This window comes from Lolium perenne, chromosome 2 (assembly GCF_019359855.2).
Source record: "Lolium perenne isolate Kyuss_39 chromosome 2, Kyuss_2.0, whole genome shotgun sequence".
NCBI lineage: Eukaryota > Viridiplantae > Streptophyta > Magnoliopsida > Poales > Poaceae > Lolium > Lolium perenne.
The window spans coordinates 318,125,323-318,197,411 of NC_067245.2; the positions used below are offsets into that span (position 1 = coordinate 318,125,323).

The 72,089-nt window shown below is 44.6% G+C and overlaps 2 protein-coding genes across 6 annotated transcripts; one reads left to right on the forward strand and one right to left on the reverse strand.

Moving 5' to 3' along the window:
* Positions 1-32,873: 32,873 nt before the first annotated feature.
* On the reverse strand, positions 32,874-46,690 carry LOC127336695 (ubiquitin carboxyl-terminal hydrolase 3). Of its 5 annotated transcripts, none has more exons than XR_007873484.2 (11): positions 46,532-46,690; positions 46,312-46,443; positions 45,906-45,950; positions 45,653-45,764; positions 45,391-45,449; positions 45,222-45,296; positions 44,767-44,815; positions 44,603-44,679; positions 43,858-44,047; positions 41,379-41,437; positions 32,874-33,464 (listed from the first exon to the last, which is right to left on the reverse strand). XR_007873484.2 is itself a non-coding variant. In XM_051363537.2 (9 exons), the coding sequence occupies exons 1-9, from the start codon at positions 46,613-46,615 to the stop codon at positions 43,958-43,960; spliced, it is 720 nt and encodes a 239-aa protein (XP_051219497.1). In that variant the 5' UTR covers positions 46,616-46,690; the 3' UTR covers positions 43,677-43,957. The 5 variants fall into 5 exon arrangements, 2 of the variants coding, with proteins under 2 accessions (XP_051219497.1, XP_051219496.1); XR_007873483.2 differs by having other exon boundaries at positions 41,379-41,559; XR_007873482.2 differs by lacking the exon at positions 41,379-41,437.
* Positions 46,691-58,459: 11,769 nt separating this feature from the next.
* LOC127336694 (heavy metal-associated isoprenylated plant protein 39-like) lies at positions 58,460-59,478 on the forward strand. Its single transcript, XM_051363535.2, has 3 exons — positions 58,460-58,665; positions 58,766-58,841; positions 58,976-59,478. Exons 1-3 carry the CDS (start codon positions 58,660-58,662, stop codon positions 59,251-59,253), a joined length of 360 nt encoding a protein of 119 aa, XP_051219495.1. The 5' UTR covers positions 58,460-58,659; the 3' UTR covers positions 59,254-59,478.
* The last annotated feature ends 12,611 nt before the right edge of the window (positions 59,479-72,089 follow it).

Below are 72,089 nucleotides of genomic sequence, written 5' to 3' on the forward strand. Positions count from 1 at the left end.
TGCAATGTCCAGAAGTGTTAAGAATGATTGTGTCACTTCTGAACATGTAAATTTTAATTGTGCACTGACCCTCTAATGAGTTGTTTTGAGTTTGGTGTGGAGGAAGTTTTCAAGGATCAAGAGAGGGAGATGATACAATATGATCAAGGAGAGTGAAAACTCTAAGCTTGGGGATGCCCCGGTGGTTCACCCCTGCATATATCAAGAAGACTCAAGCGTCTAAGCTTGGGGATGCCCAAGGCATCCCCTTCTTCATCGACAACATTATCAGGTTCCTCTAGTGAAACTATATTTTTATTCCATCACATCTTATGTACTTTGCTTGGAGCGTCGGTTTGTTTTTTGTTTTTGTTTTTGTTTGAATAAAATGGATCCTAGCATTCATTGTGTGGGAGAGAGACACGCTCCGCTGTTGCATATGGACAAATATGTCCTTAGGCTTTACTCATAATATTCATGGCTAAAGTTTCTTCTTCGTTAAACTGTTATATGGTTGGAATCGGAAAATGATACATGTAGTAATTGGTAAAATGTCTTGGATAATGTGATACTTGGCAATTGTTGTGCTCATGTTTAAGCTCTTGCATCATATACTTTGCACCTATTAATGAAGAAATACATAGAGCTTGCTAAAATTTGGTTTGCATAATTGGTCTCTCTAAGGTCTAGATAATTTCTAGTATTGAGTTTGAACAACAAGGAAGACGGTGTAGAGTCTTATAATGTTTACAATATGTCTTTTATGTGAGTTTTGCTGCACCGGTTCATCCTTGTGTTTGTTTCAAATAACCTTTCTAGCCTAAGCCTTGTATCGAGAGGGAATACTTCTCATGCATCCAAAATCCTTGAGCCAACCACTATGCCATTTGTGTCCACCATACCTACCTACTACATGGTATTTCTCTGCCATTCCAAAGTAAATTGCTTGAGTGCTACCTTTAAATTTCTATCCTTTACCTTTGCAATATATAGCTCATGGGACAAATAGCCTAAAAACTATTGTGGTATTGAATATGTACTTATGCACTTTATCTCTTATTAAGTTGCTTGTTGTGCGATAACCATGTTCCTCGGGACGCCATCAACTACTCTTTGTTGAATATCATGTGAGTTGCTATGCATGTCCGTCTTGTCTGAAGTAAGGGAGATTTACCGCTAGAATGGTTAGAGCATGCATAATGTTAGAGAAGAACATTGGGCCGCTAACTAAAGCCATGATCCATGGTGGAAGTTTCAGTTTTGGACAAATATCCTCAATCTCATATGAGAAAATTAATAATTGTTGAATGCTTATGCATAAAAGAGGAGTCCATTATCTGTTGTCTATGTTGTCCCGGTATGGATGTCTAAGTTGAGAATAATCAAAAGCGAGAAATCCGATGCAAGCTTTCTCCTTAGACCTTTGTACAGGCGGCATAGAGGTACCCCTTTGTGACACTTGGTTAAAACATATGCATTGCAATGATAATCCAGGTAATCCGAGCTAATTAGGACAAGGTGCGGGCACTATTAGTATACTATGCATGAGGCTTGCAACTTGTAGGATATAATTTACATAACACATATGCTTTATTACTACCGTTGACAAAATTGTTTCTTGTTTTCAAAACCAAAGCTCTAGCACAAATATAGCAATCAATGCTTCCCTCTGCGAAGGGCCATTCTTTTACTTTTATGTTGAGTCAGTTCACCTATTTCTCTCCATCTCAAGAAGCAAACACTTGTGTGAACTGTGCATTGATTCCTACATACTTGCATATTGCACTTGTTATATTACTCTATGTTGACAATATCCATGAGATATACATGTTACAAGTTGAAAGCAACCGCTGAAACTTAATCTTCCTTTGTGTTGCTTCAATGCCTTTACTTTGAATTATTGCTTTATGAGTTAACTCTTACGCAAGACTTATTGATGCTTGTCTTGAAGTACTATTCATGAAAAGTCTTTGCTTTATGATTCAGTTGTTTACTCATGTCATTTACCATTGTTTTGATCGCTGCATTCATTACATATGCTTACAATAGTATGATCAAGGTTATGATGGCATGTCACTCCAGAAATTACCTTTGTTATCGTTTACCTGCTCGGGACGAGCAGAAACTAAGCTTGGGGATGCTGATACGTCTCCGACGTATCGATAATTTCTTATGTTCCATGCCACATTATTGATGATATCTACATGTTCTATGCATACTTTATGTCATATTTATGCATTTTCCGGCACTAACCTATTAACGAGATGCCGAAGAGCCAGTTGCTGTTTTCTGCTGTTTTTGGTTTCAGAAATCCTAGTAAGGAAATATTCTCGGAATTGGACGAAATCAACGCCCAGGGGCCTATTTTCACACGAAGCTTCCAGAAGACCGAAGGAGTCACAAAGTGGGGCCACGAGGCGCCGACTCACTAAGGCGGCGCGGCCTGGCCCTTGGCCGCGCCGGCCTAGCGTGTGGGGCCCTCGTGTGGCCCCCTGACCTATCTCCTCCGCCTACTTATAACCTTCGTCGCGAAACCCCCAGTACCGAGAGCCACGATACGGAAAACCTTCCAGAGACGCCGCCGCCGCCAATCCCATCTCGGGGATTCAGGAGATTGCCTCCGGCACCCTGCCGGAGACGGGAATCATCTCCCGGAGGACTCTTCACCGCCATGGTCGCCTCCGGAGTGATGAGTGAGTAGTTCACCCCTGGACTATGGGTCCATAGCAGTAGCTAGATGGTCGTCTTCTCCTAATTGTGCTTCATTGTCGGGTCTTGTGAGCTGCCTAACATGATCAAGATCATCTATCTGTAATGCTATATGTTGTGTTTGTTGGGATCCGATGGATAGAGAATACTATGTTATGTTGATTATTAATCTATTACCTATGTGTTGTTTATGATCTTGCATGCTCTCCGTTATTAGTAGAGGCTCTGGCCAAGTTTTTACTCTTAACTCCAAGAGGGAGTATTTATGCTCGATAGTGGGTTCATGCCTCCATTAAATGCAGGACGATGTGAGAAAGTTCTAAGGTTGTGGATGTGCTGTTGCCACTAGGGATAAAACATTGATGCTATGTCCGAGGATGTAGTTATTGATTACATTACGCACCATACTTAATGCAATTGTCTGTTGTTTTCAACTTAATACTGGAAGGGGTTCGGATGATAACCTGAAGGTGGACTTTTTAGGCATAGATGCATGCTGGATAGCGGTCTATGTACTTTGTCGTAATGCCCAATTAAATCTCACAATATTCATCATATCATGTATGTGCATTGTCATGCCCTCTCTATTTGTCAATTGCCCAACTGTAATTTGTTCACCCAACATGCTATTTATCTTATGGGAGAGACACCTCTAGTGAACTGTGGACCCCAGTCCATTCTTTACATCGAATACAATCTACTGCAATACTTGTTCTACTCTTTTCTGCAAACAATCATCATCCACACTATACATCTAATCCTTTGTTACAGCAAGCCGGTGAGATTGACAACCTCACTGTTTCGTTGGGAAAAAGTACTTTGGTTGTGTTGTGTAGGTTCCACGTTGGCGCCAGAATCCCTGGTGTTGCGCCGCACTACATCTCGCTGCCATCAACCTTCAACATGCTTCTTGGCTCCTACTGGTTCGATAAACCTTGGTTTCTTACTGAGGGATAACTTGCCGCTGTACGCATCACACCTTCCTCATGATGTACGCGTATCAGAGCCTCCACCCGTGTCTGCCTGGAGGTACCGCCCAAGGATGGGTGGAGGTACCGGCCACTAGTTCTTCTCCACGGGAGACTTGCTGTTCTTCCCCTTCCTCTCTCCTGTGCTTGAACAAAACCAACCAAAAATGACCCAAATCGAGGAAAAACGATGGAATTTGTGGATAGAAAGTGGGGGAAGTAGTAGATCAACACTAATAACACCGAATAATTGGACCAAAACCACTCAAAACGCAACAAAATCGCAGATCCGTCAAAAGGAAAATTAGGGCTATTTTTTTTGGGGATTTTTTTGGGAAATTTTTTAGAAACGAAATTGGGTGGGTGGGGGGTCGAATTCGCGGTAACCTTGAGCTGCTGATACCATATGATGAGGTCTAAGACCTAATTTGTGGCCCAATCTTGCGAAATCGACCCGAAATCAAAAGGGGAAAGAGGGGAAACGAAGAACGAGATGAACACGACGAACACACACGCACACCAACCCGATACAATCGACTTACACTCCCGTGGCTCGAAAAACCACGCCGGTAGAATCACACTAGGAGAGACCGCGAGGTTGAATCCCGGTGTGAGAGATCGGTGATGTAGACGAACACTTGTGCGAGAGAGAGAGTGGATACACTAGAATCTCACACACAATTATTAATCTCCAACAAGAGTGGCCTTGATGAAACACAGGAGATAATCCCAGTTTATGAGCAGAGCTCTAAGAATCATCCAAATCTATGTCTAACCCTAGCAAATGAGGAGTACGGGGATACATATAGCTCAGATTTGAGTCAAGGGTAGTTTGGGCAAAGGCTACTTAAGTTACAGCAGTTGGATTACGAATCAACGGTTCAGATTCGGGCCAATTCGCGCGCGGGCGGTACCACGGGCGGAGGTACAGGCCATGGTACCGGAAAAACCTCAAATTGGAGCGTGCATGTCCAGGGTAGTGGGAAGGCGAGCGGTACCACGGGCGGTACCTTGGCCGGAGGTACCGGCCATGCATTGGGTGGAGGTACCGGCCAAGGTACCGGCCTCCTCTTCTCTTCCGCGGGGCGACCAGGCTGGGGAGGGGCCGCCCAGCTCCCGCCGGTAGTACCGGCCAGGAGGGGCCGGTACTACCGATCTCTCCCTCTTGCGCGCGGCCAGGCCTGCCCTTGGCCACCTGCCAGGCAGGGTGGAGGCTCCGGCCATCATTGGCCTGGAGGTACCGGCCTCCCTTGACCTGGAGGCTCCACCCTCCACTCTCTCTTTCTCTTGTCCCTTGTTCTTTCTTCCTTCTTCTTCTTCCTTCTTTCTTTCTTCTTCTTCTAGTCCATTGGCTTTAGCTTCTTCCTTGATGAATGGTGCCTCCTCTCCCTCGTATCCTTGATGATTCTTGTACCTAATGACACATAGGGTTTCGGCATGAGGTAGCATTCCGTCCAATGGTGTGTCAAGGTCAAGAGTAGCGAGGATTGAGTTCACCTTATCGTGTAGCGCTTTGATTCGAGCTCGTGTCATCGGTCCACTTGGGGGACTAGTTGGACTTGGTGTAGCGTCGTCGGTGAGCGGGGCTACATCAGAAGATCTTGACGGTGCCACAATCGGGCAGCACCTCCGTACTCGGTCACACGTTCGGTGTTGATGAAGACGATGTCCTTCTCCCCGTTCCAGCGGGCAGCGGAAGTAGTAGCTCCTCCTTGAATCCGGCAGCACGACGGCGTGGTGGTGGTGGCGATGGAGATCTCCGGCGGAGCTTCGCTAAGCGTTGCGGGAGAGGGGAGGAGTGGGGCGGCTAGGGTTTGGGGAGAGGGGGTGGCCGGCCTCCTTGGGGTGCGGCCAAGGTGGTGGTATTGTGGTGGCCGGCCCCCTCCCCTTGCCCGTCATTATATAGGTGGAACCCCGAAGTGTTGGACTACAAGTCTTCGAATAAGACCCCAACCCAAAAACTTCCATGTTGTAGGGAAACCTACCCAAGGTGGGACTCCCACCTCAAGTGGGATTCCCACCCTTCCATGAGGGGGGTGGCCAGCCCCCTTGGTGGGGTCCACTTGGGACTCCACCCCACTAGGGTTGGCCGGCCATGGGTGGTGGAGTCCCTCCGGGACTCCGCCTTCCAAAGTGAATTCTTTCGGACTTTTCTAGAACCTTATAGAACCTTCCATAAATTCACCGGATCATTTTCAAACTTATAAAATGACTTCCTATATATGAATCTTATTCTCCGGACCATTCCGGAACTCCTCGTGATGTCCGGGATCCCATCCGAGACTCCGAACAAAACTTCGAACTCCATTCCATATTCAAGTTCTACTATTACAACATCAAACCTTAAGTGTGTCACCCTACGGTTCGCGAACTATGTAGACATGGTTGAGAACTCTTTCCGACCAATAACCAATAGCGGGATCTGGAGATCCATAATGGCTCCCACATATTCAACGATGACTTAGTGATCGAATGAACCATTCACATACGATACCAATTCCTTTTGTCACGCGATATTTTACTTGTCCGAGGTTTGATCATCGATATCTCTCTATACCTTGTTCAACCTCGTATCCTGACAATTACTCTTTACTCGTACTGTGGTATGTGGTCTCTTATGAACCATTCATATGCTTGCAAGCTATTAGACGACATTTCACCGAGAGGGCCCAGCGTATATCTATCCGTCATCGGGATGGACAAATCCCACTGTTGATCCATATGCCTCAACTCATACTTTCCGGATACTTAATCCCACCTTTATAACTACCCATTTACGCAGTGGCGTTTGATGTAATCAAAGTACCTTTCCGGTATAAGTGATTTATATGATCTCATGGTCGAAAGGACTAGGTAACTATGTATCGAAAGCTTATAGCAAATAACTTAATGACGTGATCTTATGCTACGCTTAATTGGGTGTGTCCATTACATCATTCATATAATGATATAACCTTGTTATTAATAACATCCAGTGTTCATGATTATGAAACTAATCATCTATTAATCAACAAGCTAGTTAAGAGGCTTACTAGGGACTCATTGTTGTTTACATAACACACATGTATCAATATTTCGGTTAATACAATTATAGCATGGTATATAAACATTTATCATGAACATAAAGATATATAATAACCTCTTTTATTATTGCCTCTTGGGCATATCTCCAACAGTCTCCCACTTGCACTAGAGTCAATAATCTAGATTATATTGTAAGGTACCTAACACCCATGGCATTCTGGTGTTGGTCATGCTTTGCCCTAGGGAGAGCTTTAGTCAACGGATCTGCTACATTCAGATCAGTGTGTACTTTGCAAATCTTTACTTCTCCATCTTCGCCGTACTCGCGAATCGAGTGATAACGCAGCTTGATATGCTTCAGCCTCTTGTGTGACCTTGGTTCTTGTGCATTGGCGATGGCACCCATGTTGTCATAGTAGATGACTAGTGGGTCCAATGCACTAGGAACCACACCGAGCTCTACAATGAACCTCTTCATCCATACCGCTTCTGATGAAGCCTCTGAAGCCGCTATGTACTCTAATTCTGTTGAAGACTTCGCCACCGTGCACTGCTTCGAGCTTGCCCAGCTTACTGCAGCACCATTCAATATAAACACGTGCCCAGACTGAGACTTAGAGTCATCAGGATCAGTGTTCCAACTTGCATCGGTGTAACTTGTTACAACGAGCTCTTGGTCACCTCCATAACAAAGAAACATATCCTTAGTTCTTTTCAAGTACTTCAGGATATTCTTGACCGCTGTCCAGTGTTCCATTCCTGGATCACTTTGATATCTGCTAGTTAAACTAACAGCATGTGCTATATCCGGTCTAGTACGTACATATCATGGCATACATAATAGAGCCTACTGCCGAGGCATAGGGGATCTGACTCATCCTTTCTCTTTCTTCTGCCGTAGCCGGACCTTGAGTCTTACTCAAGACCTTGCCTGGTAACATAGGTAAGAATCCTTTCTTACTTTCGTCCATTCTAAACTTCTTTAGAATCTTGTCCAGGTATGTACTCTGTGATAGCCCTATTAGACGTCTTGATCTATCTCTATAAATCTTGATGCCTAATATATACGATGCTTCACCAAGGTCTTTCATTGAAAAACTATTATTCAAATAACCTTTTACACTGCTTAATAGTTCTATATCATTTCCAATCAATAATATGTCATCTACATATAATATCAGGAACGCTACAGAGCTCCCACTCACTTTCTTGTAAATACAGGCCTCTCCATGACACTGTATAAACCCGAAGTCTTTGATCACCTTATCAAAGCATCGGTTCCAACTTCTTGATGCTTGCTACAGTCCATAAATTGAACGCTGAAGTTTGCATACCTTGTCAGCATTTTTAGGATCGACAAAACCTTTGGGTTGTACCATATACAACTCTTCCTCAATGTCTACATTAAGGAACGCCGTTTTGACATCCATCTGCCAAAATCTCAGAATCGAAAAATGCAGCTATTGCTAACAAAATCCTCACAGATTTTAGCTTCGCTACAGGTGAGAAAGTCTCATCGTAGTCAACACCTTGAATTTGTCGGAAACCCTTTGCGAAAAGTCAAGCTTTATAGACAGTAATATTACCATCAGCATCTGTTTTTCTCTTGAAGATCCATTTATTCTCGACAGCCTTGCGGCTATCAGGTAAGTCTACCAAAGTCCATACTTTGTTATCATACATGGATCCCATTTCGGATTTCATGGCTTCTTGCCATTTATTGGAATCTGGGCTCATCATCGCTTCTTCATACGTCGCATGGTCTTCATCATTGTTGTCCATAATCATGACATTTAGACAAGGATCATACCAATCAGGAGTGGTACGTTCCTGTAACATCCCAAATTTCAATAAAAAGAAAGTTAGAAGATTCTAGAGAGCAAAATTTCAAACCAACAAAAACTTTTTAAATTGCATATAGTGCCATGCATAGGACTTGTGCATTTGAGTAATATGCCATGATGAGTGTTATTATATATATGTGCTATACTCTAAAACCCTAATGTGATCATGAGAAGATCACCAACCAAATAAATCCAAAAAGAGAAAGAAATCAAATAAAAGAAAAACCCTAAAACCCTCACATATGGCTTATGCCATTTTTATAAATTTTGACCCTAGACCATTTTGGTCTTCACCATTAGTTGAATAATGTTAATAAACACTTCTTACAACTTTTGGAATCAAAGAATCACAAATCAAATGGATTTCAAATGCAAATTTGGCTCACATATGATAATGGTCAAATCTGCCAATTATAGTCTGATCACTACTTTGAGCCCCTGCAATTCAAAATTTTCAAACTAAACCTTGCTAACTCTTTGCACCTCATCCAAGACAACATCAAGTTGAACACTTTTTGTAAAGATCACCATGCCAAATTCTTTCTAGATCAAATGCTATGCTCATCCAAAGTTGCAACATTTTATTAAGTGGAACAATCTCACACTTAGTCAAATTTGCAATTCCTTGAATTTAACAATTCCACCACCACCTCTCATCAGCTCTGGTCAAATACAACTCAACCAAACACACCCATTTCAAATTGGTCAACCATTTGAATTCACTCAAATTTGAACAAAAATGACAAATTCCAAATATGGAACTATTTGACACTATTTCAAATAGTGTCCTACTTAACCCTAACCTGCCCTAAACTACCCTACCTGGTCCCCTCTCTCTTTCTTCCAAGCATAGGAACCCTAAGGAGCCACCCTAGCAAGACATGGACATGGCCATGCCGGCCATGTGCCACATGTCAAGCTCCACCCCTCTCCCTTCTTCCTCAGCCATGGCCACCGTGCCCCATCGCTCCACCTCACCTCCCTACCGCAGCCTATGCAAGCTCTGGTCGGAGAGAACGCCGAAGCTCGCCGGAAAATGTGATGACCCAGCGTACCACTGCATGGTGTAGTACACAAGTCATTGACATAACACAAGTGAAACACCGTTCCACTCATATTACATCTCTCAGAGTGGTACAACAGAAACATATGCGAGTCCAAGGTATGTCTATAGAAGTACACACGAGCTTTTTACATAAGATCAACACAACCTCCTACTTTACAGTGAGGTAAAACTTCAAATAAAGCTCTAGAAGAACGACTCGTAGTCTATCTTATTGCTAACTCATGTTTAAGAGCTACTTGGCTTGCTATAGAAATCTAGCTACTTAGGTGCTAGGATTAGGGAAAGGTTCCCGTCTATTACTAGTCTAGGTTTCCATAATAGCTGATGCAGAAGTTGACTCCATTGACTTCTTTGACTGGATTCTTCATCTTGTTGAAGTTGACTCCCTTGTCTTCGAGTTCCACGGTAGTTCTCCTTCGGTGCCTTGATCTAAGAAGGGGGTTCAAATGGGAGGGAATGAGTACGAGCGTACTCAGCAAGTTCATATTAGGAAATATGTGTATCATGCACTAGCTACAGCCATAGACCAGAAAGTCATAGGCCAATGCAAGTTTTCATAAATATTTCTTCAAAAGGTTTATTTTATTCTGAAAACTATGCCCGTCAGTCTTCACAGGTTGACCAGAACTTCGTGGAGTTCCTTTCCTGCCGCGTTCGCAGTTCCCTTCCCGGAACAAGGAGTGACAGCCACAATTTGATACACTCTGCAGAGGTGCGTTACTTTTCCCACAAGAGATTCCACCCCTTTTGCCATCCGCAAGGACTTGCCCCCGTTCACACTTCCTTTGGTGTGAGGCCAGGTATGAAAATCCAAGCCCACACCGCCTTCTCCGCGACTGCAAACCCACCCTTTTGTCCACCCGCACACCCCCAGTAGACTTCTCCCGATAATACGGCAGTGCCTCCAACGTAGATCGTAGAGCCATCATCACTAATGGATGGGGATTTAAAAGGCCATCCCAACCTACGGCAGTGCCTCCAACACCCCGCCGGCTCTACCAATCCGTTGGCGTGCAGAAGGGAAAAGATACGGCTGGCTTCCCCAGAGCCATTATAGATCTCATGGTTAACGCGGTTTGTACGGTGCTAGAATCACTGGACGGCATTGGTAATTAATCCTAGGGTGATATAACCCATGCAATGGAACCTCCACCATATCAACACATACCATGGTTCCATTGCCCACCACATAGTCATATTCATAATTGTAAAATAATACTTTGCTTTTCAATGCATGAGTGATAAGTATAGTACTTTGCATATAGTTTGATACAAATAATCAAATGACATGAGCAAGCGATGAACTTGCCTTTCTTGACTGCAAGATTATGCAGGCAAAAGCTTCGATACGTGAGAACTCCAAATGCTGAAATACCATCATCGTCCGGTAAGGACAATGTTTAAAGAACTAGCAAAGATGCTATAATGCATAGTATGAGATGCAATCGTCCCGAGCGTAACCTAACCTCGATGATTTAGGATGTATGAGTTGTAAAGATTTCTTTATGGTTGGTTGCACTTTTTAGAAAGGTTCTCAAACAAGGTTTTTATTAGGGTTTGGTTATATTAGCATCATAATTAAGTGATATAAGACATCATAACAATCATACACATAAAGAGTAGTGGTGGAATAATATATAAAGAATAGTCGTCAATTTTAGGTTCTACAGAACATGGTTGATGATTACTTATACTATACTTCAAAAGAATAACTTTTGAAGAACATGTTAATTAAGAATTAATGAGTATTTCAAAGAAGGATTAGGGCTTCTACGATTTGATTGATATTTGTACTTCAAAAGAATACTTTTGAAGAACAGATAAAATAAGAATATGAACTACTATACATAGGAGCTATGGCTTTCTAGGGTTTACTATTGGATTCCTTTAGTTTCACTAATAGGAACTAGTTGGTTCTTAACTTGGAATGGGTTTCTATATAGCAAGTATTGTTAGGTTTATTGCTATGGTTTCTTCTAAGCATCATATCAAAAGATGGTTATCAAGATGGTTCTATAAATTAGCTACTAGGGTTTACCATGGTTTCTCATTTGCTTCACTAAGTAATCACTAATAGTTTCTAAGCTAAGTGGCTTATCATTTCCTAAGTAGGGTTTAGTGGAATAGGAGCATGTGTTGTGAATTGCTACACAGGATTGATACTAGGGTTCTTTATTATAGTTCTACTAGGGTTTGATGTTTGAGGTTGGTCTTAATGGTATGGTATATAGGAGTGGTGATTAATGGTACTAATCCAATTAACAAGTTAGGGTTTATACCTAGGTGACACTAGTGGATCATATAGGTTTTAATTAAGAATAGGGACATGAAATGATAATCTCATGTGACTTGGTTTTATGCTAGTGGATCATAAGAATGCATTCAATTGTTGCTTATTAGGGTTCTATATGTCAAGTAAATCTCACATGATCATATATGACACATATCTATGGTTTTAGAGTTGGTTCTAAGGTGGAATGATCACATGAAATAATGGGATCAAGGTCTTACTCAAATTGAAACTAGGGTTTCTAAGTTATGGTACAACTCCTAAAATGATGATTGGCAATATAGGTGTGGTAACTAATTACTTTGAAGCATAATTAGTAATGGTTTGACATTTTATTAACCTCCACAAGAATTAATAATTAGGGTAACTCTTATTTAGGTTTAATTAAGAATCGAGGTTTAATAATTGTTATTAGGTTTAAAGTATTTAACTTGTTGACTTAAGAGGTTTAAGTAAAAAATTGTTGGCTACCAAAATAATATTGGCTTTTAATATTTTCTTGAGTTTTTACTATTTAAAGAAAATGGTAAATGGTAATTTGCAAATTAGGGTTTATGAATTACCACTAATAATTGAGTTAATGCAGATATGATAAATAAAATTAATCTTAACATTTTACTTAGTTACTAAATAGTTAACATTTAATTTTGGAACTTCATTATTTATTGAAATCAAATTGTATTTCAAATAATTGAAATGGCATAATTAATAAGGATAAAATAAGTGAATTTTGATTTTGACACACATTTTTGTTTTATATTTTATTTGAATAGAGTTTATTTTTGTGAGCATTTTGATATATTATTTATCTTTTTCTAAGTTGAAATGAAATTTCTATGATTTTACAAAGTTTCAGACATTTACTGGAATTTGAAATAAACCTAAATACTAGATGTACCGGTTCACTGTCTAACCCGAGACACTGACTGGTGGGGCTACTGCCACGTTGGATGCCACGTGAGCAAGGACTGGTCAAGATTTACCGTGAGCTTTGACCTTGCCGACGTTTAAACGCCGGCGGCCAGAGCACGGTGGCGCCGCCGCTACAAGGCACCCCTGGATACGTGGTTGGTACCAATCGAACGAGAAGAAGACGAGGAACACGATGGTGGTGGTGGATTGGGCTATTGGTCGTCGGAACCATGTCGGTAAACATGTCCCGCGGCGGTGCTCTCCGGTGAGGTATCGAAATCGAGCTAGAGATGGAGCTAGGAAACGAAAGTATGCTCTAACGGCGCGCAAACTCACCCTGAACCTGCTGGTGTGGTCGGCGACGACGATTGTTGACGGAGACGACGGCGATTGACTGTTTCCCGGTGAACCCGAGTGAAAGGGAACGGTGAAATCCTCCTGGCTCCGAGCTCCCCTTGATGCATGCTTGCTTCCAGATGATCTACACGCCAAGGCGCGTCTCCTCGACCTAACGGTGGACTCCAGGGTGGCTTCTATCTACGGCTAGCCGGAGAACTGGCCGGCCATGGTGGTGTTTCCAGTGAGAGATAGAGAGCGATTGAGAGAGAATGGATGGGCGGCGAAGAACAAGGACTACACGGCGGTTCTCCCCTCATATTTATAGGACATGATTAGGTCAGAATCGTCGGCTCGCCGGTGACAGAGGTGGATATGAACTGACGACGGTGAAGTGTATTTGGGCACGAATCTCGATGTCTTCGGATAGGCTCGGACGCGAGGACGATAGTGTGGAGCTCTAGAACCTTCTGCGGCGTCCGGGGTGAGCTTATCCTCGTCGAGGACGTGGCCCACGCTCTCCTCTGCGCGGTCAACGTTGAGGAAGAAGACGAGGGAAGCGACTCTCCTCGCACGACCTTTAAAGCAGCGAAACGGTAAGTGGTTTGGGTCGTTTTCTTCGGTGGGCTGGGCTGGTGTTGGGCTTGGTTGACGTGGTGGTGATGGGCTGCTGCGGTGCTGAGGTCCACCAGGGTAAGTTTCCCTCCATTTCTCATTTCAAATTTTATTTGTTGTTTTTATTTTCTGTTTTGATATTCTTATTTGAATTCAAAATTCAATTCTGTTTTATTTTACAGGTTCTAAAATATTTTAATATCAGAACAATTTGATTTTGCTACATGTTGTATTGTTTTGTTTATAATCAACCATTTCATACTTGATTAATCTTGTGTTCTTGTGAAATGCATTTTAAATTGAAAATGGACATGGTTTTAAATGTTTATCTCTATTCCTTTTTATTTAGGAACCAATGTGTTTGAATGGTTGAAAATTATAACATGTGCTTGGTGAACACTTTGTTAGGTTTGACTAGTACATCATAATATGGATTGTGCACATATTATAATTATAGCTAGAGTTAAAATAAATGGCAATGAGAATGGATTGGTTCATGATTTTATGTGAAGAATTGTTTCCAAAGGTTTAAGAATATGATTGGCTTCACTCTGTGTTAAATAATCTTGCTTAGCAAACTACTGACTTGAATTATTTAACATAGATCCTAAGCTTATTATGGTTAATTCACTTGTTAAGGTGATGGTTTAATTATAACACAATATTCCATTTGGGCAAGTAAACAAGGTGATTGGAAATCAAAGTGGAATTAGTTATTGGTTCCACTCTATTCACCAAATGGAATCTAGTCTTTAGGTATATATGGCTTGGTTTATACTTGTGATCTAGAATACACAAGTTAGGACATCATATTTTATGTAGGGTGGATCCTATATGAAAGGGTTAGAGTTTTAGGAATACTTCACTAATTGAAGTATTGAATAGGCATGAGGTATGGCAGGGCTTTACTTATGATTCAAAGTGATGCTTGGATTGGAATTCAAATATGGTTTAGGGTTTAAGTAGTGATCACCAATGTGATACACCACTAGGTTTAGGATGTGAGCAATAGTTAGGTTATGTTTAATTGACTAGGATTACTCCTCTACACAAGGCATGAGGATTGGTTTGGGATTAACTACTAGTGATATACTTATTATTTTATGTGATAGATGAGATCTATTAATAACATGGGTTTAACTGATCATCTATATCTACAAGGTATAATCATGCATTAGACAATATCCACTTATTCCTCACTAATCACTCTTTATCATTCCTCTCATCACACTCACTTAGATTCTTAGGTTTCTAATTAATACCAAATTCTGATGATTATGGAATTGGTTTCCTAAGGTCCTACTCAAGAGATGATGATATGATCCTCTAAATATATGGTTTGCCTAGGAATTCTACCTTGGTATCTTCTGTAGCTTGTTCTTCAGGAAATCAGATAAACCTGCATCTTATGGTATGCCTCTACCTCCTAGCTTCTTCATCTTGATCCTAGCTAATTCACATGGAAGGTCTCAAGTGTTTGGTTTCCTTGTATCATGCTACAAGGTGATCATATGGATGAAGGATGTGGCTCTATTTATAGGCTTGGGCAAGCTCTAGTATCATGACACATAGGTGGTGACTCTTGTGTTGGTTTGATGAGTAAGGTGCTTGGGTGTCATGCCCTCATCCATAGCAATCCTTTGAGCATGATGTGGCATAGCTTGGAGTGCAAGTCATGTAGATATTTTCATCCTATGTGGCAAGATCATTATCCTCTCATATGATTTATTTTTGGATAGCCAAGTGGAATTTGTTACTAAATATCTTGTGGATGGTTTTATTATTGTGGATGAGTCACTATATCATATTGGATTGGATTTATATTATAATGTTGATCAAAAGATCAAGGTTGAAGGTTATTCCTCAAATTTGGATAGTTGGTGTTTGATTTCACCAAGGCATGATCATATGAGTTTCAAAATACTCATAGTCAGTTTGATTCAAATAGTTTGAACTATAAATCGTAATGTAAATGGATTTAGTTTTATGATATTCCATATACCTAATAAGTTATGATTTAAATAAGAATGTGTGGCTTTTATGCACTTTAGACCATGTGGTTTACCTTATTTGGTAATAAGTTTAGAAGTGAATTGATTTTACACACAAAGGTAGCCGCTAACTTTTAAGTGTTAATAAGTTAGGGTTTGATTCTTAAAGAATGTGTTGTTGTAAATATAATTCCATTTGATCTAATCCATAGATCAAATCATCTCTACCCAAAACAAGGTTTTAACAAAGATCACAGAGAAGTTTATAGCGCTTGACTTGATGATCTACTTCAGTTCCAGCAAGTCAAGTGAAACTTCAGTTACTGTGGTAAGTTTTATTTGAAAGCGCGAAAATTCCCCAGATTTTCTATGCATGAATGCAATGCACACTTTGGTGTTCTCTTATTTTGTAGCCTCTAAACCTGGGATATTACAGAAAACGCACGCCCAGAACGTCCCTGGCATGCCGAGGACGTCGCACGTGTGCGCCACGGAAGCACACTGGCCACCTGCCGCCTCGCCACCTCGAGCACGCCCTGGACCACCTCTCGACGAGTTGAGCATCGCCGAGAGACCACGAACCTGCCAGACATGGCCGCGACCGCGACCCGTGACCGCCGCCGCCGGAGACGGAGGAGAAACCCCGCCGCGGACGCCGCCAAACATGGAAGAAATCCGACCGCGTTAGGCACCGCCTACCCTACCTGTCGCCACCCAGAGGACCACCGTGACGCCGTGAACACCACCGCGCCCTCGCCTAGCTCGCTAGACCGCCGGAGACGACGCGCCCTTGTCGAGTTCGCCGTAGCACCACGGGCACTCACGCTCCTATAAAAGGAGAGCCCCATTCGATGATCTGAGCACACCAGCAGCCTCCCCTCTTCTCCCTCAAGCTCCTCGACCACCTCACTGCTCCGATTAGCCACTGTCGCTGCCCAATCGACGCATCACTGCCGCACGCCGCCGCGGAAGCTCGCCGCCGATTGGAGCCGCCCTAGGACGTGCCGCTGCTACCAGTCGCCTCGCTGTCGACCACCGCTTCACCGAGCATACTGCCCACCGTCGCTGGAGCCACGGTGAGCCCTCCGACCCCCTAGCGCCGCCGCGCTAGTGAACCCTCTCTCGCCGGCGAGACGATGAACCAGCACCGTTGGATCGCCGTCTAATCTGACGCTCCACGTCGCCCCGTACCGATTCGGGTGCGATGAGACACTGACGGGTGGAGCCCATGCTGTCAGCAAGCCCACGCGTCTGTGGACCGTGGTGGGCTGGGCTCTGTCCATTTACACCGTTTCGGCCCAACTAGTTTTCCCGCCGGCCCTTTTTTTTCAAATTCGATTTTTCAGAATTGGTTTGAATTCAATACTGGCCCTGTGTTTGAAATTCAATAGAATCTGTTTGGCTTGGCCAAATTTAACAAATTTGATATTGTTTGGAAGCTAGTAAAAAGTTCTACAATATGCCACTGGTCCCACCTCAAGATCTGTTGAAGAATTAATCTGATAAAAAGATGAAGGCAGGGACTTTTCCATATTTAAATAATTATTAAAAATCAACCAAAATAGATATTAAGTTAATTCCAACTCCAGTATCTCACATTTGACTTACACTAATTGTTTCTGCAAGAAAATGGTGTGGTCACTTTGCATGATCATGCCCTAGTTTAATTAATGGACAATATGGCTAGTTTACTCAAGTGATATTGTCCAAAACTATTATACAAATCATATGAAGTATTTTACTTCATTTAAATCTTGTCCCAAATGAATTCATGTGATGTTTGAACCCCTGGTCAAACACTCTTATATGAAATACTTGGAGATTTAAATCATTTGTAGAATTATTAAATGGTATGAGGTGGTCTACCTCATTTAAATCATTTTCTCAAATAATGATAATGAATGTTTGACTTAGGTCAATATAAATTCAGGCATGATTGTTTGAGAAATTAAATCTTAATAAGATTTCAATGAGAGGAAATTATTTCTCAAGAACCCTATGGAAACTATCATTTACATATTAAATGAGAGGAAATTATTTCTCCTCAAGCAACACCACCAATGCACCCTAATTAGATTAATTGTGTGCTTAGAATAGTTTGTGTGAATATATGTGATGTATGGAATAGCCATTGAATTAGTTGAGTAATTATACTCGTATTTAAATTTAGACGCTAGCACCGGAGAATACCCGGAGGAAGAAGGTTACTACCCAGAAGAGGAGGAGGAGAACTTTGAGAACTACCAAGGCAAGCTAATATTCTTGCAAAGTGCGAAGCCCTTTGGGGCAAGGCACCATAGTCTTACCTTTCTTACCATAAGCCTATCCCAAGTTTCTACCTTACAAGTTTTTACTTATTTACTCAAAGAGTTACTTTTATAGTTAACTTTGGTCTAAGTTAAAGATGGTTACTAGAGTAGTAAAATGAGTATCCAACTAGCCAAGCAAGATAGCACCCCTCATGATTAGAGCTAGTGCTAATGATTTAAAACTTGACTACTCTAGATGGGAACAATGTGACCTGAACTGAATTTGGAAACCTTGGAATGATGAAGCATTCCATTGAATGATTTTTGAAGGTGAATATGACGAAGAGAAGATGGTGATTTTTGATAAAAATGATATTGGTTTGAATGCGATACCTTTTCAATATTGAGTACCCCCACAATACCTGATTATGGGTAGGGCTTAACTGGAAATTTATGCATCTTAATATGGGTTCCCTCTAAACACACATCATAGGGGTTATGCTTGAGGCTGCCTCCGTTGTTGAGAAATGATGTGAATTGAGGTGAATTGTACGGCAAAGCCCTGTGCAGTTCCCGGGTTGATAGTTGGTCTTCACTGGGAGGCCAAGCTCATGGGGAGAGGTGCTCATACTAGGATTTGTAAGTGAAAGGTTATGGTTGATGATCCGCGTACTGTGTTACGATGATTCAGGGTAATCCCGACGGATGAAATCAAATGTTGTGGCACAAGTGTGCAACCTCTGCAGAGTGTCAAACTATTCGAATAGCCGCGTCCACGGTTACGGACGGTTGGAAAGGCCATACAGTCTCCGATGTCAAAGTTTTGAAATGATGATGACATGAATTGTGAAGTGGTGAATTGAATTGAAATCACCACTTGAATGTTGGGAATGACACTAATGTTCCCACTTGAGTTAGTTAGCATATGAATAAGCTTTTCTCAAATACTTGTGAATTAAAATTGGCTTTATGCAATTAAACTAGAGCTTGGCAAACCCTACTAGAAATGTCTAGCACTTACACTAGTATTAGTTTGCGAGTACTTGAAGTACTCACGGCTTTGTCCCTGGCTAATCAAATGGCCAGAATATGAAGATGAACAAGGAGACGACCAGCAGGACGCCTACGACAACTAGGAGTCTTCCGACGTCAAGCGTTGGCCTGTGGTGATAAGGATCAACATGATCCAAAGGGTTTTTGGCCCAATCTTTCACGGCGATCAGTAGCGACAACGATAAGTAACGCGGCTTACGATCTTGAGATGCAAACTCGCGCGAACAACAAGCAAACCCTTCTCGGCGAGAGGAATTACTTGGACGGTTCTAGATGAACCACGCAGCAATTAGAAGCACGACGGCTCCAATCCAACGCACGGGAACAACCTCGATGGGTCTGAACGGATACACACAGGGATTTTCGCCCTCGGCGCGACGGCCGAAACACACACGTGTTTTATCTCATAAAATTCAACCTCCTCTTACAATGGACGTTGTGTATGGCTTTATAGTAGTAGCCGATCCTAAATTTGGTAGAAAATAGATCTGTTACACAACCGACTAAAGGAATAAAAACTAACATGGAACTTCCTAGTTTCATAAACGTGGCTGGCTTCCTTCTATTTTGCAGGTGGACCCCATCCAGATGACTTTAGGGAAAAGGATTTCATTGGTTCTAACTTCCGGTTGCACGCAGCCTTCTCTGGTGGTCGAGGACTCCCGAAATAATAGACGATCTGATCTCTCCTATTTGCACCATGAAATATCTCCTCAGGTGGAATACTCTGAACCGATTCTTTGCTGGACCCATGCACATGCATGCTTATTGCTTGATGGTTTGGCATATACGCATATGGAAAGATACTATCAGGCTTAGTCCAAATTGTATATGTGTCCATATCTAGAGCCACGGGATGCTTGTGTGTCGTCTGTACTAATTCATCTTCATTGGTGTGCATCACTTGCAGATAAGTTGGCTCAAATTCAATAGGTCCAGTAATAATGTCAGGTGTAGCCGTATCATCCTCCCCTTCTTCAAAAGAAACCGTCCTCGGTTTCGAGTCCGTCTTTAAAACAACAGTAACGGCCTGGATAGATTGGACAGGGGACGAAAAAATTGTAGCAGCCTGGATAGATTGGCCGGGTGCCGAAAAAATTGTAGCAGCTTCACCCTCTTTATTAGTTGCTTCTTTTTGTTTCTTCATCATCAGGAGACGACCTTTCCTCCAAGATTTGAACATCTTTTTCTCCATTGGCTTCAGAACATACACATTATCTTGTGTGACTGTGTAAGTGTTTGCGAGATAGTCATATGCAACCATGTTCATTTTATACCATGGCTCTCCCAATAGCAAGTGACATGCAACCATTGGCACAGGTATCACATCACACAAAATCTCGCAAGAAAATTTACCGACGGAAAATAATACCATAGTTTGGCTCCTGACATCGAGCGTGTCGCGGTATCTCTTCAACGAGTAGGGTCGCGGATGTGAAGTTGTTGATAGCTCCAGCTTCTCCACCATGTCGATCCCAACTGCGTTGATCGAACTATAATGATCGATCGTTGTGGCAAAAGCTCTCGGTCCCACTGTACAGTAGGTATGAAAAAGCTCGGCACCGTAGCCTTTCTCTTCCAGCATGAAATCGCCGGACAGCCTCCAATAGCTCTTCCTATGCGACACTGTGATGATCATCTCTTCCATAGTTTCAAACTCGTGGCAGAAAACCTCGTAGAAACGCTGGCGCGGTGGAGATGCACTAGCGCGCCAAGTCGGCTCCGAACGGAACTAGTATCTGCGTAGCTAGCTGCCTCGTCTACTGATCCAATTCCTTCAGGAAAACTCAGAGATCGATCTTAAATTTCAGAAGATCTTCACGAAACAGCAGATCGGCGGTAGAGCAAATAAATCCCTCAAACCACCCCAATCTTCAGCGGAACGAAAACAACAGACTAAACACCGGTCTCTTGGCAAATCGCCTCCGGCAGCAACTTCACCAGCAGAAGGAACTCAACAGATCGATCTCAACAACAAATTACGCCGTGAGAAACCCGACGAATCTGATACCAAGATGATAAGGATCAACGTGATCCAAAGGGTTTTTGGCCCAATCTTTCACGGCGATCAGTAGCGACAACGATAAGTAACGCGGCTTACGATCTTGAGATGCAAACTCGCGCGAACAACAAGCAAACCCTTCTCGGCGAGAGGAATTACTTGGACGGTTCTAGATGAACCACGCAGCAATTAGAAGCACGACGGCTCCAATCCAACGCACGGGAACAACCTCGATGGGTCTGAACGGATACACACAGGGATTTTCGCCCTCGGCGCGACGGCCGAAACACACACGTGTTTTATCTCATAAAATTCAACCTCCTCTTACAATGGACGTTGTGTATGGCTTTATAGTAGTAGCCGATCCTAAATTTGGTAGAAAATAGATCTGTTACACAACCGACTAAAGGAATAAAAACTAACATGGAACTTCCTAGTTTCATAAACGTGGCTGGCTTCCTTCTATTTTGCAGGTGGACCCCATCCAGATGACTTTAGGGAAAAGGATTTCATTGGTTCTAACTTCCGGTTGCACGCAGCCTTCTCTGGTGGTCGAGGACTCCCGAAATAATAGACGATCTGATCTCTCCTATTTGCACCATGAAATATCTCCTCAGGTGGAATACTCTGAACCGATTCTTTGCTGGACCCATGCACATGCATGCTTATTGCTTGATGGTTTGGCATATACGCATATGGAAAGATACTATCAGGCTTAGTCCAAATTGTATATGTGTCCATATCTAGAGCCACGGGATGCTTGTGTGTCGTCTGTACTAATTCATCTTCATTGGTGTGCATCACTTGCAGATAAGTTGGCTCAAATTCAATAGGTCCAGTAATAATGTCAGGTGTAGCCGTATCATCCTCCCCTTCTTCAAAAGAAACCGTCCTCGGTTTCGAGTCCGTCTTTAAAACAACAGTAACGGCCTGGATAGATTGGACAGGGGACGAAAAAATTGTAGCAGCCTGGATAGATTGGCCGGGTGCCGAAAAAATTGTAGCAGCTTCACCCTCTTTATTAGTTGCTTCTTTTTGTTTCTTCATCATCAGGAGACGACCTTTCCTCCAAGATTTGAACATCTTTTTCTCCATTGGCTTCAGAACATACACATTATCTTGTGTGACTGTGTAAGTGTTTGCGAGATAGTCATATGCAACCATGTTCATTTTATACCATGGCTCTCCCAATAGCAAGTGACATGCAACCATTGGCACAGGTATCACATCACACAAAATCTCGCAAGAAAATTTACCGACGGAAAATAATACCATAGTTTGGCTCCTGACATCGAGCGTGTCGCGGTATCTCTTCAACGAGTAGGGTCGCGGATGTGGAGTTGTTGATAGCTCCAGCTTCTCCACCATGTCGATCCCAACTGCGTTGATCGAACTATAATGATCGATCGTTGTGGCAAAAGCTCTCGGTCCCACTGTACAGTAGGTATGAAAAAGCTCGGCACCGTAGCCTTTCTCTTCCAGCATGAAATCGCCGGACAGCCTCCAATAGCTCTTCCTATGCGACACTGTGATGATCATCTCTTCCATAGTTTCAAACTCGTGGCAGAAAACCTCGTAGAAACGCTGGCGCGGTGGAGATGCACTAGCGCGCCAAGTCGGCTCCGAACGGAACTAGTATCTGCGTAGCTAGCTGCCTCGTCTACTGATCCAATTCCTTCAGGAAAACTCAGAGATCGATCTTAAATTTCAGAAGATCTTCACGAAACAGCAGATCGGCGGTAGAGCAAATAAATCCCTCAAACCACCCCAATCTTCAGCGGAACGAAAACAACAGACTAAACACCGGTCTCTTGGCAAATCGCCTCCGGCAGCAACTTCACCAGCAGAAGGAACTCAACAGATCGATCTCAACAACAAATTACGCCGTGAGAAACCCGACGAATCTGATACCAAGATGATAAGGATCAACGTGATCCAAAGGGTTTTTGGCCCAATCTTTCACGGCGATCAGTAGCGACAACGATAAGTAACGCGGCTTACGATCTTGAGATGCAAACTCGCGCGAACAACAAGCAAACCCTTCTCGGCGAGAGGAATTACTTGGACGGTTCTAGATGAACCACGCAGCAATTAGAAGCACGACGGCTCCAATCCAACGCACGGGAACAACCTCGATGGGTCTGAACGGATACACACAGGGATTTTCGCCCTCGGCGCGACGGCCGAAACACACACGTGTTTTATCTCATAAAATTCAACCTCCTCTTACAATGGACGTTGTGTATGGCTTTATAGTAGTAGCCGATCCTAAATTTGGTAGAAAATAGATCTGTTACACAACCGACTAAAGGAATAAAAACTAACATGGAACTTCCTAGTTTCATAAACGTGGCTGGCTTCCTTCTATTTTGCAGGTGGACCCCATCCAGATGACTTTAGGGAAAAGGATTTCATTGGTTCTAACTTCCGGTTGCACGCAGCCTTCTCTGGTGGTCGAGGACTCCCGAAATAATAGACGATCTGATCTCTCCTATTTGCACCATGAAATATCTCCTCAGGTGGAATACTCTGAACCGATTCTTTGCTGGACCCATGCACATGCATGCTTATTGCTTGATGGTTTGGCATATACGCATATGGAAAGATACTATCAGGCTTAGTCCAAATTGTATATGTGTCCATATCTAGAGCCACGGGATGCTTGTGTGTCGTCTGTACTAATTCATCTTCATTGGTGTGCATCACTTGCAGATAAGTTGGCTCAAATTCAATAGGTCCAGTAATAATGTCAGGTGTAGCCGTATCATGTGGACTAGAGAGTCCTTGTATCTTACGCTTCCGCTATGAACTTGTGTTTGTTCGTTGATCAATAGATCAACTATTCGTGTAATATGGATGATGTGATTCCAATTGTAAGACAATATGGTTTGTAGTGAATGATGACTGTGATACTTAACTATTATGCCTCGCAACAACAATATTCTTGGGATTGCGATGTATGACATAATAGGCATTCGGACTTAAAAAATCCGGGTGTTGATAGTTCCCTTGTCGATCTGCGAGGTTCAGTAGCTATCTCGTTCGAAGTTTCATGATCATTATCATTAGCTTCCTCTGTTGCCGGTGCAGACGGTACAAGAACAACTTCCGGTACTGCGCTACTCTAATCAACGAGTGAAGATTCAGTAATCTCGTCGAGTTCTACTTTTCTTCCAGTCACTTCTTTAGTGAGAAATTCTTTCTCAAGAAAGGTTCCGTTCTTAGCAACAAAGATTTTGCCTTCATATCTGTGATAAAAAGTGTACCCTATAGTTTCCTTAGGGTATCCTATGAAGACGCATTTCTCCGCTTTGGGTTCTAACTTGTCCGGTTGTAAATTTTTTACATAGGCTTCGCAACCCCAAACTTTAAGGAACGACAGCTTAGGTTTCTTATTAAACCATAATTCACACGGTGTCGTTTCAACGGATTTTGATGGTACTCTATTTAAAGTGAATGCGGCTGTCTCTAATGCATAACTCCAAAATGATAACGGCAAATCAGTAAGAGACATCATAGAACGAACCATATCCAAGAGAGTTCGATTACGACGTTCGGACACACCGTTTCGTTGTGGTGTTCCCGGCGGTGTCAATTGTGAAAGTATTCCGCATTTCTTTAAATGCATGCCAAAATCATAACTCAGATATTCACCTCCGCGATTAGATCGTAGAAATTTAATCTTCTTGTTACGTTGATTTTCTACTTCACTTTGGAATTCCTTAAACTTCTCGAAAGTTTCGGATTTATGTTTCATGAAATAGATATACCCATATCTACTCAGATCATCTGTGAAGGTTAGAACATAACGATAACCACCACACGATGCTACACTCATTGGTCCGCACACATCGGTATGTATGATTTCCAATAAGTCTGTAGCTCGCTCCATCATACCAGAGAATGGAGTCTTAGTCATTTTTCCCATTAGACATGCTTCGCATTTATCAAGTGACTCAAAGTCAAGTGATTCAAGTAATCCATCGGTATGGAGTTTCTTCATGCGTTTCACTCCAATATAACCAAGACGACAGTGCCACATATAAGTAGAATTATCATTCAATCTAATTCACTTAGCATCAAGGTTATGAATATGTGTATCACTACTATCGAGATCTAACAGAAATAAACCAATCTTTTCAGGTGCTCGACCATAAAAGATATTATTCATAAAAATAGAACAACCATTATTCTCAGACTTGAATGAATAACCGTCTTGCATTAAACAAGATCCAGATATAATGTTCATGCTCAACGGGGGTACAAGATAACAATTATTGAGGTTTAAAACTAATCCCGAAGGTAGATGTAGAGGAAGTGTGCCGACAGCGATCACATCGACTTTGGATCCATTTCCAACGTGCATCGTCACTTCATCTTTCAATAGTCTTCGTTTATTCTTTAGTTCCTGTTTCGAGTTACAAATATGAGCAACGGAACCAGTATCAAATACCCAGATACTAGTACGAGAACCAGTAAGATAAACATCTATAACATGTATATCAGATATACCTTCTTTCTTCTTCTTGACAAGGCCGCTTTTCAGATCATCCAAATACTTGGAGCAATTACGCTTCCAGTGTCCCTTCTCCTTGCAGTAATAGCACTCAGCATCAGGATTAGGGCCATTCTTAGATCTCACAGGAGGCGTAGCAGCTTTCTTGCCACCCTTCTTGAATTTACCTTTAGACTTGCCCTGTTTCTTGAAACTGGTGGTCTTGTTGACCATCAACACTTGGTGCTCTTTCTTGATCTCAATCTCAGCAGATTTTAGCATGGCGAAGAGTTCATGTAACTCTTTGTTCATGTTCTGCATATTGTAGTTCATCACAAAGTTCTTGTAACTAGGTGGCAGTGATTGAAGGACACGATTAATCCCCAGTCTGTTAGGAATCACTATTCCAAAGTCACTGAGTTTCTTCGCATGCCCGGTCATGGCGAGCATGTGCTCACTAACGGAGCTGCCTTCTTCCATCATGCAGCTGAAGAAGTGTTTCGATGCTTCATAGCATTCCACGGCCGCATGAGTTTCAAAGATAGCTTTCAGCTCATTGACCAACTCATGAGGATCGTGGTGCTCAAAACGTTTTTGAAGATCGGCTTCCAGACTGCATAGGATGGCACACTGAACTTGAGAGTACCGAGTTTTCCGAGTCGCGTAAACATTCTTTACTTCATCGGTTTCAGTTTCTGCAGGAGGGTCACCTAGCGGTGCATCAAGCACATATTGCAGGTTTCCACCAGCGAGGAAAATCCTCACATGACGGAACCAGTCGGTGAAGTTGCTACCGTTGCTCTTAAGCTTTTCTTTCTCTAGGAACTGGTTAAAATTGATTAGGGACGCCATATCTACAACATATATTTGCAATAGTTTAGAATAAGTTTATGACAAATTGAGTTCAAATTTTAATTCAACATAATTAAAAACTAGGTGAACTCCCACTCAAAACAATATCCCTCGAATTGTCTTAGTGATCACATGAACCAAATCCACCAGACCAAGTCCGATCATCACGAGACAAGATGTAACTTCAATGGCGAACACTCAAAGTGTTCATCATATCAATCATATGATGCATGCTCTACCTTTCGGTATCACATGTTCCGAGACCATGTCTGTACATGCTAGGCTCGTCAAGGCCACCTTAGTATCCGCATGTGCAAAACTGGTTTGCACCCGTTGTATGCACTTGTTGATTCTATCACACCCGATCATCACGAGATGCTTCGAAACGACAAGTCTTGGCAACGGTGCTACTAAGGATGAACACTTTATTATCTTGATATTTTAGTGAGAGGGATCATCTTATAATGCTACCGTCGCGATCTAAGCAAAATAAGATGCATAAAAGGATTAACATCACATGCAGTTCATATGTGATATGATATGGCCCTTTTGTCGTTGCACCTTTGATCTTCATCTCCAAAGCACGGACATGATCTCCATCATCAACGGGCATGATCTCCATCATCGTCGGCGTAGCGTCAAGGTCAATGACGCCGTCTTCATGATTGTTCTCCATGTAGCAACTATTACAACTATTTTGAAATACTACTCAACATGAAATTTTAAAGACAACCATAAGGCTCCTGCCGGTTGCCACAATACAATAATGATCATCTCATACATATTCATCATCACATTATGGCCATATCACATCACCAAACCCTACAAAAACAAGTTAGACGTCTCTAATTTGGTTTGCATATTTTACGTGGTTTAGGGTTTTCGAGTGAGATCTAATCTACCTACGAACATGAACCACAACGGTGATACTAGTGTTGTCAATAGAAGAGTAAATTGAATCTTCACTATAGTAGGAGAGACAGACACCCGCAAAGCCACTTATGCAATATAAGTTGTATGTCGAACGTGGAGCAAGTCTCGTGAACGCGGTCATGTAAAGTTAGCCCGAGCCGCTTCATCCCACTATGCCACAAAGATGCAAAGTAATCAAACTAAAGACAACATAAGCATCAACGCCCACAAAACCATTGTGTTCTACTCGTGCAACCATCTATGCATAGACACGGCTCTGATACCACTGTAGGGATTCGTTGCATAGAAAACAAAAAATTTCCTACCGCGAGAACGCAATCCAAGCCAAGATGCAATCTAGAAGACGGGAGCAACGAGGGGATGAACGAGACTCACCCTTGAAGATTTCCAAAGCCTACAAGATGAGGCTCTTGTTGCTACGGTAGACGATCACTTGCCGCTTTCAAAAGCGCGTAGAAGATCTTGTCGGTGCCACAATCGGGCAGCACCTCCGTACTCGGTCACACGTTCGGTGTTGATGAAGACGACGTCCTTCTCCCCGTTCCAGCGGGCAGCGGAAGTAGTAGCTCCTCCTTGAATCTGGCAGCACGACGGCGTGGTGGCGGTGGCGATGGAGATCTCCGGCGGAGCTTCGCTAAGCGTTGCGGGAGAGGGGGAGGAGTGGGCGGCTAGGGTTTGGGGAGAGGGGGTGGCCGACCTCCTTGGGGTGCGGCCAAGGTGGTGGTGTTGTGGTGGCCGGCCCCCTCCCCTTGGCCCCTCATTATATAGGTGGAACCCCGAAGTGTTGGACTACAAGTCTTTGAATAAGACCCCAACCCAAAAAACTTCCATGTTGTAGGGAAACCTAGCCAAGGTGGGACTCCCACCTCAAGTGGGATTCCCACCCTTCCATGAGGGGGGTGGCCGGCCCCCTTGGTGGAGTCCACTTGGGACTCCACCCCTCTAGGGTTGGCCGGCCATGGGTGGTGGAGACCCTCCGGGACTCCGCCTTCCAAAGTGAATTCTTCCGGACTTTTCTAGAACCATCTAGAACCTTCCATAAATTCACCGGATCATTTTCAAACTTATAAAATGACTTCCTATATATGAATCTTATTCTCCGGACCATTCCGGAACTCCTCGTGATGTCCGGGATCCCATCCGAGACTCCGAACAAAACTTCGAACTCCATTCCATATTCAAGTTCTACTATTACAACATCAAACCTTAAGTGTGTCACCCTACGGTTCGCGAACTATGTAGACATGGTTGAGAACTCTCTCCGACCAATAACCAATAGCGGGATCTGGAGATCCATAATGGCTCCCACATATTCAACAATGACTTAGTGATCGAATGAACCTTTGTCACGCGATATTTTACTTGTCCGAGGTTTGATCATCGGTATCTCTCTATACCTTGTTCAACCTCGTATCCTGACAAGTACTCTTTACTCGTACTGTGGTATGTGGTCTCTTATGAACCATTCATATGCTTGCAAGCTATTAGATGACATTTCACCGAGAGGGCCCAGAGTATATCTATCCGTCATCGGGATGGACAAATCCCACTGTTGATCCATATGCCTCAACTCATACTTTCCGGATACTTAATTCCACCTTTATAACCACCCATTTACGCAGTGGCGTTTGATGTAATCAAAGTACCTTTCCGGTATAAGTGATTTATATGATCTCATGGTCGAAAGGACTAGGTAACTATGTATCGAAAGCTTATAGCAAATAACTTAATGACGTGATCTTATGCTACGCTTAATTCGGTGTGTCCATTACATCATTCATATAATGATATAACCTTGTTATTAATAACATCCAATGTTCATGATTATGAAACTAATCATCTATTAATCAACAAGCTAGTTAAGAGGCTTACTAGGGACTCATTGTTGTTTACATAACACACATGTATCAATGTTTCGGTTAATACAATTATAGCATGGTATATAAACATTTATCATAAACATAAAGATATATAATAACCTCTTTTATTATTGCCTCTTGGGCATATCTCGAACATTTACAACAAGCCCAAGTTCGTCTAAAACGGAATCCATATGCATCTTCTATTGCGTTTTCAAGCTTGGAGGTTTTACCGGTGTCTCTTTTATAGATAGGTCAAACATTCATCTTATGGTTTTTACTCCGTGGGTGGACAATGATGTTTCTATGCATAAAGTTGTAGAGCTTGTTGTTCTCATTCCAACAAGCCCAAGATCATCGAAATCGGAGTCCGAACGCAAAAGTTATCATGGTTTTTGTAAACCATGTTTTCATGTTTGGCCCGGTGGCGCCGGCTGTCTCACCGGCTCGTCCGGCACAGATCGGCTCCCACACCGGTGCCAACCGAACGGTTTCTAGGGGGCTTTCAGGGGCGCCCGGTCCTTGGCCCGGTCTGACCGGCTCTCTCGCCAGGCGGCCCGTTCCCTGGCCCTGTTTGGCCCGGTTTGCCAGGCTGCACGAAAAAAACTCCCAAATCTGCCCCAACGGTTATATTTTCCCTTGGGCTATAAAAGGGGCTTCTTCCCCAACAGTTTTCTAGGGTTCTTGAGCACGATTTTGACCACCATTGTTGAACCTCTTGAGCTTGCTTCATCTCCCTTCCCTCCCATGATTCTTGCTCATTCTTGAGGGATCTAAGAGAGGAGATCTAGATCTACAACCTCCACCAATCTATTTCTCCTCTAAGTGAGGGGAACTCTTGGGATCTAGATCTTGGAGTCATTTGTTGATTTCCTCCTTTATTCTTCCTCTCTAATCTCATCCTAGCATTTGTTGCTTGGGTGGTATTTGAGTGTGAAGGATTTGAACACATCTAGTGTTCTTGCTTTGCATCATTGCATACTGTTGAGCTCTCCACCACGATTAGTTCGAGTGAGAGACCGTGAGCTTGTTACTCTTGGAGGGTGACCTCCTAGTTGGCTTGGTTAGTGTCCCGGTGACCTCTTCTTGGAAGATTGTGAAGGGGCCCAGGCTTCTCCTTCGTGGACCTTGTGAAGTGGTTGTGGAGCTTGCCATCTCCGGAGTGGATGAAAAGCTAACCATAAGGAAAGGGCCATTATCCTTCGTGGGTTTGGCTCGGAGAAGAAGGTGAGCCTTCGTGGTGTTGGGGAATCCTTCGTGGGACCTCCACCTCTCCAAACATGACGTACCTTCTTGCAAAGGAAGGAAACACGGGAATACATCTTCGTCTCCGCGTGCCTCGGTTATTTCTATACCCGAGCTTACTTTCCTTGTGATAGCCATCGAGCTTGAAGTATCTATTATATCTTGCTATCACTTGTTGTTCATATATATATTGTGCCTATCTTGCTTAGCTCTAGTTGTTGGTGTTGCACTTAGTTGAGCCTAGCATATTTAGGGGTTGTGCTTGTAAACTAAACGTTAGTTTAATTCCACATTCTTACAAGCCAAATCCGTAAGAGTTTTTAAACGCCTATTCACCCCCCTCCCCCTCTAGGCGACATCTCGTCCTTTCAAAAATGAAGAAGAAAACTTGATGGTTATACTAAAGATGCACTGTAAAGCTTTTGGGTGTTCTACGGATTAGTCCCTCGATAGTCACCCATCTTTATTGAAGAAGACGCTCAACCAACTACAGAATTTTAAAGAAGGCTTAGATCCAAAATGAAAGAAATGGTAAGAAAGGAGCTAATTCGCCTCTTAGATGTAGGTATCATTTATCATGTGGCGGAAAGCGACTAGGTAAGTCATGTTCATTGTGTTCCGAAGAAAGGTGGATTTACTATTGTACCAAATGAACACAATGAATTAGTCCATACTAGAACTATCATTGGGTATAGAATTTGTATATGTTGCAAATCACTCTTACTTTTGCTATCTAGATGGATATCCTAATTTTTCTCAAATAGTTGTTCATCTAGAAGATCAACTTAATATTTTTACTTGCCTCTTTGGTTTATATGCTTATCAAGTAAGCTGTTTGATTTATGCAATGCACATTTTACCTCACAGAAATGTATGACTGATATATTCACGGATTTTGTTGAAAACATCATGGAAATAATTATTGACGACTTCTCCGTCTATGAAACTTCATTTAATCATCATCTCAATAATCTTAATAAAATTTTGCAGCGAAGTGAAGACACTAATCTGTCCATGAACTGGGAGAAATGTCTCTTCATGGTAGAAGGAGGGATTGTGCCCAGTCACAGGATCTCAGGTGATCATTGTCTCAGTTTTGCAGCGATGTGAAGACACTAATCTCGTCTTGCACGCGGTAGTACCATCAGTCGTTAAACCCCTAGTAAACTCCGTCTCGTTTTCTTCGATTTTGCAAAGAGATGGTACGATCAAGTGGTACGACACGTCTGCCCATATTGATGGTCGTTAAACTCTCTTCTAATCTTCGTCTTTAGCTTTTGTGTTTCGATTTTTTTTCAACTTTTGGTACGGGTAGACGGTACGGGCACATCCTGTCCGTACCGAATTTTTGGAAAGTTTTGACGGATGTTTGCCGATGGAAATCCTTCGTCGATGCCCGCTTCATGCATGCGCCACATCACCATTCCGACGATGAGGCCCTCTGGTGAGTGCTGCAGATGCCGACTAGTAGTCCTTCTGGCGAAGCTACCTAGGGTTAGGGTTAGGTCCAAGGATTATGGGGTAAGGGTTAGTTAGGTCCGACTACTATTATTATGTTTGCTTTGCTTGTAAGTTATTGAACTATGACGAACTATGCTTCTCGTCATTTTTATCGCGCAATTTCAAAATATACAGTGTCACGTTTGGTATCTATTCCGTCACTTGATCAAGCCTAATGGATGTGTGTTATCTAGCACCCATATCCGGCATACTCCCTCCGTCCTACGAAAGTTTCTAAGAATTATCAAAATTTGAATGTACCTAGATGTTATTTCATCCTATAAAAGTTGTCTGAGATTTATTAAAATTTAGACATATTCAAATGCTATTTTGTGTCTAGATATATCTAGATTTCAATTAATCAGTATTAGCTTAGCTGTAGTCAGCCAGCACTACTAATTCGAATTGGGAGCTGGGAGCAGGCGAGTGGTACGGCCATAGTATATTATGTCAGGATCCTGCCATACCAGCATGGGGTCTTCTTTGACCGCCTAGGAAAAGCAACATCGCCAGCCCAGCAGGTGAAATATGTTATACGGATCGGATGCATCCCACCTGCGTTGGACGAATCTGCCGCCCGTTCACCCCATTCACCCATGTTCGATCTCTTCGCTCCCAGGCTTCATGTCGGACGAATCTGCCGCCCTCGGAGACGACGAAGGTGGGCAGGAGGGGCTCCCCTCGCCTCTCCCACTTGTGCCTGGATTCCCGACGAAACGCGCCAAAATTCCACTTTTCCGGTCGACCCAACCTCATGCAACGAACACAGTTTGGTGTGTATATTCTACTCCTAGTTTCATTGACAGGATAATTGTGAGCCACTAGCTACCTTCTTGCAGGTTTGTCAAGCTCAATCACTGGGCTAGCTTCTTATGTTTCCTGCCGTGGATTCTACTAGAAGAACACTGTTCATGTACTCTAGTCTGTTCAAGTGGTGAGAGCGGTGCAGTATATATGGCTGGACTGATTAGAATTCCATGATCAGGATGAGAATCATTAATCTTGTAATCAATCTTCCCATGCGGAAGCCGAACACAAAATAGCATTATCCTATGAAGTAGTTTTCCACACGTTCCCCGCCTCCAGGTGCAACTTGTTTTCAGTAGTGGAGTACTGAATATCACTTGTCAGACATAAGTGTGAGCTTGCCAGTTTGTTGCCAAAACAGCACCACTTGTGGGTCTACTAGCTGAAAATTCAGGAGAAAGCTCCGGTAGATTTTGCTAGAAGAGTCGGAGACTGCCACTGGCTGTACTACTGATTAGGTTTCCATGATTAAGCTGAGAATCATTCCTCTTATGATCGATCTGCCCATGTGGAAGCGGAACACAAGATAGCATTATCCTAGGAAGTAGTTTTACACACGTTCGCCGCCTCCAGGTGCAACTTGATTCGCTCCACTTGTCCACGTCACCGTGAGCTTCTCAGGTAGTTGCCAAAAGACCCACTGGTTAGTCATCTGGACATCTAGTGGCGAAAGTCTCAGCGGCAGCTCCAGTAGCTTCCGTTAAGAGAACTCTCTAAATGGCATAGAAATTATTCCTGTAGGCATAGATTCTATGAGCTGAAAGGTAAATAAACAAATAAACTTAATTTTCCATGAAAATGTAACAATTTCAGTTTTATCCATGAACCATGGTGCAACAGACAGTTAGGCGACATAGGTAGGTAAAATTTGGTCAAACAGAATATACTTTTGTATGCATATGGAAGGTCCACCATGATGCTATTTCAGCCAATACAACTGAAAAGTGAAAGACAACTTAAAATGAGGATAGTGGGAACCATTATTCATTCATTCATAACGGAAAGCTAGATCTAACACTACAGCTAGGAAGTATATAAAAAGAATGACAAATTGTACTCCCTACGATCCATAATAAGTGTAGTTTTTGGGAGAAAATAGTTTCTGGTTGGGCATGCACCTTCAGGTCCTCCACACCCTCATATATATAGCTGAACTAGGTACATGTTAACTAGTATAGTGGAATACTCTAGAATCTGGTAGGACACTAGCCTAGACTACAACATTCACTGGGAATGTTCCAGGCACTCCTAGGACAGCACTAATATACTATTACTCCCTGGAATATTCTGGGCTCTCCTAGGACAGTCTCCAACACTCCCCGTCAAGATGGATGATAGATATCTATCATTCCCATCTTGTTACAAGTTGAACTACACTCTTTATTTCCTAATCCTTTAGTTAAACAGTCTGCAATTTGTTTGCTAGAGGTTACATGACTTATCTTAATTATACCGTCATCCAACTTCTCCTTTATGAAGAAGCGATCAATCTCCACATGCTTGGTTCTATCATGTTGAACAGGATTGTTTGCGATGTTGATTGCCGACTTGTTGTCACACCACAAATTTAAAGGGCCTTTCCTCAACAGTTTCAGTTCTGAAAGAAGATTCCTCACCCATAGCATCTCCTCAAACCTTGCGACATAGCTCTGTATTCAGCTTCAGCCGTTGACTTTGAAACCACTGGCTGCTTCTTACTTCGCCATGACACTAAATTTCCCCCGACAAACACACAATAACCAGATGTTGATCTCCTATCATCCAAGCAACTTGCCCAGTCAGCATCACAATACCCATCCACATTTAGATGACCATTCCTTTTGAACCATAGTCCCTTTCCTGGACTACCTTTCAAGTACCGGAGGATTTGGTTGACCGCATCTAAGTGTCCGCTTCTAGGATCATGCATGTATCTGCTCACTACACTCACAGCATATGAAATATCAGGTCTCGTGTGACATAGATAGATGAGCCTTCCAACAAGCTTCCGGTACTTCTCATTGTTCACCGGTTCCCCAGATTCGGCGCATAATTTGTGGTTTTGATCAATAGGTGTTGATGCAACTCGACACCCAAGCATGCCTGTGTCACTAAGCAAGTCCAATACATACTTTCGCTGGGAGAGAACAATCCCTTTGGGGGATCTAGCAATTTCTATGCCAAGAAAGTACTTGAGTTGGCCAAGATCCTTTACCTCAAATTCCTTGCGTAGGCTGTCTTTCAATCGTGATATCTCCACCTCATCATCTCCGGTGATTATGATATCATCAACATATACGGCAAGGATTGTAATCTTGCTATTTGAGTGCCGATAGAATACCGTATGATCCCCATTACACTGCTTATATCTCATAGCACATATAACTCGTCTAAATCTATCAAACCATGCCCGTGGAGATTGCTTAAGGCCGTATAGAGATTTTCTCAACCTGCATACCTTTCCAGATGTTCTAGGAGTGGAGAAACCAGGTGGGATATCCATGTATACTTCCTCCTTTAAATCTCCATGCAAGAATGCATTCTTGACATCCAACTAATGCAAAGGCCACCCGAAGTTAGTTGCACATGAGATTAGGATCCTCACCGTGTTCATCTTTGCCACCGGCGCAAAAGTCTCATCATAGTCAATCCCATATGTCTGACTATATCCTCTTGCAACTAGTCTTGCCTTGTACCTTTCAATTTTCCCTTCTGGATTTTGTTTCACGGTGTAGATCCATTTACACCTAACAGCTCTCTTTCCTACTGGAAGATGTACAAGTTCCCAAGTTTTATTCCTTTCGAGAGCATTTAACTCCTCTATCATGGCCTCACGCCACTTGGGGTCTTGCTTTGCTACTTTCCAGTCTCTTGGGATCACCACAGATTGCAATGATGCGATGAAGGCCCTGTAGTTCGTAGATAGAGATGCATATGATACATAATTAGCAATGTCATGCTCCTCCTGGTACCAATTTGGAGGTTTTCTAGCTGCAGCTCGGGTTCCTTTTCTTAAGGCAATGGGCAAGTCCATTGAATCCCTCGTAATAGATGGACCTGCGTCATCAGACAATTCATCAGTTTCAACACCTGTTGGAGCATGTTGCTCCCCCTGCACCTGTGTGTCACTTGTCGTGGGAGCCTGTTGTTGCACATGTTGCTCCCCACTGCACTGTGTGTCACTTGTCGTGGGAGCTGTTGTTGCTGCTTTGCTCATGCTGCGATTTTCTCCGTGTATACACTTTCAAGTTCTCTTCCTCGTTTGGCTTTCTCCATCTCTCCTCACCCATAGGATATGGGACTGAATCAACCATAACTCTCAAAGGTTCATCTTCATTTGTCCTCAACACCTCACTCTTCCCCTCTCGACTAGCCTCACCTGTGTTAGGAGAGTCAAAGTCAATGTCAAATAATGAGCTGAGATCGGTCTTCTCTCCATAGAACGGCTTAGACTCCCTAAATGTCACATCCATGCTCACAAATATCCTTCGCTCGATAGGACTCCAACACTTGTAGCCCTTTTGTCCAGATGGGTATCCTATAAATATACACTTAACCGCTCGTGGGTCCAACTTCCCCACCAAGGGTCTATGATCTCTAACAAAGCACGTGCACCCAAATACTTTAGGAGCAACTAAAAACTTGTTCTCACCTAGCAACATTTCACATGGTGACTTCATCCCAATCACCCTTGATGGCATGCGGTTGATGAGATATGTGGCTGTCATCGCCGCCTCACTCCATAAGAATTTTGGCACATTCATTGTGTACATCAGCGACCGAGCAACCTCCAAAATATGATGGTTTTTCCTTTCTGCTACTCCATTTTGAGGGGGCGTATCTGGACAGGAGGTTTGGTGCAATATACCTTCTGCTGACAAGAATGCACCAAACTCTTTATTCACATACTCAGTCCCATTGTCTGTCCTAATTACACACTTTTGTGTATGGGCTGATTTTTCACATAAGCATAAAAGTCCTGAAACATCTAAATACCTCATTTTTATGCTTCATAAGATACACCCATGTCATGCGAGAATAACGAGTCAATGAATGTCACGAAGTACTTCATTCCAACGATAGAGATAACAGGGCATGTCCAGACATCTGAATGAATAAGCACAAAAGGCGAGATACTCCGGAGTCCCCTACTCACATAGGATGTTCTAGTGTGTTTCCCAAACTCACAAGCATCACACACTAATTTGTTTTTATCCACCCCACACATCACATCAGGCACAACCTTATACATTTTATCAAAAGACAAATGTCCCATTCTACAATGTTGAAGCATCACCATGGCTCCCTTCTCTCCCGCAGTTGCTGCTAGTACAGTACATACTGCATCGTTTGTCACCTCCCGGTCCATATACCACAGTCCCTTATGCACGGTTAGGTCCCAAGCCTCTCTCCCGATCGACCTTTCTGAATTAAACACATCTTGCGGTCAAGCATTACACGACAATCTATATCATCAACCAAGGCACTCAATGAAATAAGGCTTACGGGGAAGGCAGGAACGTGAAGGACAGAAGATAACTTAATTGCGGGAGTGCACTGAACTGTTCCAACTCCTATGATGGGCTGAGAGGTTCCATCGGCAGTTTGAATAGTTTCTTTATGTGAGGGTGGATATTGGGTGTAAGAATCGAACTATTTGAATGTGCCCGTAACATGCTTTGATGCACCAGAATCTAATATCCAATTTGAACAAGACTTATGCAAAGATGTAGATGCATGGGCATAATTACCTTCATCGGTGTAGGCAAGGTGAGCGAACTTGTCGAAGCTGAAGTCCCCATAACCGCCATCATTAGTCACATTTGCTTCCTTCTTTAGCTCTTCATGAGATGTGCCCGAGGATTCTTCTTCGGAGAATGCCACATTTGCTCTAGGGCCACTTGAGTATGCTCGGCCTCGGCCTCTGCTTAATCCGTCTCTATTATATCCTCTTCCTCTACCCCGAATTCCCCTGCGTGAAATTTGTGCAATTTCGGCTCAAATGACCATTCTCACCACGGTTAGGCAGTCCCTAGTCTCCAAGCTTTGGGTTACAACGAAGGTGGACGAGATGGAGTTGTTGTGTTGCTCTTTGTCAACTTCAATCTGACCTCTTCCTGTGCGATCGCTGCTATGGCATCCTCTAGAGTGGGAAGTGAAGGCTGATGGTACAATGCATCACGTCTTCCCTCGAACTCAGAGTTTAGGCCTTTCAGAAATTTCATCACTCCCATGCGTTCAATCCACTTTCTAGTAGCAGCAATGCAATCTACATGATGGAGCTCCAGAGGATCATAGTGATCTAAATCAGCCCACAAATCTTGCGGCTCGTGACATACTCCATCACGAGACTTGTCCTCTTGTCTCGATTCACTCAGTCTCTCCTCTGTTTGACCATCAACATTACATTCCCTTCACTGAATACAATTTCTTTAAGGTCTTCCATACTTCAGGTTTGCACTAGAGAGGATCTCCACGAGATCTTGCAATTGTTGGGGATAAGGAATTTAACGACCACGCAACAATCGGCGAATTAGTAGTACTCCACACCTTCCATTTTGGAGATGTCTTGTCCCACAGCTCATTTGTTTCACCCTCAACATAGCTCTCCAAGTCTTTAGACCTTAAGATGAGCAAAGCCCTTCTTGACCACCTCAAATAGATTATAACGCCTTCCAACTAGATCTCAATGCATCGCAGAACAATCATCTAGGTCACCTCTGAAACTGAACTATGTGATGAAAATACACCACCCGCCTTGTTTGTGAGAAGCTCGGCCGGTTTCTCAAGTGTCTTCTCCAATCCTTGATTTTCCCCCATGATACGAACAATCACAACGCCTCGAGAGAAATGCAAATCGGTGCACACCTATTCCACGCAACCACTGCCGGCTACCACTCGGGTTCCTCTTCCGAGATAATGCCCCTCTGCTTCCTCTCCTAGCCACGGCCGCACACACACTAGCTCCAATCAGCTCTTCTCTCCTCTTCCACTCCGCTCCGGAGACGGTGCTCGCTGCTTTGTTCCTCCTAACGATTCTCTTTACGGGGGCTCCACCAGCTGCGGAACTTCGCATCCGGGCTTCTCCTTCCTCCTCTGCTTCCCGACCAAGACACGCCCCAGCTCCAGCTCATACACTTGTGCCGCTGAGCGCCAATTCACCACCAGCAGCCACCCAGCGTTGCCTCCAGCTCTGATACCATGTAGTTTTTGGGAGAAAATAGTTTCTGGTTGGGCAGGCACCTTCAGGTCCTCCACACCCTCATATATATAGCTGAACTAGGTACATGTTAACTAGTACAGTGGAATACTCTAGAATCTGGTAGGACACTAGCCTAGACTACAACATTCACGGGCACTCCTAGGACAGCACTAATATACTATTACTCCCTGGAATATTCTGGGCTCTCCTAGGACAGTCTCCAACAATAAGTGTCATGGCTTAAGTTCCGAACTAAAGCCACAAGTATTATTTATCATTGTAATCAAGAGGGTGCATGCAAAACAAGTAGATAAACGGAATTTTTATGAACACCCTTGAAGAGTAAAAATAGCACATCGATCAATACCGGGCAGAAACTCTCGCGGAAGAGTGGCAAGCTGGCATTGTTTGCTGAAACAGTTGATCTTCATGGTGTATGAAGGTTTACTCGTGGATAATGCTTGTTTTCTCATGGGGAAAACTGAACCCGCGGCAAGAGGGGCTATCAGTGAAGTGCAGTGGAGGTGGGTTTCCGGTTTGGCATTGCCGCAGCTGACAAGGCAGCACTTCTTGGGGATACGCATCGGCCACTTTTTAATGCTGTTATTGGGAGAACTAAGCATCTTCTCTTGTTTGTACCGGAAATATTATCTTTTTTTCTACGTCACTATCAACGAAAAGAATGTGCCTAGACTCCAGACTGTGGTGCCAACAAAAAGAATGCAGGACTAGGGGCAGTCTCGGTAGGTTCTCTACTATTTAATCAGCGGAGTAAATTCCACTTTTTACCCTCTAGTTTTGTATTTTTGACACCAAATACCTTATTTAACAAAAAATCTTCCTGCTTACCCCATTTAGTAAAAGTTGTGACATTTTATACCCCTTCTAAAATTTTACCGCCATAGCTTGCGTTGACAGCCACCGCAACACCGTCGTCTTCCTTGACACAGCTAAAGGATACTAATAGTTATCTAGCTAGCTAGAGCATGCTTTGTAGCAGTCTACTGAAGTTCCTCTCATACAAGTGTTGTACTCCACTTCTAGTCAACTGCCATTCTTCTTCTTGTAATAGCATGTAGCAGCGCAGCATGCACATGCACTAGCATCTTCACACGTTTCTGCGAAGCGATCGATTCAAGACAAAGTAGGAGCGACCACAAAATCACCAAAAGAGGAACAGCGAGAGACTAGAGGCCACACCACCGGAAGGCCAGAACTAGGATGAATATGCGAGGAAAAATTGTTCCAGAAAAAGGTACATGGACATAACGACCATGTCCAATCTAGCATAACATCGTAGAAGTCTAAATAGGCTAAAAAATTGGCACTAGTTTCACTAAATGGGGTAAATGGAAAGAATTTCCGTTCAATGGGGTAAGTACTGTCACAAATGTCAAACAAGGGGGTAAAAAATTGAATTTACTCTAATGAGCGCAACTATATACTATGTTTAGTATAATTGTACTCTTGAACTGCGTAAATTAATCAATTAATTTGAGCCGGGGGTGTACTTTGTTTACATGTGGAGTCTTTGCTTTCAGGCGCCCACAAGAAGGTTTGTGCTCTTGTGTCAATGGATAGAGCTTCGGGAGTTGGATGAATGATGAATCTGCCGCCCGCAGAGACGACGAAGGTGGGCAGGCACCTGGGCAGAAGGGGCTCCCCTCGCCTCTCCCACTTGTGCCTGGATTCCCGGCAATACGCGCCAAAATTCCACTTTTCCGGCCACCCAACCTCATGCAACGAACACAGTTTGGTGTGTATATTCTACTCCTAGTTTCATTGACAGGATAATTGTGAGCCACTAGCTACCATCTTGCAGGTTTGTCATGCTCAATCACTGGGCTAGCTTCTTATGTTTCCTGCCGTGGATTCTACTAGAAGAGCACTGTTTATGTACTCTAGTCTGCTCAAGTGGTGCGAGCGGTGCCGTAAATATGGCTGGACTGATTAGAATTCCATGATCAGGATAAAAAGGACGTACCCAGTGCTAGAGCTCCCGCACTGTGCGGGGTCTGGGGAAGGTGTTAGTGGTAAGCCTTACCGCCTTACCCTCACGAAGTGCAATGTGAGGAGACCACGACTCGAACCTGGGACCTCTCGGTCACAGGCGGTGGGGCTCTACCGCTGCACCAGGCCCGCCCTTCAATTCCATGATCAGGATGAGAATCATTAATCTTGTAATCAATCTTCCCATGCGGAAGCCGAACACGAAATAGCATTATCCTATGAAGTAGTTTTCCACACGTTCCCCGCCTCCAGGTGCAACTTGTTTTCAGCAGTGGAGTACTGAAAATTCAGGAGAAGCTCCGGTAGCTTTCGTTAGAAGAGCTCTGGGACTGCCACTGGCTGTACTGATTAGGTTCCCATGATTAATCTGAGAATCATTCCTATTGTGATCGATCTGCCCATGCGGAAGCGGAACACAAAATAGCATTATCGTAGGAGCCGGAGGTAGTTTTACATACGTTCGCCTGCCGCCTCCAGGTGCAACTTGATTCGCCCCACTTGTCCACGTCACCTTGGGCTTCTCATGTATTTGCCAAAAGACCCACTGGTTAGTGATCTGGACATCTAGTGGCTAAAGTCTCAGCAAAAGCTCCGGTAGCTTTCGTTAAGAGAACTCTCTAAAGGGCATGGAAATTATTCCTGTAGACATAGATTCCATGAGCTCAAAGGTAAATAAACAGAAAAAAAAGCTTTATTTCCCATGAAAATGTAACAAATTCAGTTTTATCCATGGACCATGGTGCAACAAACAATTAGGCGGAAGAGTGGCAGGCTGGTGTTGTTTGCTGAAACAGTTGATCTTCATAGTGTATATATGGAGGTTTACTTCCCGCAAAAAAATTTATATCATGTGGATGATGCTTGTTTTCTCGTGGAGAAAACAGAACCCGCGGCAAGGGGATACCAGAGCAGTGCATTGGAGGTGGGTTTCCAGTTGAGATTTGGCATTGCTACAAGCTGACAAAGGCACCTCTTTCTGGAGATACACATCAGACACTTTTTAATGCTGTTATGGGAGAACTAAGCATCTTCTCTTGTTTGTAGCTGCGATATTATCATTCGCACGTCACTATCAGACAAAAGAATGTGCCCAGACTCCAGACTTTGGTACCAAGGGAAAGCATCCAGGACTAGAGAGTACGCTTTGGTAGATTCTACAATTACATTTCTTACACGTGGAGTTTCGCTTTCACGCGCCACCGGTGTCAAGTCAATGGATGGATGGAGTTCTCCAGTGTATGCCGCCACCGATTCCTGACTGGAAAGACCAATTCGCAAAAAAAAAAGACTGGAAAGACCACGGCTGCGAGCCAGCACCACCGCACCAGGACGCTGATACTACCTGGAGAGACAGTCGGGAGTACTACCTGGAACTTCAGAGCAGGTGACTCGTACAACAATATATTATCGTCATGATCCGACAATAGGAGCATGTGCATTCCTTGCCTTGGAAAAGCAAACACAGCCAGCCCAGCAGGTGAAATATGTTATGGATCTTGGATGCATCCCTCCTGCGTTGGGTAGGTTCACCCTGCCCGCCCCACCCATGTTCCCTCCTAGGGTGTAGGACACTTGGGTCAGATGAATCTGCCGCTTGCCCCGCGCAGGAGGGGGCTCCCCTCACCTCTCCCGTTTGCGCCTGGATTCCGTCTGAAACGCGACAAAATTCCCCTTTTCTGGCCATCCAACCTGCCAGAAAGTGCACATAACCAACACAACTTGGTGTCTATATTGTAGTTTCATTGACACGTTAATTGTGAGCCACAAGCTACCTTCTTGTGGATTTGTCAAGCTCAATCAATGAGTCTTTTTATGTTTTCGTGCCATGGATGGTACTAGAAGAACACTGTTTATGTCCTGTAGTGTGTTCAAGTGGTGCGAACGGTGCCATATGGCCTCAAGTTTAATCGCTTAAATTGCCACTGGCTGATTGATTAGGCCTCCATTATCAAGATGAGAATAATTCCTCATATGATCGGTCTGCCCATATGCAGAAGCGGAACACAAAATAGCATTATCCTAGGTAGTTTTCCAAATGTTCATCCTCTCCAGGTGCAACTTGTTTTCAGCAGTGGAGTGAATATCACTTGTCGACATCAGCCTGACTGCGTGAGCTTGAACGTTAGTTGCCAAAAGACCACTAGTTATGGCTCTACTAGTTGAAAACTCAGGAGAAGCTCATGTAGCTTTCGCTAGAAGATATCTTAGACTGCCACTGGCTGCACTAGTTAGGTTTCAATGATTAAGCTAAGAGTCATTCCTATTATGGTTGATCTACCCATGCGGAAGCGGAACACAAAATAGCATTATCATACGAAGTGGATATTTGCACACGTGCGCCGCCTCGAGCTGCAACTTTGTTTTCAGCAGAGAGCCAGAGAGTGAATATTGCTTGATGCTAGCTAGTTCCACTTGTCAATGTCAGTGTGGGCATGTCAATTAGATGCAGAAGATCAGTGGTTGGGACATGGGAATATTCTACTAGCTGAGAACTCAGGAGAAGCTCCGGTAGATCTCGTTAAAAGAACTCTACAAGACTCGGAGATTATTATAGACTTAACTTAGGCAAGCTCAAAGGTAAACAACTAACTTTCTTTACCATGAAAAAATAACAATTTCATTTTTATACACGAAAACTGGTAGAATAGGCAGTGACATATGGTAAACGTTGGTAAAACAGGTGCTACTTCTGTATATCTAATTTTATATATGGGTTGATCGACCATAATTTGATTTTAGAAAGGATAACCAAAGAGTGAAAACAGCTCTGCAAGATGATAATGAAAACCATTTGCAAGCATGGAGGATATGAAGTTATATTAAATGTGGCAACAAGGAAGTACTGAAAAGATTTGACTTAATGACAATTACGAGTGTGCACACAGGATAAAAATAGATATACAAAATGGTCTAATCACCATCAGAGAGTAAGAATACCATAGAAGTGCCAAGCATAAGCTCCTGTGGAAGAGTAGGAAGCTGGTGTTGAGTGCTGAAACAGATGATCTACGTTCCATCTAACGTATTCAGTCCAGCTTTACTTCGTTGTTCTTGATAGCACCATGACATTGAAGTTCATCGAATTGGGAATCTTGTGCATTATGTCCTTAATGATATGCACGGCATCCTGATTAAATACAAAATAAAATGATTATTGCAGCAGGAGAGAAATAATTGCAAATGCAAATGAGCGGAAGGATAAACACTACAAACTGAATCCATTTTCTTAGTACCAATGCACCCTTGAGCCTATTCTATTTAAGGTCCCAAAGGCCTCTAGAATGTCCAAGTCCAGTCAGTCCTGTTGAATCCTTGATTTTGGTTGCTGATTCTTGTAAATGGCCATGCACAATCTTAACTATTCAGATACCTGGTGACTGTTGCTTCTATGATGTTAAATTTACCATGACATAGGATCGGCCCGTGATATAACTTGAACAATACAGCTGTGATAGTAACTTAGTTGAGCACCTCTAAAACCAAGTTGTGGTTCTACTCATATGCACAAGCCTAGAAGAATATACTAAGAGAAGATCATGTTATGTCCTCAAGAGGGAACTACAAAGTAACTGGGAAGCTGTCAGATGTGAAGATGAAGATAACATTTGCCTCACAATACCATTAGTTTAAGACGGTGCAATGAGATATAAATAGTCCCTACTTCCAAAAATTTGTGCAATACCTGCAGTAAACTTTCCGGAGATGTGGAACCATGCTTTATTGGTCCACCCTTCATCCCGTCAAGCTCATAAAGTGTTCCTACAGACAATGTCACTCCTTAGTCTTTTACTATCCGAAAAAGCAACAAAACTGACTAATACATTGAGACAAAACAAAAAGACTTGCCATTAAGAGCCACGAAACAGATATAATGCTCTTCTACATCGTCAGGGAGCTGCACAAGGCCCAAGCATAGAGGTTAATGTTCTAACTGGAAAAGGAAAAGACAGTTTGGCAGAAAATCCTATGATTAGAGTTTTTTTTCTGTATTTTTTTTACTTCACAAACATTAATAGCTGTAAAATATGGATAAATCAAACTGAGAGATAATCCTGTGGTAGTCTGTTAGAAACTCATCAATAACCATACTGTGTACAGTGTTATGTCTTTCCATTCGGACTGAAAGAAACAGCAACAGAAAACACTTAACTACTTACATATGAACTAACAAACTGGACTATAATTTTAAATTCCAAAATCATTTCTATGAGCCCCTACATATCAATCTATTAGCTTCTGCAATGATTAGTTTGTTTCCTGAGATAGGATTCCACCACATATAAGGCAAATAATACCCGTACCTCTGTGTCACCAGCACTGGCAGCCAATGAGTGGGCTCTTGCAATGTCATCGTCCTTTTCAAAAACTCTCGCACGCTAAATGTATGGAAATATGATATTAAGATAAGTAAAAAAAATCTGTGAAAGTGTTCAAGGTAAGGAGGCCTAACTTGAAGTAAGAAATAAGAACCTCATATGGGTCCATGCTGGCTGTTGATTTGAAGAACAAGTCGAAGCATGAATTATCCACTACAAAGGACAACAAAAGTTCCTTTAGTAAAATTGCAGGACCAACGCTAGTTAACACGATCATTGAAAATGATTTTACATATTGCATATGCCCTTCAGTACAATTTGCTATTAACCTACACGGTATCAATGTCCCCCTATTCACCTGGGCAATAGAAAGACTTCTTGCAGAACAAGAGGATAGATGTAGAGAGCAAACCTACATAAATTTTCTGAACATGCATTTCCAACAGCATGAAGTAGAGCGATAGTTCCACAAGCATTTCCTAATGATTCGATCTGTTTTATGAAATACATATCATCCGAAGCTTCCTGCTGCCAAGGCATGAGACACACACACACACGTATGGTTAAAGCCAAAACAGTCTGATTCATGCTATAATGCAGAGACAAACTGCTACTCGTACAACATCAAGGAAAGAGTTCATGCAATTTACAATGAAAACATTTGCTCACCTTATGTTCAGTGGGTAAGACTCCCTCTGGAGGATGACTTGAACTCTGCATCAAAGCAAAGGAGTGAGTGTGTAGTTCAAGAAAACTACCGAGCTCACCAGTGGACAGTGGTACTAAACTGGTTTATATCAAAAGGGACGATTTACAACACGGTACATAACCCATGTAAAGAACCAGGTTTGTATATCAGTGTGAATACGCTATGCCATCAGTAAGAAATACTAGTAACTACAAATAAAGCTAGTCCAACACACAACAACAAGTCAATTTCCATATGCAGCAAGCTAAGTGTACACCTGAGAAGTGAGAACCCAACACAAGCGCTAAGCATTCATTTGTCTCAAAAAAGCGAATGTGCTGCGAATTGGACGCCTGAACAGAATAGGGAGCATGTCATGTCCTGTACCTCAGGCGGATCGGGGAAGCAGAAGATGACGGCGAGCACGGGCTGGGGAACCATCGCCAGGGCGTCAGAATCTAGACCGTATACGTCGTGGACCTCTGCCTCGCCCTGCGGCACACCCAGCGACCACATGAACTGCGGGCGTGGTGGCGAGGCGCTCGGTCAGATTGACGGTAGTGGTAGCGATGATTGGAGCAGCGGGAGGAGAGAGGAGAACACGAACCTGGTTGAATACCTCCGGGCTGGACTCTAGTGGAGGCCACCGCTCGCCGGAGCAGGCCGAGGCGGCGGCGGGCGGCGCCGCCATGGGGACTTCGCCGGAGGGAAGCGGGCAGTGTCAGAGTGGTGGCCGTCGAGCTCTTGCTCCAACCGGCCCACGGGTGAGGGGGCTGGCCCAGCATGGTCAGGACACCATACCATCCGCCGCTCGTGCGGCCCAGCTGCCCAATGTCCATGGCTTGTGTGTATCTAGGGCCCACGATATTCTCAAAACAAAAAATCTTTGGTCCATGTGTATCTATTACGACAAACATACTGAAATTCGTTGCTAAAAAAACCATACTGAAATTCAAATTGAACCAACCTAAGATATTCCGTACCAAAACATAAACAAAAACTCGATACTAGGACAAATAAAAAAATTATTAAAAATTACATTCAAATATTTCAATATTAATGTCCAATATTTTTTTCTTGAGTTTTGATTCTGACTTGGGACTTTGAGCAGATCTCACCTAGAGGATACAAACTCGGCGGATGGGATTTTTTATAATAAAAGGAATATCAATGATATCGTGAAGATATCAATTACACCTAGGCTCTGCAAATAAAATTTCAGAATACATTAAGGGTTTGTTTGATTTGTAAAAATGGCACATGATTCTCAGGGATTGTATTCCTATAGATTTCTTTCCCTATGATCGCCGTTTAATATTTATGAAATAGAACCTATAGAATTCTTTCCTATATATGGACCTCCCCTAGCCTACTTCATCTAGGAAATTTTACATTAGCTATGAGTTCCTTATAAAATTCCTACGCGAAAGAAAATTCATGTGGCTTTCCTATGGTGCCGTCAACCAACCAGTTGTACCAATTTTTATAAGTTTCTTTTCCATAGGATTCAATGGGGCGGGTCATAGCATTCTTCCATTTTTCTAGTCCTTCATTTTTTCTATCCTATCAATCAAACAAACCCTAGGAATGGACACAGCCAAAAAGGAAGAGGAAAAAACACCTCGCCACAGTTATCAATCAATCGCGTTAGCAGCAATCTAACTACCTAAAGACAACATGCAAACTACAAAAGAGGTTCTCCAACAAACAAGGCATCTAAAAGAGAAATAATGCACAGGTGTTATCATCGATCTACTTAGTAGGCATTTCTCATTGAACTGGTCGATTGGAAAAAGGCGGTGCAATCGGGTGACCGTTCGAGGTCAGTCGTCGATCTTAGCTGAGATACACGGCAGAGGTTCATCTTCAGCGTAGGTGTCATTCTCCTGTGGAAAATTTCCACCGGCCCGGTCCTACCTGAAACTGCCGCAGCGTTTGACAATTGTTCTGCTCCAGGTATAGCTGAAATCGGATACACATATCTTCAAACTTCAGAACCGCTTGCTATTGTCTAGTATGTGTATGGATTTTGTGTTCCCCTCGTTGACGCTGCCCATACTGTAGGCATTAAAGGGCCGCCTGATCCGTGCCTTTTCGTAGTTATTAAAACAGGTATAGTTAGTTGTTTTTCTTGAGCAAATTATAGTACTCCCTTCAGACAAAAATACTTGTTGCAGATGTAGGTTAAAATGTGCCATGTATTTACTAGCTTATACTACGTAGCAGCTACTCCGCATTTAGGGTCGGAGAGATCAAGCAGTAGTTTAGCTTAAACTAGCTAATGCTTGGACGTCCGATTGCGACTTTATCATTGTGTATTTGCATCGCGGTGAGTTGTTCGTACGTGTAGTAGGTATGCGGCTACGAGAAATGAAACATGTAAATCTTCATCGTCATGCTGCACTCACTGCTTTCAGCTATAAAAACCCATATTGACAGTTCGTTCACGAGCATGTGACTTGATAGGCTGTTAGTACTTATAATTAGCTGCATATGTTAATCCATCTCCAATGGACTGTTTCTACTCGGTCGTGCATGGTAGCTATCAGTGTGTGACAGTGTGAGTGGACTCCGGCCATGTCCTCGCAAGGCATCGCCAGTAATTAATAATTATCTTTCGATTATTCTAAAAACACTCGCCGTGATCGATTTCTCAATGGAAGACCGGAGAGTGTTGAAACTTCAAAGTTGAATTGTTCCGGCAAGTAGAGACGAACATGGTGGGTGCGGTTTTCCATTGAGCGCATGGGCCCGTATCCACCTTTTCGACTTTGATCCTTCGTTAACAAGGTATCATGTTGGGGACGAAGAGAATCCGAATGCTTACCAGATTCTAATCTTTATCTCGTGAAGCTGATGATGCAATCTGTGACATCCTTTTCACTTTTCGGGTGCACTGTTTGCCGCGTTTGCCATCAGGATTCAGGACGCATTCCCAAATAGCCAAAAAAATGTACGCTTCTCTAGCAGATCCCCTATATCAGCTGCAAACGTCGCGGCGGACCGATATGGGATTTTGGGCATTTTTGGCCAAATCTTTCCCTGCATCGGTGGTCTGGGCCGGATAATGAATCTAGGCCGCAGCCCAAACCGTCAAAATACCTGCATATATAGCGGTCGGCGAGGCCGATGGGGGCCAAACCCCATCCGCTTCTCCGCCTCTCCGCCTCCCGCCGACTTGAAATCGCCCCTCCGGCGAGCAATCGGAGCGGTAGCGTGTAGATCGAGTGTCCCCACCTCCCGTCGGCGACGATGGTGGCAGGGCGCGGGCGCGGGGGCGGCCAGGTGGGCTACGGCGGAAGCTCCACGGAGTACGGTGGGAGCTCCACTACTCCTTCCGCCAGCGAGAAGACGGAGGCGGAGAAGGTGAAGTCGGACGCGGCGCGCATCGGCGGTAGCTACCGCTACCGCAACTAGGACGTTGCTGCGTTGCCCGCCTTCGCCAAGCGGGAGTCCGCCCGCTACCGCCGCGGCCAAAAAATCCTCCCCTTGAGCGGCGTCGTCGTCGTCGAGCTCCCACCAACGTCCTTCGACATCGCTGGTGGTGAAGATGGAGGAGGACGACACCGAGCCGGCGCGGCTCCCGAAGCCGCAGTTCGCGCCCGGGGATTACCTCGACGACGCGCAGCTCGAGCGCCTCCTCCCGCATGTCGGCGTGAACGCGGGGCTCGCGTCGGGCGCTTTCATCGAGGAGCGCGACCTCGCCACCGTGGTCGGCCTCATCGAGTGTTCGAGCGAGCGCGACGCGGACAAAGCCACCGAATGGAAGCGCATCGCCGACGATCAGAGCCGTGTCTTCGTCGACCTCGGCAGCGACAAGGAGTAACGACGATGCTCCGACGCGCCGCCGCCACGGCACAGAGCTCTGGTGAGTATCCCGGAGTCGATTTTGTTGTTCTAGATGTCGTGACAGCGGATTCTTTTGTTGTAATGTAGTTCAATGTAGGATCAAATGTCCGAATGAAATGCAAATTCAGCCTTCCACGCATTTTTTAAAATTTGCAGTTCTATATGCCGTATCTCAACTGCGAGCGAGTTCTTCGAACCCTAAATTCGCATTGGGTTGCCCTGGATACCGGATTTGGGGTTTGGCGGTTCTGCTAGAGATGCTCTGCTGGTTTGGGTTTTGCCGTTGATGGGCATCCCCTTTGGCTCCGACACTCCGTGTAGGTCCGGAGCGGCTCGGTCATCTTCCCAGGGCTTGGGGAGCTACGGATCTTGCGAGTTTTATGAGTGTCAAAAGTGTGGAACGGTTTCTGGTCAAGGACCTTGAACCTGTTCTTCAATGCAGCAAAGGCCATCTCAATGGTGACTCTAAGGCTTGAGTGCCTCAGATTGAACAACTCTTTCGCATTCTGAGGCCGGTGCTTCGCAGAGAACTCATTGAGGTGGTACCTTGTTTTCCTGAAGGGAGGTAGAATACCAGGTCAGCATGCATATCCAGCATCTCCAAGGTATAAATTACCCTTAGGGATTTGCAACCCATCAGACGTTGACAAGTTGTCGGCCACGATGCTCACATCATGAGCTGAACCCTCCCACCCAGCAAGCACGTAGGTGAACCTCAGATCGAAATCCACAGCTGCTAACACGTTCTGGATGGTGTAGTGCTTCCTCCCGCAGAATGTTGCATACATTGATCTCGGTACCTTTGCAGTGACATGAGTACCATCAATAGCCCCAATGCAATCCTGTAAAAAAACTAGCACACGGTCATGTTTCTGACAGTACCGCACATCTGATAGGTAGAAGAAACATGATTGTGTACTCATCCTAAAAATAGGGGAACCACCTGTAGCTGTTCTTGATCTTGGCTGGTGTGTTCGTTGATGCTGTCTTGATCATTTCACCTTTGGGCTCCCCAATTGCGTACAACACCTGTTGGAAGTACCGAGAGATAGTCCCCGTGGATCGCCTGAATGTGCTACGGATGACTCTGAATCTCTGGTTATGACCAACAACATGAAGAAATATTGCGACTTGTTCTTCGACAGAGGTGTGGATGCTATCAGTCAGCAGTCCTCTAGTCCTGAACGTTTTCACAAGTGCATAGAAAGTGCCTCTTCTCATACGTAGCATCTGGATAGCCTCTATGTCATTGCAGTTCTAGATGTGGTTTAGGTTGGCAATCCTCTCTTGATCTCGTTCTACCATAGGACCGTAACTCACACGAGGAAAAGCAGCATGCCTAACTACTCTCTTGTGCACCATTAGGATCCAGGCTTGTATGAAAATGATGAGTGTTACGACGTGATGCACAAGCTAAAGCTGGTTGGTCTACTCAAACAATATCTATGCATTAGGAACAGTCTTATCGAACCCAACTAGTTCTACCAACATGAATCTAAAACTACATTAGAGCAGATGAGTTTCCCCTTACATCCGTCATGGCAGACGATAGACACGGTCGAAAGCCGCAGCAGATGTGCGCAAGCTCTGTCGCGGCTGGAAAAGAAGACCCTGGTCCGGCGCCGGAGATCGAAGGTAGATCCGCGCTGCCAGATCTGGGTCGCCGCCGCCATCAGTGCGAAAATTGGGGGAAGGGAAAATTTGGGAGGGGGTAATGGAGAGGGTAACCGAAGAGGAAGGTTACCCCTAACTTTGCGGCGCAACGCCGCTGGGATTTTGGTTCTCCCGCCATGCCGAGACGGAGCTCTCGCGCGAACGGCGTTATCGATTTTCGTCTCGCCAGGCCTGGTCCTGGAGAAACTGTAAAACCGGACGTTCCTCCGGGGCCTGTCCCAGGGATGCTTTAAGACCCGTGCTATGCAAGAACACCACTAAGCCTAAGAAACTAAAAGGTCCAAAAAATGCTGGGTCGATACGAGCCAAGAGCGTCCAAACTACCAAACGCGCCCTTAGAATCTGCACCGCGAAGCAACCAGATTTGACCTATGCAGCCAGGGAAGCACTAGAAAAATCCCATGATCGATGTAGCATTCAAGAAACAGTTGTGGGCAAGAAGTAATAGGTGTGTTTGGTAGCCTGCATTGCTCTTGGCTCGTATCGGCCCAGCAATTTTTAAGTGATTTGGTTTAATAAACAAAAGTAATGATGTAATAAAATCTTGAATAAATAAATAAATATTAACGTTTTCAATTTGTATTATTTTTTATGTTTTTAATTTGTTACTTTTTAATTTTTTTAATTCTTTTTAATTTCTTAATTTTTTCCCAAACCTAAAAATTTGAAAATATCAAAATCTCAAAATTTAAATTTCAAAATTGCAGGATGCAATTATTAATTTAAAATATGAAAAATATAAAATCCTAAATTTTTAGCAAAAACTGGCTAAACGGGTAAACCCGGTTGAATTCGAATGTAACTTTTTTTCACGATTATTTTGATATTATACTTTTCTTTCGACATCGCAAGCCGTTTTACCTTTTTCTAAACTTATTTTGCAAAAAAAGTTGAAATACAAATTTGTTAATTTCCCTAATAGTAGGTTACGTAACATACATGAATCTCAAAAGATTTTATTTTTTGAATTTTCTATCATTTTGTTTTACTTTTTACAAAGCTAAAAAAGGCAATCCACAGGGGTGTGGAGGTGTGCGGGAAGCCAAAAAACCTGGAAAGCCTTTAATCTCGGTTCGTATTGCCAACCGAGATTAAATGGTAGACCTTTATTTCCGGTTGGTAATACCAATCGGGACCAGAGGCAGCATTCCGCCACCCTTTAGTCCCGGTTGGTACCAACCGGGATAAAAGGTTTCTAACGAATCAGGAACAATGGCCGTACGCCTGAGCGGATTCAGGGCGTGGCCAGGCCTTTAGTCCCGCCCGTGACACGGCCAGGACAAAAGGGACTTGACGAAAGGTATGTTTTGTACCAGTAGATGTACCATTCAGGGAACAGTTGTGGGCGAGAAGTAATATTGTCTCCCCTCCCTCTATTTCTGCGGCCACGGCTGGCGGCTGCGCGCGGTGCCGAAATAGCCATTGACCGTCGCTGTTGCAGCAGTAGGGTCGGGGAAGCGATCAGTTGTAGTACTACTGTTAGCGACGTCCGGCACTAAGCTCGCAAGTCAGTCAATGCTCAAGAAGCCCGCGATCAAGCCAACTATGGCCGGACGTCGGGACACGACTCCTCTCCCTAACTGGCCATACAACCACAGATAGCTCCCAAGCACTGAGGCGAGGCGACCGAGGAAGAAGAATATCTAGATTTCTTCCACCGGAGAATTCCAGAGAAGATTGAACTTGCGACACCGTTTCGCCCCTCCCGTCGCCTCCTCCAGGCGACCGGGGAGGCGAAACCCTAGCCCCGCGCCGCCGCCACCCTCCTCCCCCTCTCTCCCCTGCCTCGCCGCCCCCAGAGTCGCCGCCGGGCTGCGCTCGCGACGCCGGTGAAGGGGGCGGCGGGGATCTGAGCTCTCGGCTCCCCCCGTGGTTGCTAGATGGAGGATCTCCGCGCGGGGTTTGCCATGACCGTGGCGGCGGCCGACGAGCTTCCCCTTCGCGGGCGAGCTTGTCCGTTGGCTGCTCCGGTGGGGGCACTGGATCTGGGGCGGCCGCCTCTGGTGGCGTGGCGGCGCGGGCTCTGCGGCGAGCGGCGTGCGCGATGCGGGTCCTCCTCCTCGGCTGTGCGGACGGCGGGGAGGTGGAGGGTGCTGGCCGTGGTGCGGGGGCCGCGGCGTCGGTGCCCCGGACCAGTTTGGAAGGGTGGCGTCTCCCTCTTCGCTTGGCGCGCCCCACCCTCCCGGCGTCGAGCTCCGACGGTTTTTGGCTGGCGGATCTGGTGCCGGGCTGGGTGCTGGAGGTGGTGCGGATTCCGGGAGAAATCCCTGGCTGGCTATGTCAGCCACGACGGTGGCGACGCCCGCGGGCGCCGTGTTCTTCCTGGAGCGCCGTCAAGGTATCTTGCCCCCCTCCCTTCCCCTTCCTGATACCGGGAGAAATCCCAAATCCTTTGGATTGGGCGGCAGCGACGCCCCGTGCGCCGCCACCTTCCTGAAGGTGTCGCCTTGGATCAGTTGGGGCGCTGTTTCCTGGTGGTTGGCGCCGTGTCTGTGGTAGGGGCGGTGGTGGTGCTGCTGAGCTCAAGGGTCTGGCTCCCGCAATTCTTTTGGATGCTCGCTGGTTCGTGCCCTGCACTCGCTCGGGTGCGAGGTTGCGGGACGACAGGAGCACGATGCTTCTCCCTTGTTGGTGCTGCCCCGAAGCTCGGCTATGTCATTCCTAGTCCCCGACAGAGCTCCTTCTCTTCAGCGTCCTCGCCCTGCAGCTTCGTCTCTTCGCGTCAGGTGCCGCGGCCAGCAGCAAGGCATCTCGTGGTGTGCTCGACGGAGCGCTCGGGTGGGCTCGGATGTTGGCTCAGTTTAGCAGTCTGGTTCTTGTCCCTTCTCTGCTCTGGGTGAGTGTGTCTCCATGGGCGGCGGTATGGCGCCCTTCGAGCCAGGGCGAGGGGGCAGGGGTCCCTCTCCGGCCATGGAAGAGAATGGACAGGCGACGACTCGCCATCTTAGTCCAGCCGTGAATCCTCCCAAGTAATGCTGATGATCCCATCCCAAGTTTCACCTTGCCTGCTCCCTGGTGCTTCGATTGCGTTGGAAGGGCTCTTCGGGCTTCAGCTAGTCTCTTGTGTACCTTATGTTTGCTGTGGTCTGTGTGAGTTGTAAGCTGTTCTTCAGCATCTTTGTAACCTTGGTCGTGTGGCTTTATTAATTTAAAGCTGGGCACTTTGTGCCTTCTGTTTAAAAAAAGAATTCCAGAGAAATGTGCTACTAGCCCGGATATGTTAGATTAGTTTCAGTTGTGTGTTTGACAGCTTAGTAATCCGTGAACTCGAATTATGTTGTGCGGGGTTAGCAATTGGCGAACCCTGGTCAGCCTGCTTACGTCGCTGGTGTGCGTGTATCCACCGGCCTTTTGCCGTCACGCAGGCCACCCAACCCTCACCCCCAGCCGGCTACCACATCTCTGTCTGAACAAAAAGAACCGGAGACTTGTCGGAGGAGATTTTAATCTCGTTAGAGAGTTGTCGGAGAAAAGTAACCAAAATATTAAGCAGACGTGGGCTGATAAGTTTAATAATTGGGTGAACCAGTTTGGGCTTATGGAGCTCAAGCCGTCTAATAGACTGTTTACTTGGTCGAATAACCAACAAATGCCTATTATGGCTGCTATCGATAAATTTTTTGTTTCAACCTGCTGGGATGCTCATTTCCCTATGGCCCATGTTCAAGCTTTAGCTAGAACGGGGAGTGACCATACACCCCTGTTGGTGACCTTGGGTGGAGAGAATGAGCACACTCAAAAACCTTTCCGTTTTGAAAAGTGGTGGTTGGAAAAAGAAGAGTGTGCCAGAATTATTTCAGAATCTTGGAATAAACCATGCAAAGGTAGAACATCTTCAGATATTTGGCAAGGAAAACAAAAAAGGCTCAGAAAGTGTTTAAGGGGGTGGAATGCTAATATTGAAGCTGAGCAGAAAAAAAGAAAAAAGCAGCTTACTGCGGAGTTTGACTGCTTGGACATTATGTCTGAAACGCAGGCATTGCTCCCCGGGGAATATGAAAGAATGAAAGAAATCTCTAATGAACTAAACAGCATTTATGCTAACGAGGAAATTAAAGCTAGGCAAAGGTCGAGAGAGAGAGAAATTTTAGAAGGAGATAAGAACACATCTTACTTCCATGCGGTGGCGAATCAAAGAAGAAGAAAAAAGAAAATATCAGTGTTGGAAGGGCCTCTAGGCGATGAGGTAACTGAGACAACTGATATGTTAGAGATAGCTGTAGACTACTACAAAAACTTGTTTGGTAAAGAGGAAAAAATAGACATATCTTTGATGGATTCTTTTTGGGAACCAGATGATATAGTTACTGACCAAGAAAACGAGATGCTCGATGCAAATTTTTCTGAAGTAGAAATCAAAGAGGCGGTCTTTGGATCTTATGCAGAAGGGGCTCCTGGACCAGATGGTTTTACTTTTTTGTTCTACCAGAAATTCTGGGAGGTTATTAAGGGAGATTTAGTTAATCTATTCAGAGAGTTTGATGATAATTCTGCTTCTCTTTACAGAATGAACTTTAGTTTGGTAACTCTTGTGCCTAAAGAGGCTGATGCAAGAACACTGAAAAAATTCAGACCTATCGCGCTAACAAATTGCTGCTTTAAAATTTTTTCCAAGGCATGTGCTAATAGACTAGGAAATTGCGCAGATAGACTCATTTCGTCGAACCAAACCGCCTTTATTAGAGGCAGATACATACTAGAAAGCGTGGTTACAGCTCACGAGGTGGTTCACGATGTACATCATAATAAAGAAGAAGGGGTAATTCTTAAGTTGGACTATGAGAAAGCGTACGACAAGGTAGACCTCTCTTTCTTAGAAGAGATGCTCCGTCAAAGAGGCTTTAGCCAAAAGTGGATAGATAAGATTCATATGTTAACATGTGGAGGTTCAGTTGGTATTAGAATTAATGATCAAAATAGTGACTTTTTCTTGACTGGGAAAGGTTTGCGTCAAGGGGACCCTATGTCCCCCATCCTTTACAATCTAGTGGCGGATGTCTTTTCGAAGATGCTCACTAGAGCTGCAAATCAAGGGCTGGTTTCGGGCTTATTGACTAGATTTCGACCTGGAGGTGTTATTAGTTTGCAATATGCAGACGACACACTTCTATTCCTTAAGAATGATACTGAAGCAGCTATGAACCTTAAGTGGATCCTTTCTATTTTTGAACAAAGGTCAGGAATGAGAATCAATTTTGAAAAATGTGACCTGGTACCTATTAATGTACCAGAGGATCAAGTGAACATATTATCGCAAATATTTGGTTGTAAGGTGAGCTCCCTCCCTATTACATATCTAGGAGTGCCTTTGCACTATGGTAAGTTGAGAAAAGAAGATCTGCAGCCTTTGATTGATAAAATCATCAAACGAATAGGAGGATGGAGGGGCAGATTACTGTCCTATGCAGCTCGAATTACACTGATCAGATCTTGCTTGGCAAGTATTCCCATTTATTTGCTTTCTGCTATCAAGTTTCCAAAGTGGGCAATCAGGGCAATTAACTCCCAAATGGCACATTGCCTTTGGGACAATTATGAGGGCCACAACAAGTACCACTTAGCGAATTGGGATTTGGTGACCTTGAAAAAGAAATATGGAGGCTTGGGTATCCCAAATATCAGGGATATGAACCTTTGTCTTCTGGCCTCTTGGATTAGAAGATATAGCTTGGATGAAAACAAGTTATGGAAGCAAATTGTGGATTTTAAATACGATACAAAAAATCCAAATGTGCTTTGTTGCCATGGAAATAATATGTCTCCCTTTTGGAAAGGAGTCATGTGGGCTGCAAGTGCAGCAAGAATGGGTTATAAATGGGTTGTTGGTAATGGGGCGAAAGTTAGGTTCTGGGAAGACCAATGGCTTGGTGGCACTAGCCTAGCCATCCTATTCTGGGATATTTACTTTGTGTGTCATCAACAAGGAGTAACAATTAGAGATGTATGGGATGGGGTGAATATAAAACTCACCTTTAGGAGAGTGTTTGATAATAAAATGATGGAACAATGGTACCAGATTGAGCAGATCATTAGATCAATTCATTTTTCAGAGGTAGATGATGCTTTGGTTTGGGAATTGCATAGTTCAGGGTTGTACACTTCTCAATCCCTGTATGCAATAATTAACTTTAGGGGGGTTACCCCAGTCTATATTCCGGCGGTTTGGAACCTGAATGTTCCCCCTAGGGTACACGTTTTCTTGTGGCTGATGTATCACAACAAGCTGCTCACAAGAGATAACCTATGTAAAAGACAAGAAATCAATGACAAAACGTGCTTGTTATGTTCGGAAGATGAAAGTGTACATCATTTATTCTTTTCCTGTGATATTGTGAAGTTGTTATGGAGAGAGATTTCTGAAACCATACAAAATGCAGTAGTTGTTGGTTTTGAGAGTATGGCTAGACTTTGGATCAGTAATAAGAAAAATTGGGTTATCAACATGGTGAATGCCGCTTTTATGTGGAATATGTGGAAGCTTAGAAATGACATTTGTTTTGGCCGTTGTACCTGGTCTGGTTTACAGGTGGTATGGTTTCGCTTGGCGAAGATGCTCAGAAGGTAGAATGTGTTGTGCCCAGCAAGACATTCAGAGAAATTGAACCAATGTGTCCAGCTCCTGGAGCAGAAGGCGAAGGCAGCCCCAGCGCTGCGAAGCTGAAGAAAAGAAGGAAGATGGCGGGACCACGGACACCTGAAGTACAATGCCGACGCCTGGTGGCCTAAGGAAAAAAGGATGGAGTAGGAATGGGGTCACAGGACTCTTGGGAGCAAAAAAGATGATATAATGATGTTCTTCCCCTGCTCCTGTAATGTTTTGAGATGATTTGTTAGTTGACTGATGGCTGTAATGGTTTTTGAGATGATTTGGTAGTTGCCTGATGGCTGTAGCCTGAGACAATGAGTAGACGGGACAAAATGCTGTTTTGTAAGTGTGATGAACTCACAAACATTTCATTTTGATAGAAATGGAATGGGGCGGAAGCCTTTGGTTCTAAAAACTTGTGCACCGTGGGACGCCGCGAGGCTGTTGACCCCTTCCTTGGCTGCGGTGCGCGTCTATAAAACCCCCCGGCACCCGTCACTCATTGCCCATTCAACTCCATCGTCGCCCAGACAGAAGCGTCACTGCGCAGGCCGTTCCAATCCATTCCACCCTTCCAAATCCATCCATCCCGTTCCGGTTCCGGCTGGGTTGGATCGATTGCTGCCATGAAGGTGATTGCTTACAGTCGAACGGAATTGGGATTGATTTTCTGATTTTTTTTTAGTTGCTGCTGATTTTGTTTTGTTTTGTGACCGCTGACGCTGAGTGCAGAAGGTTGTGCTGAAGCTGGACTTGCACGACAACAAGCAGAAGCAGAAGGCCATCAAGGCCGTCTCCACCCTCCACGGTACTGATCCTCCGCTTCATCTTCGTCTCACCTTCTGTTTCTCTGGCTGGGGATTGGCCATATTTTGATCACACGCGCCAGTAGCAATCCATATCTGAATTTGTCCTAACAAATAGACTATCTCTAACTCTCAGGTATCGACGAGATCACCGTGGATATGAAGGTGCAGAAGATGACGGTGGTGGGCACCGTTGACCCGGTGGACGTCGTGGACAAGCTGCGCAGCAAGCTCTTCCCCACGGCGCAGATCTTCTCCGTCGGCCCCGCCAAGGAGGAGAAGAAGGACGGCGAAAAGAAGGAAGGTGACAAGAAGGATGAGGACAAGAACGTGGTGTACCCGCCGTACTGGTACCCGCCGCCGCCGTACTACTTCGCCCACCAGGACGACCCCAACTCCTGCGCCATCCTCTGATCGACGCGCGCGCCGCCGAGGAGGAGGAGGAGATTACACTGTACATATTGTGCATAGTTTAGCTGGAGTGCCTGCCGATCGACCGGGACTCAGCAGCGTACCCGTACCGACCACGGTGATCGACGGCGTGTATCGTGTGTTAGAGCATGTCTAACAGACCCCTTAAATTTTCGCCCCGTATAACACGAAAAAATGGCCCCGTATTCCATTTCGATCGGCCGAAAACTCGTCCGAGCTAGCAGTCCCCGTATCGCTAACTGTAAAAGGGCATATTCTAGAAATATGCCAAATTAAAAAAAATTCCCTTCTCCACTTCTTCTTCCTCCTCCCGCCCGCCCCTGCCTAGCCCCTGCCCCGGCCGCCCCCCACCTGCCTAGCCCCTGCCCGCCGGCCGCCGGCCGCCTCGCCGCCGGCCCACGGCCGCCCGTCCCGTCCCGTCGGCCCGCCAAGGCCGCGCCGCCCTTGGCCGCCGCCGCTACGGCGCGGCCGCCTTGGCCGCGCCCGCCTTCTGGCCGCGCGCTTCCGGCCGGCCGGCGCCGCCGCCACGGCCGGCCGCGCCGCCGCCCGCTACGGCCGCGCCAGCCTTGGCCGCGCCCGCTCCGGCCGACCGGCCGCCGCCCGCCACGGCCGGCCGCGCCGCCGCCCGCCACGGCCGCTGCTGCACCTCGTCCGCCTCCCCAACCCCACCTGCGCGCCCACGGCGCGAATTTACCGGCGAACCGAGCCGCCGCCACGCCGGAGGCACCGACGAGCGCCAACAGCCGTCATGAAAGCAGTTGCGATTTCTGAATATTCAGCGCGCCACGAGTGAGGGTTTGGCCCTTTATTCGGCCTCCCGCCCCGTACAAGTAAGGGGCCAAAAGCCACCCCGTAGTCCAAACTGTAAAAAATCGACACGGGGGCCTGTTTTACGGGGTCTGCTAGACGGCCGGGTAGAGTCCTACCCCGTATATCGGCGGTTATTTTACGGGGTTGGGCCGTTTACGGGGTCTGTTAGACCTGCTCTTATACAGACATATGGCCCATGGCCTGTAAAAGGATTGCACCGGTGATCTGGCAGATGTGTATATCTGCTTAGTTAGTCAAGTGCAAATATATGGAATTGCAGTTTGGCTTTTGCTTAGTCTAGTTGTAAAAACAAAGTTTGGAAATGGCAGATATATGGAATTGCAGTTTGTCTTTTGCTTCAATACGCCCCCTCCGTAAATAATGAGATTTGCGATTGCAGTTTGAGTAAAATTCACCAAGAAACAGAACAAGAGGAGTGCCCCGTCTCCCTTATCCTCTGCTACAGTAGGGTGAGGAGAAACCAGGGCGACCAAGTCTGCTCTCGTCTTCCGCCGGCGAGCCCGCCGGTTCCCCTCCCCTCCGTCGGTCGCCTCGGCGGCCGGAGGGCGGGGGAACCCCGGTGCTCCGTCCTGGCGTGTAGATAGTAGTAGTAGGGTTTGGGAGCGCGGCGTTCTGGTGGTGGCGGCGCCGTGCTGTCTAATAAGGTGGCCCAAGTTCCAGCCCCATCTCGCCGGCGACGGTGAGGAACTTTGGGTTCTGTTTGTCTCCGTCGGCGAAGTCCAAGCGAGGTTGGCTTCGTCGTATTCTGGTGTTTTGTCCCCCCGGCTTCTTCCTCGTGTTGCCGTCGGTGGCTCCTGCGGCGGTGGCGAGCTGGTGGTGGAGAGTGACGCGGGATCTGCTTCCAGGCCCTCGTCGTTCTTGTGTAGGAGTCCAGTTGCCTCGTTCCGGCGAGGCGGGTTTCCGGCTGTCCCCTTTGTGCTGATGCAGGTCTTCAAGCAGGCTCCGGCCTCTGGTGTTGACCTGACCACCGGAGTGGTTCGGGGCGTTGCCCCCGCCGACATGCTCATCACCTTTGCAAGATCTCGGCGTCCGCGTCGAGTGATAGATGCGGCGACTTCAACGAGGAAATGTCCTCTAAAGGACTACCCCGGCGACAAAGCTGCGCCCGCAGGTGCTTCTTCCCTTACTCCGGGGTGGAGGTATCGGTGCTGGCGACGGCGGATCGTGTTAGGCGCAGAAGATCCCAAGGACCTAGCTGTTTTTCTCTCTTTTTCTAGGGTTCTTTCTGTAATTTTGGGTCAGCTGTCCAAATTCTGGACTGTTCTTGTACTTTCAAGTTTCCTTACTTAATATAATCCAGATATTTGTGCTCAAAAAAAAAAAAAAAATTCACCAAGAAATCTCCAATATTGGCAACTAAGTAGTGAGGTGCAGGAGATTGGGCGAGTCGGTCAAAAGGACAGAAAAATTCAAAGGTGGTGGATTTGTCCCTCGTGCATGTTACCATTAAGCTACAGAAACTCTGAAGTCTGAAACCTGAGAGCTGCTTTCAGTCTGTGATCACCATGAAAACGCGAAATGTCTCCGGGGTTTTGGACTGTTTCTAACTAGCACCTCGTGCTTTCTTCGCTCCATTGGCACTTCGCTCACGAGTCCTATCCTACCACATGATTAAGACCTAATACTTTTTTTTTTGAGGCTGAACAGTGGGTTTTCCCACTGTGTATTTTCTTATTTTCTTATTTTGTATAAAGAAAGTGTTTACAAATTGCTAGTTGCTTGAGAGGAGCAAAGGCCACAAGCCCAAAAAGGAAAAAAAAACCTATCTAAAGCTCTCAACCCAAGCTGTGTAAACTAGAAGGAAAATTTCCGACCCGCACGATTGGAACCTGGCAACGGGCGGGGTCAAAATCCCACGCGTTGGTTGGTGCCGCGTGATTAGCACGTAAAATAGCAATCAACAAATACAAATCATTAGTGTCTTTCCGATTAGCAGATACACATTTTTATACGGCCCAGCCTCATACGCAAGTGGGATAATAGTAAATGCAGAACCAGGTACTACTACTTTCGGTAGTCCATCGCATTGATGTTTTGAAGTAAATGTTCGGCTGTGAATTTATTGTTGTACGTTTACAAGTAATAAAGGCATATTGGATTTCATGTGACTAATTATGGTGGTCATGATTAACTTTGCAACACAAGTTTTAACCACATTTTTTTAACAATGGTGAAAAAATGCAACAGCAGAAAATTGAAGTCATTGTTAATGAAGTTGGATTTATATTTCCATAGCTAAATATAATACTAATTAGCATTGCCGACATATATTTTTCTTCAGATGATTTTTTTTCCTTCAAATGAACTTTTAAACAAAATTTTTCCGCTGATTACTCCATTTTGAAGCAGTTTAGATTTGTAGAATATTAAAGAAATCACGATGAGATGTTGAATGTGGAAATATGTCATTTTGTACTAATGGTTTTGTGTTGTAAAAGTATTTTTGAAAACATTACTTTTAAAATATGAAAAGCAATTTTGGAACAGAGATTTCTTAACATATTTTTTCTGTTGCAAACAGTAAAAAATGCTAAAACATAAACAGATTACTGTTGCATTCGAAATAACTAAGTTAATAATTGAGTTTGTTTAGTTCACCACTCAGTTGACAATTTCTGGATAAATTCATGAACAAAATACTAACATTTGTAAACATAAGGCTCGACGAGCCCAGCTTTGAATTAACAAAACCATCAACCGGCCAGGAGTACAAGGTAGCATGCGACAAAGAAAAAAGAAAAGAAAAGAAAAACTGGGGATACCAGCTCTAGATACAAGCCCAGGTGGTGAAGAGCTAAAGCCTACTACAAAGGAACAAGCAGACCAGGGCTAAGCCCTAAACTACAGGATCTCCAAGAGCGCCCAAGACTTCAGCAAAACACCGGCGGCTCAGCTTGAGACCCAGCCCCGAGCCGCCACTCCGCGGATCTGAACCATGCAGGACTAGCACACTGAACATCCTGTCAAACAGAGGACCACCAACACCCCGAGATCTGGCTAACTACGCTAGTGAAGCCGGCGAAACTCCAGAACTCAAAGGGGGAAGCTTCATGACAGCGCCTCCAGGAAGGAAAATGGCGCTCGCGAGCGTCATCGTTGTCGGCACTGGAACCAGTGCAATGCTTTCGCGGAGGCTTCGGCACCCACCCCAAGAGAACGCCTAAGTCTCAACACATGCCAATCACGACACACCACCAGCTGTTGAAGAACACCGGGGTGCCTCCAGCCACGACGCACCCCAGACAGCCACCCTAGGCTCGGGAATGGTCGCGCAAAGGGGAGACACACCGTCTATATGGAGCCGGGTACTGCCTGACGCATGGCCTCAACGGGTTTCGAGGAGGAGCTCGGATGGATCACTAGTAACTAGGGTAGCAGACAGAGCCCAGGGGCAAGCAACCGGCGACAAGTTGTGTGTCGTGGCCACGCCTCCAAGAAGGTGAACGGCGTCCAAGGACGTCGTCGTCGCCGGCAATGGCAAACGCCTTGCTTTGCTTTCGCAAACACCCCAACGAGCCCTCCAGCGTCCCTGAAGGTCAGGGAGTCCAGTGGTGCCACACTAGACCTGCGGAACAAAAATCCGAGACACACCGTTCCCCGGTGGTCAAGGGTGGCCGGAGGGCAACAAGAAGGCGATGTCGGCAACCGCCACCGCACCAATGGAGCACCCCCTCCCAACCACCAAACCCCACCATCCTCCGGCCGGAGCACGCCGGAGATGGCATCTTGGTCCCTACCAAGAACGAATTCAGAGGAGGCACGAGCACCGCCGGCCGGCCATACTCCGGCGACGGCCTCGACCCGCACCAACCTCTGCCGTCGGGGCACTGGGCAACACCCGGCCGCCCGGGGACGAGACCCTCGAGCCAACCCAGCCCGAGCTGGTCCACGCCGGCCCAGATCTAAGCCCACCGGCCCCGGATCCGGGCCCGCCGCCGCCACCCATGGCCACGGACGCGCCGGCGTTGGGACGCGCCCGACAAGGAGCCAGCGCGCCGCCACCTCGCCGGAACCACGCAGGCCTCGCACCGTCCGGGCGCCGTCGCCTCCTGCGCAGAGACGCCGCCCCTGCCGACTGCGCCGGCCCGCGCCGCCACCGCCAGACGAGGGGGAGAGGAGGCCCCGCCGCCGCCGGCGCCCCAGAGCTTTGCCCGGAGACGCCCTCCGGCGGCGGCGAGGGAGGGAGGAGGCGGAGGGAGGGGTGGTCGCCGGGTGGAGGCTAGGGTTCCGCCCTGCCGCTCGCGGGAGCAGGCAGGACCTCAATACTAACATTTGTTACCGCTCGAACATTTGGATCGGAAGAAAAAAAAAAAAAAAACACATTCCCTCTACCAGATCGGAATGAGATCAGTGCAAATCTGTACAAACCCACGCCCAAGCGAAAACCAAGAAGGAACACGCAATACGGCCTGAGAGAGAATCAAAAAAAAAAAAAAAAAAAAATCAAACACACCAGCTGAACAGACGACTGCGGCGCGCTCGTACAGATAGATAGAAAGTCGTCTTCTTCAGCACGGGACGGCACCGCCGCCGTGGTGCTGATGGGGCTTGCTGGCGGGGCAGCAGGGGCCTCTCGGTTGACGAAGACGGGGCCGGTGCCGCCCTCACGGCGGCCAAGCGCGCATCAGCTCAACGTTGACAGCCACTGCGTCCCGCCGAATATCTCCGACGTTGAGCTAGCTCGGCCAAGAAGCCTTCCTCCTCCGCCCGAGCTAGCCACGGTGCCGCACTGCCACCGTGGTGGGCATCACCACCGGCCAGGAGGCGCGCTGGAGCTTGAGGGCGCCCGTTGACGGCCGCAACGCCCCACCGAATCCCTCCGCCACTCGAGCTAGCTCGACCAAAAGGCCCTCCTCTGCAACCTGAGCTAGCCCGCAAGGCCTCACTGCCGTGCGAAGCGTTGAGGAGGACGAGATGCAGTGGGATTGGGCGAGCTTACCGAGGCGGCAATGGCGATGGAGCTCAAGGGCTCGTGCCGCGTGCGCCTGCTTGAAGTAGGTGTTGTCGGCCTGGACGAAGATTGTAGGGACCGGAGAACGACAAGGAGGAAGATGTGGAGAGGAAGGGGAGTTGGAGTCCGGCGGGGTGAGGAGTAGCTTGATTTGGGGAGGGAGAGTGGCTTCAGCTTAGCGGGGGAGGACGCACTGTGACAGACAACTTGCAGTTGGTCGGAGTTAATGTAAAGCGTGTAGTCAGATACATTACATTTACAGAACATATACTCAGGAAATACGTATGTTGATGAACACGTGCCGCTCTCTCTTTGGCTGTGTTTTCATCCTCGCGCGTTGCCAGGTTCCATTGGGCATTTTCGGAAAATTTCACCCTTAAATCTCTTTGTAAACAAATAGGAGGAACAACCTTAAAGAAGAAGTCATTTCGGGTGGTCCAGAAGACCTAATTATTCTTTGTTAACGCATGTCATAATCTCAACTCTAACTGCATGGATTTTTTCAATATTAACGATCATCTTTTGTGTTCCTCGACATATGTGAATCCATGTGTATATATGCATTGCCTAAATATCAAGTACTAGTACTTTTTTTACTTTTTGACCTCTCTATCTTGAGACTTTGTGCAACATTGACTTCATTTACAAATTATTGCCACATTTCACATCCTAGTAGTGTCATCTTAATGGTTTTACCTCGTTTTGTAAAAGGAAGATATGTAGTTACAGTGTGCAATCGCACTTTGAGTAAAATTCACCAAGAAATCTCCAATAGTGACAAGAAAGTATTGATGTGCAGGAGATTGAGCGAGACAGTCAAAAGGAGATACAAATTGAAGGGGACAGATTTGTCCCACGTGTGTTGTCCCACGTGTGTGTTACCATTTACTCTGAACTTTGAGTTTGAGGGCTCTTTCGATTGAATGATTTTCATAGAAATTTTGAAGGATTTTCTAAGGGTTTTTTCATGTGGAGTCGCTTTGAATCATAGGACTGGGCGTATCAAATTTCAATGAAATCGATTCATATTCATAGGGATCCCAACAAGAGCTCAAACATTTTTTCAAAATTTTCCTTTAAGAAGTCCAATGCATTTACACGCTAAAACTCATGTGTATCATCCAAAGACGAATTTTGTAGAACTCGTGTTTTTGAATCATGTAGAAATCCACCTGACATGACATCGAAATCCAACATTTTGTATATTCCTTTGTTTTAAAAATCCTGTAATCCAATGAAGCCCCGAAGCTCTCACCCAAGAGTTGCTTTCATTTAGTGATCAGTCGAAAGGTCTCATAGGTTTTGGATTGTTTTAAATATTACCTCATGCATTCTTCGCTCCATTGGCACTTCGTTCACGAGTCCTACCACATGACCTAACACATTGTCAGTGCAGGTCGTAATCTCAGATCTAACTGCAAGGATTTTTCAATAATAATGATCATCTTTTGTGTTATTAGACAGCTGCAAATCCATATATATGCATAAACATCAAGTACGTTTTGACCTCTTTGTTTTGACTTTGCGCAACTTTGACTTTATTTACAAACTAATGGAACATTTTACATTTTACATGTTACTTTATTCTTTTGGAACTGAAAATCCATACACAAAAATAATTATGAGAACCACCAGTGGGTCCAACTATCAGTTAGGAGATAATAAACAAATCGATAAGAGTAGAAAAGTTGCTATATAGCACGGGTTACTAGGGTTTTTTTTCGAAAAAAGGATAATCATCCCAGCCTCTGCATCATGATGATGCACACGACCTTTATTAATAGATTTGAACCAAACAAAGTATGTAATACAAAATTCACGGATCACTCATGGTCGATACATAAATCAACCAACGAAACATCAAAACTCGAAAACTAAGCCAACTAAGCATGATGTAGTCGACTAGTGTGACACCATTCAGTCTGGGACAAGATATCCTGAGCGATCGTCTGGAGATGGTTGCATCTAGTATCCATAAACGCCCGCTGATCTTGAGGGAGGAGTAACGCACACAGTTGCACCCAGTGGACGATCATAAATAACCTGCATAATATTGAAAGAAGTTGAATTGTTAAACACAATATTATTCCGGCACCTCCATATTGACCAGCACAAAGCCGACACACCAATGCGTATTCGATATTTTGCTTTTTTGTCAACTCCATTCAACCAATTGCCAAACATATTGGTAATATTAGCTGGAGGTGGGAGATCAAAAGCGAAATACACCATGCACCAAAGTAATTTTGCAAAAGGACAAGCTATAAATAAATATTCGATGGATTCTTGTGCACCACAAAAACAACACTTCGTACACCCTTTCCAATTCCTTTTTGCAAGATTATCTTTGGTTAACAAAACTTTATTATTAAGAAACCACATACTTTTTTTTATCTTTAGCGGGATTTTAAACTTCCATAAATATTTCCGCAGAAAAGGAGTATGGTCATTCATCAAGTCTTCATACATAGATTTAACAGTAAATAATCCTAAGGTTGTAAGGTTCCAAGCAAAAGTATCAGGTTCATCATCAAGACTAACATTCATCAAACGTCTACACAAATGTAGCCAATCCTTCCATTTGTTCCCATGCAACACTCTCCTAAACTGAATATCAGAGGTAACCGCAACCAAGACATCGGAATCTCAAGGAAACATAACATAAACATTGGTAAACTTGTCAACACAGAATTGATCAAATCAAGTCTATTCCCATAAGATAAGAGCTTGCCTTTTCCAGCATCCCAATTTACCCTCAAATCGAGTTTCTACCGGATACCAATCTGAATTTCTAAGGGTTTTATAGTGAATAGGAACTCCATTGTATCTAAACGGCAAAGATCCCACCTCACATCCAAAAATATGTTTATATTGCTGCTCCTCTTCCCTCGCTTTTCCGAAACAAAATAATTCACTCTGATGAAAATTAATTTTCAAACCCGATAGTTGTTCAAAGATAAAAATAATTAATTTAATATTTAATGCCTTTTGCAAATCATGCCCCATAAATAAAATCGTATCATTCGCATATTGTAAAATTGAAATACCTGCCCCAACAAGATAAGGGATTAGGCTTCCCACTTGGCCATCTACCTTAGCGCGCTCGATTAAAATAGCCAACATATCTTAAAAAATGTTAAAAAGGATGGGTGAGAGAGGGTCACCCTATCTCAAGCCCTTCCTATTTTTGAAATAATGTCCGAAATCATCATTTACCTTGACCGCGACACTCCCGTCCCGGACAAAATCTTTGATGAAACGACACCATTCTGGCGCGAAACCTTTCGTTCTAAACGTTTATTGTAGGAATGACCATTTAACTTTGTCATAAGCCTTTTCGAGATCAATTTTAAATAAGACCCCATCCATTTTCTTAGAATGCATCTCATGAATAGTTTCATGCAGTATAACCGCACCTTCCAAAATATGTCTACCGGCATAAAAGTCGTTTGAGTGGGTCTAATCACTGTGGAAGCAATCTCCGTCACATGATTAGTACCAACTTTAGTAAACACTTTGAAACTTACATTAAGCAAGAAAATAGGTCTATATTGATGAATCTGAACTGCATTTTCCTTTTTGGGTAGTAAAGTAATGATGCCATAGTTCAGTTTATATAAGGACAAATCCCCATTTTGCAACTGACTAAATAATGCCATTAGGTCTTCTTTAATATTTTCCCAATTTTTTTGATCAAACTCAGCGGGAAACCCATCCGGACTAGGAGCCTTGTTATGCTCCATTTGAAAAATAGCTTCATGCACCTCCTTCTCAGTAAAAGGAGCAGTAAGAAGATTATTTTTCTCAACAGAGAGCTTGGATATATCCTGGTTGTTATCCTCAATTAAATCAACATTGGACGGGATTGGGTCCTCGAAAAGCTTTTTATAAAATTCAGAAATATAAACCTTTAAATCTTCATCACCAACAATGGTCTAATAAATAAATATACAGTTTGTTAATTCTTGTGATAGATTGAGATGTATCTAGGTGTACAAGATATCATATGTGCATCCTCTCTAAGCGGAGAGAACGATGAAGTTCTCTAGAAAAACAAATAATCGTGCAATCTTATCGCTACATCATAACTAATATTCGTAGACGGTACCACCTCCATTCAAATTAGTTGACGCAAATTTATCAAATCAAGAGAGTAGGCAACACTTTGCCTTAATTTGTGCCAATTAATATTAGAGGGAATATTTAATTCCGTAGAAATCTCAGCATGAGTTCATAACCCGTTTCTTTCTCTCATATTTTCTGTAATTCATATGGGCAACACTTTGCCTTAAGTTGTTCCAATTAATTTAAATTAGAGGGTGTACTTAATTCCATAGAAACCTCAGCATGAGTTCATAACCCATTTCTCTCTCTCTCTCTCTCTCTCTCTCTCTCTCTCTCTCTCTCTCTCTCTCTCTCTCTCTCTCTCTCTCTCTCTCTCTCTCTCTCATATTTTTCTGTAATTCATATATTAGCTTACTCTGCACCATCAGATATATCATCAGTGAATTTTATGTGCTTTGAGGCGGAAAAATGATAGTGTTATACCATCCAAACAATACCCTTTTCTATTGTATATGATAATTATTCCTTCGATCCGAAGAAAGGGCAACTCGGAGCTAGCTAGTCCATGGACCGTATATTCTACTCATGCCAACAGCACGTAGCTATCGGTGTTAACTCGAGCTTTGTCCTCGTATGGACCACCAGCAGTTCCATGCATATCACCACTAATTCCTCTTCCATTATTCTACAACACCCACCTTGATTTCTCGAGGCAACTTGGTGCGCGCACGATGGCCTGGGCGCAAGAGCTAGAACAAAGATGCATCATGGATGAGATTGTGATCCTTTGCTCGCAAGGTATCGCTGCGTGCCTACGTCCAGCCAGGACGAATCAACATCTTCTCTGTTTTTTCCCCCGGCCAAGCTGCTTACGCACATGCATGTGCTGATGTGCAATCACTTGCGTTGTGTTCGGATAGAGTCTCTCTCTCATGCACGTTGCTACGTTGTTATTGGTAGGACGTTTTTATCGATGGATCTAGGGTCTAAACACTTTTTTAGAATGGGTGCTTTATTACTCATAAAAAGCAATTACACCTGATATCTGTATAGCTAAGATGCATACAACCGTTTAAAGAGTCTCATCATTATGGAGTGCTATAAAAGGCAAATTACATATCAGACACGAGCAAAGTAAACGCCTAAGGTGAAGGCGGAGGACCAATCCGTAGATTATGCTGCCACTCATGTAGGGAAAAAGTATCTCTCACCGTGTCCTCCAACCGTGTACAGACCTGGTCGCGGTTCTCCATCTTCTGCAGCGCAGATCACGAACGGAGAGTAGTGGTACATCTGTAGATAACCTGCAAGAGAGAACAATTCTTATCATTAAACTCATTTCTACACACACATAGCGACCATATAATGGCAAGCGCCCTCATCCTAATAAACGTTCTAAATCTGTGATCGATCCCGTGAAGCTAATTACCGAAGATGTTGGCCACACTAGTTGGAGGATATAGATCAGAAGCTACTTGAATGCATGACCATATAGATCTGGCAAAGAGATTTTGGAAGAACAAGTGTTTAATCGTCTCATCGTGTTGACAAAAAACACACTGCGTACTCCCATGCCAATTGCGTTTCACAAGATTATCTTTGGTCAGGATTACTCCTCGACGCAAATACCAGCCAAAAATCTTAATTTTGAGCGGTATCTTCACCTTCCAAATCTTTTTTGTTTTTATCAACTGATATTACTGGTTGGATAATGTACAATGAACATATAGAGAAGTTTCCATTCGATTGTAAGTTCCAACGAAATTCATCTTGCCCTTCAGACAACTGGATGGATTCCAAACGCAATAGTAAGGTGTTCCAGGCAAGAAGTCTCAGACCGATTAAATCTCGTCTAAACGTCACAGTCGGAGGTAAGGTTGTCATTACTAATGCAATGGTATCACTTTTGCGATGAACAATGATGTATAACGTTGGATATTGTTCAGAGAGAGGCATATTCCCTAGCCATGTATCCTCCCAGAACCGTATCTGCGATCCATCCTTAATAATAAAAGTACCATATCTGAAGAAAAATTTCTTCGTTGCCATTAGGATAACCTAAAAATGCGAATCTCCCGGTTTCCAAAAGATCCGGGATAACGCTTTGTCGCCGATGTACTTTCTTCTAACCATGGTCTGCCCTATGCCATCTTCGATTAGTAGCTTAAAAAGCCACTTACCTAATAAGGCCGAGTTCTTAACTTCAAGATCATGAACTCCTAGCCAATCCATATCTTTAAGTCGACATACTGATACGTCGCAAATATATCTATAACTTTTGATGCTCCATGCTTGTTTTATACCAATTGATATATGTTTTGTTTACACTTCACGGCACTTTTATACATTTTCCGGCACTAACCTATTGACAAGATGCCACAGTGTCAGTTCCCTATTTTCTATTGTTTTGTATTTCAGAAAAGTTGTACAGGAAATATTCTCAGAATTGGACGAAACAAAATCCGAAGTTCCTATTTTCTTGAAACGAAGGAGTCCAGAGGGCAGACGAAGGAGGGCCACATGGTGGCCAGACCATGCCTAGGCGCGGCCTGGCCCTGGCCCATGCCTAGGGGTGATCTGGGGCCACCAGGCCTTCACCGACCTCGCCCTTCCGCCTATATAAAGCTTCCGACGCAAAAATCCTAAATCAATCGGCCTCCATCCACAAAAAATTTTGTAGCTCCGCCACCGTCGCAGACAAGACCCGGGGGACAGAAGTCTCTGTTTCGGCATCCTGTTGGGACGGGGAATTGCCCCCGGAGCCATCTCCATCGACTCCACCGCCATCTCCATCGCCGTTGCTGACTCCCACGATGAGGAGGGAGTAGTTCTCCCCCGAGGTTGGGGGCTCTACCGGTAGCTATGTGGTTTATTTCTCACTCCCATGGTGTGATCTTTATGTGACCATGAGCTTTATAATCTAGATGTAGTTATGCTATTCAAGTGGATTTTACTTATGTGATCTCCGGAG

Excerpts from the sequence above, each read along its gene's own strand:
- LOC127336695 (XM_051363536.2), bottom strand. The coding sequence starts at position 46,615 with ATGGCGGCGCCGCCCGCCGCCGCCTCGGCCTGCTCCGGCGAGCGGTGG. Across the intron at positions 44,816-45,221 it reads CCAGTGCTGGTGACACAGAG|CTCCCTGACGATGTAGAAGA; the intron begins GTACGGGTATTA and ends GGCCTTGTGCAG. Across the intron at positions 44,048-44,602 it reads CTCCGGAAAGTTTACTGCAG|GATGCCGTGCATATCATTAA; the intron begins GTATTGCACAAA and ends GTATTTAATCAG.
- LOC127336694 (XM_051363535.2), top strand. Across the intron at positions 58,842-58,975 it reads GGCCGTCTCCACCCTCCACG|GTATCGACGAGATCACCGTG; the intron begins GTACTGATCCTC and ends TCTAACTCTCAG.